The sequence below is a fragment of the Chelonoidis abingdonii genome, chromosome 15 (assembly GCF_003597395.2).
Source record: "Chelonoidis abingdonii isolate Lonesome George chromosome 15, CheloAbing_2.0, whole genome shotgun sequence".
Classification (NCBI taxonomy): domain Eukaryota; kingdom Metazoa; phylum Chordata; order Testudines; family Testudinidae; genus Chelonoidis; species Chelonoidis abingdonii.
This window is the reverse complement of record NC_133783.1, coordinates 50,494,171-50,566,259: the sequence shown is the minus strand read 5'-3', so window position 1 is coordinate 50,566,259 and position 72,089 is coordinate 50,494,171. Positions and strand designations below refer to the sequence as shown.

The 72,089-nt window shown below is 39.9% G+C and overlaps 1 protein-coding gene across 2 annotated transcripts; it reads right to left on the bottom strand.

Annotated features, from left to right (window-relative positions):
* Positions 1-35,929: 35,929 nt before the first annotated feature.
* Positions 35,930-59,855, bottom strand: FAM204A (family with sequence similarity 204 member A). 2 transcript variants are annotated; one of them, XM_032780781.1, is made up of 8 exons: positions 59,831-59,855; positions 57,455-57,721; positions 56,353-56,443; positions 55,687-55,723; positions 54,972-55,071; positions 51,742-51,831; positions 38,040-38,146; positions 35,930-37,698 (listed from the first exon to the last, which is right to left on the bottom strand). In XM_032780781.1, exons 2-8 carry the CDS (start codon positions 57,704-57,706, stop codon positions 37,647-37,649), a joined length of 729 nt encoding a protein of 242 aa, XP_032636672.1. In that variant the 5' UTR covers positions 57,707-57,721; positions 59,831-59,855; the 3' UTR covers positions 35,930-37,646. The 2 variants fall into 2 exon arrangements, with proteins under 2 accessions (XP_032636672.1, XP_032636671.1); XM_032780780.2 differs by having other exon boundaries at positions 59,820-59,844.
* Between the last annotated feature and the right edge of the window lie 12,234 nt (positions 59,856-72,089).

Below are 72,089 nucleotides of genomic sequence, written 5' to 3'. Positions count from 1 at the left end.
TTTGCTTCTGCTTGTGCTGTTTTGTCAGTTCCTGTTCAAAACATTAAAGTGAACATCTGTGCATGATGTACAAAAAACACAACCTGGGACAGAACATCAATCTACACCATTTCTCTCTCCCCCAACAAAGGAATAACCAGCTCTAGAAACCAAACATATTCCTGGTATAACTCCATTCGGGGAGTATGGGAGAAATCAAGTGCCAGAGTCCAAATTCTCCTTTAACCACCCAGAAGCCAGACCTAAAGAAAATCATGTCATCCAATAGTCCCCAAGATGGGCTTGGTGGTTCCAGAGCTCAAGAAGAACCAAAGAGAAGTGAAGTAGAGGAATGAGGCACAAAAAAGATGACAAGTGTTGCTGCTGGAAATAGTGATGAGTTCATGGGCTTTACTTCTTGTGAAAGCTGAAATGCAATCCTCTCTTTAGAAAATGGGTCCCAGTCTTGAATTGGCAGGGACTCTGAGAAGATGGCAGAATAACCCAGTCTCACTATCCTTGCCTCTCTGCTAGAAGTCCCAATCGGGGGGGCGGGAGGGGGAGTTGGACAGAGGATATGGACCCCTGTAAGGCTGGGAACTGAACTAGGATCACCATGCACATTTCAGGTAGGCCATCAAATGATAACAACATACATTACTAATGGATTTGAACTAGCAACTTATAAGTGAAAGTTTTACATGCCGTTACTGTGCCTTGGAGCCATTCATTCCCCTGGCTGTTTTGGTTTTTTCTTACTGAGATGGATGTGTGGTACCTGGTGGAAGATCTCAAACAAATAGGGTACAAGCTAGACAACGTTGGGCCAGATCCTGCAATCTTTACTTAGGAAAAGGCAATGGACATTTTTGCTGGCTAAGGAGCTGATCTAAAGCCCATTAAAGTCAGCAAAAAGGTTTCATTAACTTCAATGGGCTATGGATCAGCCCTCTATAAGGAATTCAGGATCCTATATCCCAAGAATACAGAAAAGAGTAACAAGGTCCAACCCATCTCCCAGTCAAGCCAATGGGAGTGGGGCCTTTAATTTTTTTTTATTGCTAGATCTATTAGAGAGGAAAATAAGTATTACCTCATAAATGAAAATTAAATCACGATATTGGAGATCTTTTTTGAGGAAGCCATTTTCCTTAAATCTCATTGGCATATATACTTAAAAAATTGTCAACCAAGAAAAATATCAACAGGTATGAAATATAGTATGCAGCAACATCAGACCAGATATTTGCATTTTGTAATTCATTGGAATATTGCTGCGTTTCCATTCAGATCACATAGCAGTTGTGCATTACATATGCAAGACTACTGGCAGGGAAGCTCTTGCTCTAATTAATACAAGTCAGAATGAATTGGTGGGAGGAGGAAATAAGAGCAAAAATAAGAGAAAATGAGACGTTAGCACAATTGCCTATTGCAATGTGACTATCCAGCTCATCTGCATAATATTCTTAATATCAAATATGCAAACAGATGTTTCTCTCATTAAATGGTATATGCAAATAATACTGGTAGGAGTGGTAATGTTGTCTCAGGGTTGAGAGATCACTGGGGGTAATTAAAGGTTAATCCAGTTTTCAGTTCACAGACTGTAAAACATGAGTGGTTGTAAAGAAAAATTGTCACTTAACCTTCAATTCATTACCCATGGCACATGGATTTTCCTTCTAAAATAACAAACCTATATGCATTTACCCATTCTCTACTTTTGGGGCAGGGTGCATATCACTAGCAAAGAGTAGAAATAATTCGTTGTTATGAATGTAGTTAAGCAAGTGCTGGAATGCATTAATTAGGGAAACTGGAACTTGATCAGAAATTCTCAGACCCCAACCTAACATTATAATCTGGTTAAACACATTCCAGTTGCTGAGATGTCCTCAAATGTTAATAGAAAATTGTCTCAAGTACTTGTGGAACCTTCCCTCTAATGAAATTAAAAACACTAATGTTTTAGATACTGTGTGAGTTTTGCTGTAAACCTCCAAAAGTTGGATGCTACAGCGAGCAGCATGCTGCCAATCATCGCTTTTGCTCCAAGTATCCTGCTGGGTAAAGTGGTAAACATTTTAGCACTTAGAACCAAGTTCAACTCAGCAGATAAAGCATTCCCACTTCTTATTCATAGGAGAAAATAAAGTGATAAGTGTCTGCACTGCAGTCTAGCCAAGTTCTGCTGCGGTAAGGTTCTGCACTGAGAGAAAGACAAGACCAGTGTAAACTACATCAGCCACAGGTGGGAAGAGTTGGAAGGAAACAAGTGTTATTGCTTCGCTGGAGTACAGAGAAATATATTGATCTTCCTACCTACTGCCACCTCTGTGACATCTGGGCGAAAAATCTATGTGGCCTGTTTTATATGGGAGATCTGGCTAGATGAGTAATGGGCCCCTCTGGGTCTTAAGATCTGTGACTGACGGAGAGCTGCCAACTCTTGATTGTTTTGCGAGTTTTGAAATTCTGGTGTTTTACTTAAAGCCCTGGTTTTGTTTTTTGATGTGAGAATCTCAGCTGCTGCTACTTTTTTCTAGCCTTCAGGGTCAGAGACGACCCTTACCTGCTGATGTGGTGAGGCGGGGAGCAGAGTGAGGATAGCCAGATCCTGCATGTTACTGAGCATTCTCAGTCGGTGTGAACATGCTCAATATAAGCCAAGCAGAAAATCAGGGGGTGGGGCATGTGACCCCGCATGCCGCCTCCTCCTCCCCGCCACCACCAAGCATGGCCTCTACTCATGGCTGTGGAGAAGAGCTTGAGGACACCATAACAGACTCATATCAGCAAGCAAATAAAAAGACCCCAACATTTATTATTATTTTTTAATCTCATGATTTTTAACAACCATTCTCAAGATTTTTTGCAGGGGGGGCAGCAAACTCTATTTTTGAAGGTTTGGGGTTGGTGATAGCGGAACTTCTCATATGTGACAGCCTCAACTCCATCTCTTGCATGCATGCCTTCATAGCCTCTCACCTTGTCCATCTAAACTTCTTTTCTCTATGTCCTCCCCAAGGTCTAGCTCTCTAGGCCCCAATGCTCTAAATTCTGCTCTTCGCAAGTATAAAATAACATAACCCCGTCACCCCAGTCTCAAACAGTTCTGCTGACTTCCAGCAGAAAGAAACAAAAAGTTGGCCTCTTAGCTTTCAATGCACTCCAGAACAAGGAGTAATGACAGAACAAGGAGTAATGGTCTCAAATTGCAGGGAGGAGGTTTAGGTTAGATACTAGGAAAAACTTTTTCACTAGAAGGGTTGTGAAGCACTGCAATGGGTTACCTAGGGAGGTGGTGAAATCTCCTTCCTTAGAGCTTTTAAGATCAGGCTTGACAAAGCCCTGGCTGGGATGATTTAGTTGGGGATTGGTCCTGCTTTGAACAGGGGGTTGGACTAGATGACGTCCTGAGGTCCCTTCAAATCCTGATATTCTATGATTCCATAGACTTATTCCAGTCTAACATGCAGATCTCTTCCCTCCCCTACCCTCCATCTGTCTAGCAATTGTCTAACATCTGTTCCATCACTTCAGCCTCACAACAGTTGGTACAAGAGTCACCTCATCATCAGTTCCTGCCGTTAGGGGCAGCCTTTTTGTATGTCTCCATCTCATTAACTGTCTAGGGGGTTGTCTTCACTATGGAGGTAAGTCGACCTCAGTGATGCTGTCACATAGCTGGAGTCAACATAGCTTAGGTCCACTTATCCCAATGTCTTCACCGTGCTGTGTTGATAGGAGACACTCTCTGGTTGACTTTCCTTACTCTTCTCGGAGAGCTGGGTTGATCAGAGAGTGCTCTGCTGTCACTTTGGTGAGTCTTCACTAGACCCACTAAATCGATCACAGCAGCATTGATCTCCCCATAGTGAAGACCAGCCCTAACTTTTTCCCTTTCTGAATGTCTAAGTTTCTCTCTCCTTCTTTTTTTCCCCAGAGTTTTCACTATGTAAATTTCATTATTTATATCTGCAAAGAATTCTGAAATTGGTTTTTAATAAAGGAGGGGGACTATAAAATACATTTCAAGTTGTATTTAATGATATACAATGTTGTCAAGTAGAAGCACCTTCAGTTACACTAGGTGTACTTCAGGGGCCCTTTCTCTAGGATTTTCAGACTTACTTAAGGCCTGATTCTATATGAAAGATAAGTGATTTCCATGGAAAAACAAAGCCCAAAATGGCGGGTGAGTGGGTGGGGACATAGCTCCCACACTATGGAAGGAGTCCTACTGTTTGTTTTTTACCTGAATGAAGCTCTTAATGTAGTGGTCCCCAACGCAGTGCCTGTGGGTGCCATGGCGCCCACTGGGGCATCTATGTGCGCCCGTGTACTGTCTGGCAGATGAACATCCGCCGAAATGCCACCGAGAAGCAGCGTCATCCAGAAGCGTTGCCACTGAAATGACATGGCATTTCGGCGGCAACGCCTATGGATGACACTGTTTGTTGGTAGCATTTCGGGGGCAACGCCTAATGACGTTGCTGCTTCTCGGCAGGATTTCAGCAGATGCTTGTCTGCCTGCCATGGTCCTCAGTGGCTCGTCATCTGGTGCCCGCCAGATGAAAAAGGTTGGGACCACTGTCTTAATGACTCCAACAGGATTCAAGCACATATTCGCTGCTCAAAGGGTTTGGCTTCACTTAATTTTTGTCCCTGATCTAGTATGTTTTTGTGGGGTTATTTTTTTATTTATTTAGCCAAAATTACAAGCACATTGGCATTATTTACAGCTTTAGAGAAATTGATGTTTTCAAAATTTGAACTGCTGTAAAAAATTGTGGGTACAATTTACCCACAGTGAGACACATTGAAATTTGCACAGGCCATGCTGCAGGGGTTGTGCAGATGGAATACACTCGGCTATACACACGACTTCTGGCTGGGTGTGATGCAGCAGTGCCTCTCTTCTTTTGCCACTACTCCACTTGTAGGCTGGAAGATCAGTGGCTGCCTCTCCTGAGCTGCCTGAACTGGCAGCCGATGATTGCTCCGCTATGGGAGAATACCCACCGGCACATTCACTTCTATGCCACCCTTCTCAACACACCCCCAGTGTGCAGGGATGTATCAGGGATGCAACAAGCACATAAGGGAGTGATTACTGACAGGTGCAACAACCCACTGGGGTCTATCACAATCTGATATAATTTAAAGCAGCCTCAGGTCCCCAGTTTTGATTGGATTAGCACAAACTTGGTTTATAATTCTTTTGTCTCCCATGCAGAGATCCTGTGCTGATTGCTGTTTGACCAGACTGAGAATTCATGCAGCTTGGCCAGACCTCTGAGTACAATTCAGATCTCAGATAATCCAATCACTTAATTCAAGATTCCATCAGAATTGCAGTCTTGAAAGTTTCATCTAATTATCAACGTTAGTATTGTCAAAAAACTTTCCAAGTCAGCCCATTTCAACCTTAGAGCAAACAGATAAAGACATGGGTTGTACTTGCGGAGTTCAACTTGGTACTATAGTAACTACTTACTGAACCATATTAAAGAAGTTCTAAGTATCCCCTTCAGATACCATGATATGTTCCCAGGGGGAAACACAGCAAAAAGCTCATCCATAAGATTGTTTCTTATCGTGCTCTGATTTTACACTAAGGACAGATGGAACTAGCTAACAGCGTGTGTGACGGAGGAGGTTTTTCAAGCAAACTAGGTCATTGAGGGCCTGATCATAAGCCCATTAAAGTCACTAGAAATTTTTCCCATTGAGTTCAGTGGGCTTTGGATCAGCCCCACGTGTACAATTCCAATCTGGCATGTGCACATGCATAGATTCAGTCCCCCAGTATTGAAAGTGTGGCTCTTAATCTTTTCAGTTACCTGGGAGAATGTTTGGCTTGCGGAATGAATCCAATACACAAAGAGGGTGAAATAGGTATTAAAATCTATTTGTTATTAAACCTGGAGTTTTGAACATTTAATTGCTGCAGTTTATTAGAGGAACAAAACAGAGATCTTTCCTGGCTTCAGCCATATCCGAGGGGATTAATTTGTCACTCTTCAAAAACAATTCATTGGAGGAATACCCTCTTTGATTCTTTAGTCACACATTAATTAGGAGTAATAAAAACACTAGATACACTTGGTATTTAAAAATTAGGAGAAATAAATCTGCCACACATCTCAAGAGGTGATAAACAAAGATATGATTAAGCAGAGAGACAGCATTGAAAGTGAACCTAGCCAGCACAAACTACCACTAGCATTCAGAACGGTTCCAGTTTGCTGGGGGCCCAAGTTTTGGTGAAACTTGGGCAAACTATTAATAAACTATCAGTCTGATCTCTGTTTGGGTAGCATGTACCCCTGTGTGATGCAACAACAAAAATAAAATGTAACCCAGGCTTCTGAACAATTAATTGGATTCTGTGGAGCAGACCCCTAGATGCATCAGAGCAGCAGCAGGTGGTTTAGGAGGCTCTATGGCATCCTTCCACCTCCCTGATCCTGGGACCCTTTGTGTAAATTAGAGCAGCCCAGGGATTAAAGTAAGTGGGGAAAAGGCGTATATTTCATCCCCCTCTGGCAAAGTGGAGGAGAGCTCTCTCCTGGCTTGGATTAATAATGCTTCTAAGAAGCTCATCCTCCTTGGCTCCTGTGGTGAGAGCTCCCCCTCTAGGCGCAAAATACATCCACCACAAGAGCAGCCTACATGGAACTTGAAAGCCTTGCAGTCTCATTTGGAGGCCATCTCCATCAAGGAAAAGCCAGAGACATTACTTCCTTTAGAAAAGTACTGCAAATATTAAATTATCACGTGTGCTAACAACTACTTTATTTTAAGAAGCTGTATTTTCTGCCAAACTAGCCCGTGTGCTGGTTCTAGTGAAGGACTAAGGGAATGTACATTATCAAATTTTTACACCTAAACCAATTATTTTCATTTCAGGGCCTGCTCTTCAGCAGCTGTCAATTGGCATAGCTCCATTGAAGTCAGCCAAACTTCACTGATTGATACCAGTTCTAGGATTATTTTTGGTTAAAATATGAAACCAAAGTGAATTTTAATTTGACTCTTCCTCTTCAATGATTGCCTTGAAACAGAGTTTCCCCCCCATGCTCCTGAGATTAAATCAGCCAATTTTCTGACCAAAATCCGTTTCTGCTGCTACTGCCCTTCAGCGGAAGTTGTGCTTCTGAATGAATCCCTTAGATGCTTTTGAAAATCTCCCAGTCCTGGAAACACTTGTCCCCTTGATCTCAGTGGGACTAGACAGAAGCAGAATTATTCACTTACACCTTGGGCCTGATTCTGCTCTTCACCCAGGTTTACCTGCATTGTATCTCCCTTGACTTCCATGCTATGCTCCTGATCTCCCATTGGTGCGAGATGAAAATCAGGATGCAGTATTTCAAGTCAGGCATTATGTACTATTTCAAGTCAGGCATTATGTACTATGGGCTGCAGACACTTCCACCTTTCATCCTGTCCTTTAACTGCTTTGCCTGAGAAGCGGCTTTTATCGCCTGCTTGTTTAAGGTAATTACTACATGTATTTCCTCCCTGCTGGCTCTGCTGAAGCAGAAAATGCTTCAGCATTTACTCACTATACATAATAAAGAAAAAAAAATCTGATATATAAACACCATTTTTTCTATACATTCAAAGGCAGGTTGTAGGATGACAGGTAGAAGAATAAACCCAAGTTGGCAATCAAGCGAATAACTATGAAGCTGATGGGGAAGAGAACTCCTATGGTGTCACTCAGAGCTGAAGTGGGCCTTCAGAGCTCTTTGTTCCCTTGTTGGTAAATAGTCCTTTATTGAGACACAGTTGTTTCCTTAAAGAAGATACTAACAAACCAAAAACCTGTGTTGTGTCCTGAGTTGGCTGTAATTTAAGAGCTGGAACAAGGCATTTGTTAATTTTAAAAGAGACTTTGTGCTAATTAAATCTGTGCTGACCATGCAAATATGTCAACATTTTTGGCCCTATGTTTCAAAGGGAAATGAAGGCGATCTGATTAGCAAATTATTTAGCATGTTAACATAGGCCTTGGTACCTCAGAAAAAATATGCATTTGTTTTCATTCCTTATAGCATTGAAACTATCAAAGTGATTTTAAATGAAAGGATACCATATGGTGAAGAACTTATACATATACATGTTACCTGTAAACCTTAGATTAATCTTTTATTTTCAAATATTGTAAAGGACAACAGCCATCTCAACCAGATGGAAATTCTCCATTTAAAAATTACCTCGCCATCTAAAGTGTTTTGAGCTGAAACATTTTGCCTCTCTAACTGTTTCCCTCCTCCTAATCAAGCACTGCATCCAATTTGTATGTTATTCTGATAAAATGGTTTTAGCAAGAGAAAATGAGTAGTTTGAAAAAGGAAGGCAAGTTCTCTAGAAGAAATGAAGTGCTATCATTGAAATCTTTATTTATGTGAAAAGAAAGACCTAAAACATTACCTCAGAATTCAAGATTACAACATCAGTAGGATATAAAGTAAATCCATTCTAGCGGTGAAACGTCAGAAAACATAATCCTTTTTCAAAAGACCTTTTGTTATTTTAATGTCTGACAAATTATGCTTTTTTAAAAAAGAAGAAAGACACTTAGATTTAAGAGGTTTCTTTTACTTCAGTAAAAGTAGTTTCACTGTTTAAAAGTTTTAATTTTCTGTAACCAATAGTATTTACCATGCAGGCTAAGTATTAACACAAGAGTAAGGTTATTTTAGCCTCAATAGGGTTTAGTACAATGTTACCACCAAAGACTTTTGCATCAAGTTGTTATGGCAACTCTATTTCTAAAACGTACTTAAGTTTAGCAGAGGTTTTTTTGTTTTGTTTTGTTGATGTTAATTTGGTAACTTTCCTGCAGTTTTTAAAGTTGCTGAGGGTTATTAAAAAAATGCTACATTTTCATTGTGTTAACATTTAAATTAAAAGGGACTAAGCACATATTCAAAGCTTGTTTTTATCAGAAGAAAGTACAGAGTCAGTCATGTAAAAGTCCCCATTCTTGTAATGCAAATCACATGAATGGATCACTACACCTGTGTAGGAACCCACTGATGTTAATGGAGCTACGCACATGCACGGTGGTCTGTCCACAGTATTCTCAGTGTAAGACTGGGGACTAACACATCACAGACAAAAGGAAATGCCAATACTTATAATTCCCCTCCAGGAGTCCACCATTGTAAGAGAAATACTGGATGGCCAAAGGAATGGGGGCAAGGGGCAAGGAGTCGTCCATTTCTAGGGTCCCACTTTGACTTGTGTTTAGGTTGATAAGAGACTAAGGTTGAGATCTTCACCAATGTTCTGGCCCTATTATACCATGTAAAAGGGCTGGAGAAGGATAAAGGGGCTCTTATTGCCCAGTGAAACAACTGGGGGGATGATTCCCATAGTACAGGCATGATAGAAGACAGCTATATGGCTGCCTCTTGAGGACAACTTCACAAGCCCTGGTGTGAGGCCTATGTTGGGGGTAGGGCTAGGGACAAGAGGGGGGTGTCAAGGCAGGACCACAGTACGCAGTCCTGCAGAAATTCGAGGCAGTGCTGCAGCCCTAACTTAGACAAGCCCTCAGAACAGCTTAAGATGAGCAAGTACAAAGATGGCTTAAAATCACTATATAGCTCCTTGGGCTGTGAGTTCGGCACAGCACAGACCTCCACGCACAGCATGATTGCCATCCTGGTGTTTGATGCTGCCAATGAAAGGCATTTGTTGCCTTAGTCCAGTTTGTTAAGGACAGGTAGCCACTTCACAAAAAGCCACTGGCACGTTTTGGAACAGTTATGGACTGTCTCAGAATAGACTGTACATGGAAAATGAAAGACCATTTGAATCCCAGAGATGTCTCATTTGTAAGCTGCATGGGGCCACGTAACTGAAGTGGAGTTAGGAACTTGCCTGTGCTGTACTTAAGCAACCTCTTGCACTCCAGTGGCTTCAGTTAATGTGGAGGATTGCAAAATCTCTCCCCTCTTCTGACGTCTCCCCACTAGTTCAGGCTCGCAACCCTCTAAGCTATTAGTTTGTGTCTACAAGGCATAAAGACAAGGACCTTGCCCTAAAGATCTTACAATCTAAGTAGACAAATGTAATAATACACAGAAGGGAGGAGACGAGACAGAAACAGTATGCTGAATGAGTGGTGTTAGGTGTTCAGACACTAGGCTATCTGGTTAATTAATTCCTGAATGAGGGGAGACATGAGCATTGTAGGCCTTTGGAAGAAGTCCAAAGAAATGACTTGAAGGTCACAGAGGATTACTTCTCATGGATATCAGGCTGCCATCCCAAATTCATAACTGAAAGTTTCATCTTTCTTTCCTCCTCTTTCGCTGTTACAAGCACTGGAGGAGAGTTGTGTTTCCAACTTGGGTGTCACCTTTTACCTTGTTGTTAGTCTCTCCTAGGGTGGCCAGACAGCAAGTGTGAAAAATCGGGACAGGGGTGGGGGGCAATAGGATCCTCTATAAGAAAAAAAACCCAAAATTGGGACTGTCTCTATAAAATTGGGACATCTAGTCACCCTAGTCTCTCCCATGATGCCCATCATGTACAGAAGCAAAACCCCATAAAATCTGCAAAGCCAGCACATTGTCCTTCCAATCTCTGTGCTTATCATGCTGATCATCTTCATGTTACTTTGTGCTCCACCCGTTTGTTGAATCCACCTTTTGACTCATCTTAAACTTAGGCTGTAAGCTTTTAGGGACAGGGACTGGGGCCCTCTTTTTGTTTGATGTTTATACAGTGCCTAGCACAACAGGGCAATATAAATCCGAATAATGAGCTTTGGCCCCTCCTTCACTACACCATTTTCTTCACTCACCATTTCTACTGGTAAAACCCTTACCCACACCTTAGTCATCTTTCGCCTTGACTACCATTATCTGCTACACTCTGGTCTTCTTGCCTCTGTGCCCACAGCAACTCACCGTGGAATCCTTTCATTGGCTTCCTGATGTTTTCCCCACATCCAATTCCAAATCCTCCTCCTCATGGTCACAGCCCTACATAAATGTGCTCCCACCTACATCTTATTTTGTCTCCTTTTATTCCCACTTTTGCACCCTGCATTCTCTCCTCTTGCTGCTCTTATGTCCTGCCCTCCATCTGCTTTATAGCTTCTACCATGCAGCTCCCTACACTGGGAGCAGCATCTCACTGTGTTTACCACACACTCACTAATCAATAAACCTCTTTTCCAGCAGTCCTTTCTGCTGGCTTTCCTCCCCAGGAATCTTTCTACACCTACCTCTCATCTCTGATTATCATTCTGTCTTAGATTGTAAAGTCTTCAGAGCAGAGAACACAGGTTAATCTATGTCCCTGAAAAGCTCCGTGTAAATTTTCAGCACTCTGAGTGTGCAAGAGGAGAGGGCAATAGGCAGAAGAAAACAGCCTGTTCTAGGTATAGGGAACAATGTGATAGAAGGGACAAAGCTGATATGGAGGCAGTTAAAGAGTTTGGGAAGAGCAGCAGAAGGAGGAGAAATGGGAAATAGTAGCAGGGTAAAAGATTTGAATTTAATGTGGTAAGAGAAAGGACAACAACAGAACAAATGGAAAACTGAATGAAACCTTTCTCTGTGAAAAATGGCTTTTTTTAAACTTGGAAATTTTAATTTTTTTAAACATTTCAATTTTTTTCAGTGAAAGTTGAAAATAAAAAAGTAGAATTTTTTCCTCTTTTTCAGTTCATTTTTTCCTCCCCAGCTCCCTCCCCTGCCTTTATTCTGCCTTGTTCCCCACCCTCACAAACACACACTTTTTCACTACCATAATGGAAAAAAAAAAAAAGGTGCAGGAAAGGGAGAAGAGGGAAAGAGCATGGGAAGCCAAAAGTTTCAGATAAGAAAAGTTTGAAAATAAACAATGCCAACAAAAAGTTCAGTGAAAAATGCTGAATATACCAACTTTCTTAAATGATGCACAGGACAGAGCAACCTTCTGGGTTCAGTTCTCGAATATGCCACCAACTTCCCCTGTGACCTTGATCCATCACTAATTTTTCTAAGCCTCAGTCTTATTTATTTATATCACTCACTCTTTGAAGTGATGACTTTCTCTTATCATGTACAGTGCCTAGGGTAATGGAACTCAGATCTTCGCTGGAGGCTCTCAGTGCAACCACGATACAAATTAATAATGATAATCACCAATTTGCTACTTCCAATGCACTGTCTGCAAGAGTTATGCACACTTGTATATTCTAGAAAGTTAAATTATCTCAAGGGAAATAAATCGGTTGGGGATCTCAAATTTCATTGCACTGCAACATCCTTCTGACAACAAAAATTACTACACGACCCCAAGAGGGGGGACTGAAGCCTGAGCCCACCCAAGCCCCACCACCTCGGGCCGGGGGGCGGGGGGCGCAAATCACCAAGGCCCACTGCCGAAGGGGGTGGGTCTTGGGTTTCGGCCCCCGGGTTCCAGCAAGTCTAATGCCAGCCCTGGCGACCCAATTAAAATGAGATCATGGCCCACTTTGGGGTGCCGAGCCACAGTTTGAGAACCACTGGGTTAGAGTAAACTCCTCCTTTTTCCACAGTAGTGCTCTTTATATTGTGTAAGTGCTTTTCAGGAATCCCATCTGTAATTCTTGTTATCTTTTCCTGTGAAAAAGTGAAAGCTTCAACAAATAAAAAGAAGGGTTTTGTCTGGCCAGCCTCTTTCCTCCAGTCAGGTACTGCCACTCAGGGAATTGCAGCAAAATGGATCTACTGTATTAGTTATTTTCAAAGCAATTTGTACACATGCCCGCTGCTGGCCATATGCTTAATCTATGAGGAATTATCTATGTTCTGTGTTGTCTGTGAATGTTTGTCTGTATATGTATTTATGCTTTATTATGGCATATTATAAATCTTCCTAGCTTAACTTTTATAGTTAGGATCCAAATCTGTTTTTTCGCAGGCCTCTGTGGAAATATCCTATAGAAATGAATGGAATGAAACAGATAAGACTCTATAGGAATTACTCAAAACCTACAGCATTTTACTGAGAATGATATTCTTCCCACAGATTTTTTAAAAATTATCCTATAGGATTTTATGGCAGAGAGATAATCCTAGGCACTATAATAATACAGGTACCAAACAATAAAAATAATAATAATTCTCTATCAATTTCCATAGGAAAGTTCAAAATTTCTGTCTGCTTAATTATTTACCTGACTCCCACCACAGTCATAGTTGAGTGTCTCACAAACATTCAAGAATTTATATATTACTCACCACCCTTGTGAGACAGCAAATTATTATGGGCATTTACAACAAAGAAAGGCAGAGAATGGTTAAGTGACTTGCCCATAGTCACAGAAGAAATTTGTGGCAGAGCTGAGAATTGAAACCCAGTTGCCTCTCACACCAGCACCTCAGCCACAAGGCTGTCATTTTTTTGTTGTAGTCTGTGGGACATTTCCACATGAATAAAGTCAGATTTTATCATATGCCGCTGCACATACCCATGTTATAATGCAGGACACCAAGACAACAGCACAGCTTTAAATATTTTGGCATTGGTAAATCCATACCATGAAAACATTTTTAAAATGCATTCTATGCACCAAGTTTATTTTTCAGAGCATAGGTACATTTCTTTTGGGGCTGAAGATTGTTTCCTTTGGATTCAACTTAAACATTCCCATGTGGTCAAATGAACTGGGAGGATCCAGTGAGAGAAGTGCTCTTTTCTCATTTAATTTACTGCCTGATACTCAGCATCCCAAGATTTATAAGACACTACAGAACTGTCTACATGTTTTCCCTTGTGGCAGATAGATAAGTGTTAATAAACTTGCTTATAAAGTTTATTTAAAGGGAGAACTTAACCATATTATTTTTCATGGAGGTATGAACATTGCTTAAGGAGCTTAAGTGTCCGTGTACAAGTATTATCAGATAGGTTCCCAAGGATCCTAATATACATTAATAGGAAATCCAGAAACCAGCTTTCATTGGTGTATGTAGATAGGTCCATTTTGTAAATAATGCCCTCTCTGATATATCTGAGTTCTGAGAGTGCTGAATATATAATTATTTCCAAGCATAAGAATATTAACATGTAATGCACACCCTCCCCAGCCTCTTTCCTCCTCTTCTGTAAAAACAACAAAGTCACTGTAGTGGAAACCAGTCTTCTCTGCAATTGTATCTGGCTCCTTCCTTTCTTCAGCCACCCTAAATTGGGCCATGCCGTTGTTGTACAGATGTGAAAATACTGGAGGGGTTTTCAAAATAGTCTCATTTTTCACCTTTCAAAGTGTTCCCAGACAAATTCAAATCCTGAAATGGTCCAAACTGAAACTGAGGCCCTGATTCTGCTCCCATTGGAGTCAATGGCAGAGATCTCTTTGAGTGAAACAGGGATCGGATTGGGCCCTTCAATTGCTCTACAGTCCAGTACAAGGCTTTGTGTAATGGTATTCTTTCCCCACTCTGAACCTTAGAGTCCAAAAATGGGGTATCAACATGAATTCCTCTAAGCTTAAGTACTAGCTTAGATCTTGTAGGCTGCCACCAACCAGGACTTGGAGTGCCTGGTATACTCTGGTCTCCCCAAAACCTTCCCTGGGGACCCCAAGGCCCAGATCCCCTGGATCTTGACACAAGGAAAGTAAACCCTTTCCTTCACCATTGCCTCTCCCAAGCTTCCCCTCCCTGGATTACCCTAGAAGATCACTGTGATTCAAACTCCTTGAATCTTAAAACACAGAGGAATTCCACCTCCACCCCCTCTCTTCTCCCACAAATTCCCTAGTGAGTACAGACTCAATACCTTAACCAGGGGAAAAAAATCAATTCTTTTAAAAGAAAAGGTTTTAATAAAAAAGAAAAAAGTAAGAAATCTCTGTAAATTCAAGATGTAATATTACAGGTTCTTTCAGCTTATAGACACTAGAGAGAAAACCTCCCCCCCCCAGCACAATACAAATTAAAATACTTTCAGCAAACTACACATTTGCAAATAAAGAAAACAATCAAAAAGACTAAAACTGCCTTTATCCTGATACTTACTAAAATTAGAACAGAAGAGATTTTTTCAGAAAGATTGGAGGAATCTGGGCTTACAGGTGTCTGAGGCCTCGGATCAGGAACCGCAGAGAGAGACACGGACAACGAACAGAAGGAACACAGCACAAGAAAGGCTTCCCTCCACCCAAGATTGAAAGTTATCTTGGTCTCCTGATTGGGTCCTGCGGGTCAGGTGTCCAGGTTCACTGTGTTGTTTAACCCTTGTACAGAGTGAAAGAGACATTAACCCTTAACTGTTTATGACAGCCCCCGCAAATCGCAGACAGTGGGAACGTCACTGGCGGTGATTTCTTCCTAGAACTTTAGAATAAAACGAGATTAATACAGACACTATCGCACCTTACCTATGACTACTAGTATGTTAAACTACAAGGACTTTCTTACATTTTAAAACCAATGTTTAACCAGTGGATTTTGGGGGAAACTTTCACGAAGAGTGCCATCAACTACTTTGTTAGAAGCTCCTGAAAATAGGAGTTTCAAAATCAAATTCTTGGAGAGCTAAACCATCGAGTAGTTTGTTGTTTTCCCTTGGCATATGAAGCCACTTTAGTGCAGCATGGTCGTTTGTAGCTGGAGATCCACGGGTGCCCCAGAAACGTGGGTATGGACGGAGCGTTTTTCAGGGCGTACCACAGATGGCAGCGTGAGCATGTCCTTGTTGGCACTGAGCTACCAGTGGGGGCGTTGTGCCCGTCTCAGGTATGTTTCTGGCTGAGGAGACACAACAGGGATGGAAGTTGTGATCCGGTCCTTCCTGCATGAGAACTGCTCCTACACCACGCTCAGATGTATCTGTGGTTACTAGGAATGGTTTGTCAAAATCTGGGGCCCTTAGCACAGGGTCAGACATGAGCGTCACTAAGCTGGGTAAAGGCCTTCTGATACTCATCAGTCTACTTAACTGCATTCAGCTGGGTCTTTTTGGTCAGGTCGGTCAGTGGGGCAGCAATTTGGCTGTAGTGTGGTACAAATCGCCTGTAATACCTGGCCAAGCCCAAGAAGGATTGGACCTGTTTCTTGGACTTTGGGACAGGCCACTTTTGGATAGCTTCCACCTTGGCCTGTAGGGGGTTTATGGTTCCTTGACTCAGATTTGAAAGTATCTTGTCTCCTGATTGGTCCTCTGGTCAGGTGTTCCAGGTTCACTGTTTGTTAACCCTTTACAGGTGAAAGAGACATTAACCCTTAACTATCTGTTTATGATAGAGGCCCTGATTCTGCTCCCATTGAAGTCAATGGCAGAGATCTCTTTGAGCGAAACAGGGATTGGACTGGGCCCTTCAATTGCTCTATAGTCCAGTACAAGGCTTTGATCCTACAAGCTCAGAAAACACCCTTGGCACCCACTCCCTTCAATGGGAGTGGAAGGTACGCAGAACATCACGGTGCTGCTCAGCCCCTTGAAGGACTGAGCCTGAATTGCATGCACACTGTTAGGTTGGAAATATATTTAAAGGAATACACGTTATACTATGCCCAGATATTGTAGGGTTTCGGGGTGAGGGGAAAGGCTATTAAAAATGCCCAGTGTTAAGAGAAATGTTTTAACAAAATAAAGAAATCAGTGTTAACATATTTTTTTCTTTTTTGGTTTATATTTAAGTATTCCTCTGGTGCTTTTCAAACGGGGGCACATGTACCCTTAGGGGTACGCAAGCTCTCATTGGGGGCCTGAGAAAAATCCTGGAATGGCAGACAATATCCCTTACAGACCTTCCCCGTTCCCCCCTACCCCATTTTCATAGGTATATTATGACCCTATCTCAGGTGGGGGTATGTGGTAGACTAGTAGTTCTCAACCAGGGGTATGCACAGCCCTGGGGGTATGCAAAAGTCTTCCAGCAACTACATCAATTCATCTAGATATTTGCCTAACTTTACAACAGGATACAGAAAAAACGCTACTAAAGTCAGTACAAACTAAAATGTCATGCAGACAATGACTTATTTATACTGCTCAATATGCTATACACTGAAATGTAAGTGCAATATTTATATTCTAATGGATTTATTTTACAATTATAGGGTAAAAATAAGAATGCACACACTTTTTCAGTAATAGTGTCCCGTGGCACTTTTTTATTTTTATGTCTGATTTTGCAAGTAAGTAGTTTTTAAGTGAGATGAAACTTGAACAAATCAGACTCCTGAAAAGGGGTACAGTAGTCCGTAAAGATTGAGAGCCACTGAGGTTAACTACATTTGGAAAAGGGTACACAACTTAAAAAGTTTGAAAACCACTGCTCTAGAGTATTTACAGCCTAAAACACAGCAGTATTGAGATGGCTTATATGATCCAGACAAGGAACCTGACTAGGAAGGAAAATGAAACAGACCATTTTAGTTTTACCAACCAAACTGAAGGGCAGTCAATGGTGAGAAATATATTAGATGTTAAAAAAAACATTTTATTTTAAATTATCTTAGGTGTTGTTAATAACCCAAGTAAAAAGGAAAACTCATTTCTTTAACACAGATTAAATCTGAAAGCTCCCCATTAATTAAGGAGCAATTTAGATTTTAATGCGCCGCCACGTACAAAGCATTAATAAAACAGGAAAGCAGCAAAAGAAATCTGGGTGTGTTTCATGGCAGGGTGCAAGAAATTATTTTCTGTTTAAATTCATAGAAAGTAGCTTTACAAATATATAATATTTATCAGAAGTATTATTTGCCTTCTACTCCCCCCAACAGCATTACATTACTTAGGTAAAAAAAGCACATGAGAATGCATGATTTCCTAGCTACCGTGTTGAATATTCACTTCTAAACAAAGTGAAACTGGGGAAATTACTCACATCTTAAAATGATAATTAACAGCAATTAAAAGGTCAGTGAATAAGCTCTGATGAATTCCAGTTTATAGAATATGGCAAATTAATTCAGATAGCATGCACCACTGTAACAGAATTACAGTATCCACACCATACTCAAGTTGGTGGGCCAGAGGTGGTCATGCCATATTTCCTCTTCTCACAACTGCTGGTCAGAAATAAAGGCTGGGGGATGGGAGTATTGAGAAAACAGATGATGGATGCTAGCACTTTTGGGGGTATAGCAATAATTTTAGGGGTGTGGTAGGCCAATATTTTCATTTCTAATTTCAGTACTGTGATCAAGGCAATTTTTTAAGCAGAGTTTAGGCTTCATATATGTTCACCCACCCTCATCAGAATCTACAGAACAATTGTGCAAGACATCAATGTCAATTATTTACTACTATTACACTTTGTTCCTCTAGAAGAAAAACTTCCAGCTAAGAGTGGGACTGATAAACCTGAATTGTTCTCCTACCCATCCTCTCCACAAAGGGGTTATAATTTCACAGGTCTGGCCTAAACCCCTCTCCCTCCTATACCCATCCTTGAAAATATTCCTTTCCAGGCATTCTCTTTCTCTCAAGTCATATCTGCTTGGTCCTGGCAATTCTAAGTGAAGGTCCACAATGTGAATAAGAGAATGTTGTCGTGTAGATTTGTTCTGTGGCAGATACTGGAGAACTGGGTGGGATCAGTAATAGAAAATACAGCTTCAGTAATAAGAGATTTGTCCAAATTCCCACGAGTCTAAGCAGAGCTGCAAATAGAACCCAAATATCCTGATGCTTAGCCATGTGCTTTAACAACTAGCAAAACCAGCCTTAATATTTTGTGGCATGTCTATGAAGTAGACAGTATTTTTGCAGAAAACCTTTGTTCTTAGTTCCTCTAGTTTGAAAGGTGGGAAGGATGTAAGCAGGCCTTTTTAGAAAATACCTGGAAAATGGTGCCATTTGTGTATTTCACAGGCCCTGATATTGCTTCTCTGAAGTATTTTTATGATGGGAATAATGGGCATTTCTGGTAGGGAAGATTTAGTATTATCCAGAGTGGAATTCCAGCCAGCTGGATAAAATCATCCCAAGTCTTCCTTCAGCTTGGGTGAAGAATATTACCAAGAGGGCTTCTAGTACCTCCCAAGAAAGTCAGTAATTCTAGTTCTTCTCACTTCATCATAATGGAAAACAGGTCAGTAAAAAGGACAGCTGCTTAGCGTTCTTCCAGTTTTCTTCCTTCTTAAACTGATGAACACCTAGAGCATTGCTTACTCTTAGCTTTAGACGCCTTTGCCTCAGATGCTTTATTCTCTTACACTGAATGACTTAAATGTAGATCTTTATGTGCATAAAATAATTTCATTTTTATGCTTACCAGGCAGTGTAACTACACATTGTCAGTAAGCTTTTTTAGACAAAGTTGTCTCCCAGGATCAGAAGGAATAGCTAGAAAAAGCTGTACTTAAAGGATTACGATTTACAACCTTCATCTACTGTATAATTATTTGCAGTTTGCACTATGCAGCGTACCTAAAATAGTTCTGTTATAGTATGGCATATTGAGGGTAGTAAAAATATTTTCTGGCTTTTATTTCTATCTATTACAGCTGTGGTTTACGAATACTATGTAGTTAATATCTAGAAGCCTCACATCCAAAGCCCACAGAAGTCAGTAGGGACCTTTACTTTGAGGTCAATGGGCTTTGGTCCAGGTCCTAGATTTGTCAGTTCCTATTACTGTAAAAACACAAAAATGTATAAAAGGTCAGGTAAAACCAGATTTTTCTAATGTTAATCTGTATTCCAGCTATCTCTAGTGAGTATCTACATATCTGGCAGCTTACTTGTCTCAATACCAGTGCAAAACTGAAAACCAGAACACACTGTATCTTGGAAGTATGCCTGAAAAGGCTAATGTTTAATGTTCTTCCATCTTTTAGCCTTACTCCAGTTCTCTTCAATCATGTCTCCTACATGCCTACTTCTCAGGAAAAAGTTCTTTTATTCTTACCTAAATGTGAGAAGCCAATGTTTTTATTCATGTTAATATCAAAATAAAAAAAAGTTGGAGATTTGGGACTTATTTACATTTGTTACCACTGTTAAATCGCTTCCTAAAAAAAAAAAAAAAAAATTCAGAGTGTTTAGTGCCTCTCTGTCTTTGCCTTCCTTCATAACAAAGATTGACTCTGTCCTTTTCCTCTGTTGCCTTTCAGAAACTGCACCAATTTGTCTTTACCATAGACTGTCTCTTAAATTCATGGTATAATCCATCACAAGCTGCATCTGCCATTTTAGCCTTATGCCCTCCTTTGATGTTTACAAAATGCTAGTCTAAGATGAGTAGCCACCCAGCATTTGAGATGAAAAAAACAGAGTTAAACCTACTTACCAGCTAAAAGAATAGAGATGTAGCAAACAACAGCCAGTTACAAAATAGCCACTTTAGGGCTGTAGTAGTTTGGTTCTGGGAGATTTAAAGGGTGAGCCTCAGAAAGGCATTGTGGGAAAATGCCCCTATAAAAAGGCATCTAAAGGGGGAGAAGGGGATTAGAAAGAGCTAGGGTCAGATTTTAAAGCTATTTAGGTAGCTAAATATGCAGAGAGGCCCCTAGTAGTATTTTCAGAAGTATCTAAGTGCCTAACTCCTACTGAAATCGATGGGCGTTAAATATCTAGGATAGGATTCACAACCCTGAGTTAGGTGTCTAGGCTCCCTATGCAATGCCTGGGTATGGTTGGAGGCCTGAGGAAATGGATTCACAAAAGCCAGCTTGCTGAGCAGGGAACTATCTAAGCTAGCCACTAGGAAATGCAGAGAAGAGCACTGTGGCTCAAGCTCTGCCTTTCAAAAGGAATTAGGTGCATAAGTCTGGGCCAGACATGTTGCTGTCCACTCAGGCTTCACAACCATGTACCCTCTCCTGGAGTTAATTTCCTAAGCCAGGCCAACACTTTCTCCAGAAAATCTGAGGAAACAGCATTCCCCCTTACAAAATTTAGCCCACTGGTTAAAGCATTCAGCCAAGATATGAGAGATCTAGGTTCAAATCCCCCTTCTACCTGACATGGAGAAGGGACTGAAGTCTCCCACCCCACAGGGGAGTCCCTTAATGGCTGGCTGAGGAGATATTCTAGGGTGAAGGGTTATCTCAATCTCTCCTATTGAGGCTCTTCCATTGTGTATAACTAATTAAATATTAATTAGCATAGGGGGACCAGAAGCTGAGTCTGTGTGAGTGCCCTGGACTACAGAGTCATTTTAATACTCACACACAATGAATACATAAGAGGAACAACTTCAACAGGAGATAGCTGCCCCCAAAATACTCATAGTCCAGTGGTTAGGGCATTCTCCTGAGAGGTGGGACAGCCAAGCTCCCAATCGTACAGTAGGCAGAGTGGGGAATTAAACTCAAGCCTCCCACATCTTGGGTGAGTACTCAAACGGCTGGGTTGAAGCCTATACAGAAGTGCTATCACCACTATTTGTTTGGGGTTAGGCCTGCTCAGAGCACACCTGCCGGTGAGGTAGGCAGGGAAACAACTAGCTTGTGAATCTCACTGGGGTTTAGACATGACTTGGGTGCTGAACAGCTGGGCAGTATCAGGATTGAGGTGGCTGTGTGCACACCCAGTCATAAAATTTATGGGTGTTTAAAGGTGAAAATGTAGGCACCTGCAGGGTCACACAACAGCTGAGCAATGGTTTTGTGAATGTCAGTGGCGCCTAAGTGTTGAACTCAGGTGTCTAAAGTGGTAGTTCAGTGTCTAAGTCCCACTTGTGAATTTCATCTCTAGGGGCTTTTGAAAATCCCGATAGGCACTTATCTGCATCTTTAGGTGCCTAGTTACCATTAGAAATCCCACTCTAAGTGTCTTTTCTGAGGTCATACAGGGAATCTGTGACAGAGCTGAGTATGGAACCCTGATCTTCTGATTCCCAAGCCATATCTTAACCACAATGCCTTTCTTTCTCTCAGTATACATAAGAGGTATTTCTTTTTTCTGATTGTTCTTTTTCCTTTTGAGAAGGTGGATTTTATTGTTAACACAGCTGAATTTCTAGATGAAGAAAATTCTGCTCCTCACAAGTCTTCCTTGATCTTACTATCACAAACTGTGTATGTAATATGTTTCTTGAGTGCCATTTCTGTGTTCTCCAGCTCTTCGATCAGAGATAAAAACCAAATATAGCATGATGCCTGTTATCTAAAAAGATTCAGATAGAACAAGTATTGTAGCACAATCATGGTACTTGAAAATTGTATTCCCCAAAAAGGACTTTTTCTAACCTTCTCGGATCATATACAGAGGAAGTCCATAGTCTAGAGGGAGAAAAATCTCTCAGTAACAGAATGTTTGAACATTCAAACAGGATTAATTACATTGTTTTATTTTTCTTTAATTTTAAGTGCTTGTATTGATTTTTCAGATGAAGGACTAAAAACTCTGATTTCAGCCAGGCACAGTACAGGCAAGGGGTGTATAAGTGTCCCCTATCTTTAGGAATTTCAGAGTGGACTAAAAAGTGGGCCAAATCTTTTCCCTATGATAACTTCAGTGGAGTTGCACATGTTTAACAGACCATTCATTTCAATGGAGTCACATCAACTTAATCCAGGGGATATTTCTGCAGTTAGTCTATTATTAGATGGGTGTTACGATCATAAAGGAGTCTATATGATTTAAGTGTCATGCAATCACCTATAATCCCATATTTTCCTAGAATAAATCAAAGTGGAATTAAATTTGTAAAAGATGGGTTACACTGTGGAAATGGAGTAGTGCATTTACATCTGCAATGCAACTATTTTAAATGCTGATGGGTTTTCACATGTGATGTAGCAGGTAATAGAATGGCTTCTTTTAGGAAGCTTTTTGTCCAATTTAGCACACTTAAGGTCTTCTGAGAGGCCAGCATAGGCTATGGCATATTGCACTAACAAGTCATCAGCAATATGGTTTACAACCTTCTGATTGTTCAGCAGTTCATTCTAACAGAGGCCACAATGGTAATTACTTAACTTTTTATTTACAGCAATAATTTGTTGGATAAAAATATTCACCCTGGGACAGAGAGAAAACCTGGAAAAGTTTCAACCTTAAAGGTTAAGAAAATTGAGGCATATAATGAAAATTGTTTTTACCTGATAAAGCTTGCTGCCAGGTGCTAAGTATATGAAAATAACAATAGCTAGAACACACTAACAATCAGAAAATCTGAGTTCTATTCTTGGCTCTGCTAGACACATCCTAGGTGACCTTGGGAAAGTCATTTAACTATTCTGTGCTTTAATGCGGAAGAAACTCTAATTCTTGAAGACTTGAGAGGCTTACTTCCTGAATATGAGACCTTCAGGTGAAAGATACTATAGGAGCGCATTATGCTAAAAAGCAACAGGAATGAAGTTACACACAGTCCTAGGAACAGACACTTTGGTCATGCTTCTTTGTGTTTGTACTGGCAGAGGGTGTGCTATCTACAGCAGAGGAGATCAGGCAAGCAGAGTACAGATTATACTGTAACATTATTTTCCACATTCCATACCAATAGGAACTATTTTTAAAAGACATTTAGGATTCCAAGAACATTTCCCTACTGGATTATATCAACAAATGAACCAATTAATTTGTATAATCTGAGAATTTTTTACCTCTCTCTCCACACCAAACAAAGGTGTCCCCCAGAGTTGTCTTTAAATGTCCATCCCTGCTACTTCTCCCAGTCTGCACAACACCCACTGCCCAAACAGCAATGAAGATGTTATTCCAGGCTGTAGCTCCAACTCTAGGTTCCACTGATAATAAAAGAGACATGCCAGCTATGATATATTTATGCAACTCAAGACAGAATAGGCCCTGGGAAGGCCTTTTTGTTGTTGCAGCATTAGTCATGTTGAATTTACATGGTTCAAGTGCCGAAATATAGACAACATATTGTCTATATTGGAGGGTATTGTTTAGCACTTCCATGTATCTAAACGAAGTTTGCAATTAATTTTAAAGATGTGTAAATCATTTTTTGAATTCATATAAAACTGTCCCAATATATTTACAGAGACTCTAGGACACATACTCAGCTGGGGAAAATTCTCATGGCTCCATTGCCATCAAAAGAGCTATAACAATTTCTACCAGCTGAGCCTCTGCTTCCTTCTGCCTCTGTCTCTCTCCTTCTGGCTTTTTCTGGTCTTGATTCCTTTTCTGAGATTTTTCCCAATTTTTAGTATTCTGTTTTCCTCCCACCACAGAAATCACATCTGCAGCATAGATGCTTTAAAATATTCTATTGTAGCTGTGAGTTCAAAACTCCAAATATCTATACTGGATATACTGGCAGTATATAGGCCAATATTCCTGGAACATTTTATGAACTAAGGCCCAGGTCCTCAAAGGAATTTAGGCTTTTAACTTTCATTGATTTGTGTGGTCTGAGAATCAGAGATTTTCAAGAAAAATAGGGAGGCTATTAAGAACGAACACAAGTCTGAATTGTGGTGGTGGAGAAGAGACTTCATAACTTCACTCATCATCAATTACATTAAGGTTAGTCAAGTTTTGGATTCAGAAGCCAGAAATTTCAAAATAATATTTTTATTAAAACTCCAATTTCATATATTTCTTGCCTACTCCCTTACTGCTAATTCCCAAGCTATGCTTGCAAACCAGAGTTGTCTTTGTTGCATTTAGCCATCTCAGCCCAACTACCTGCACCTCACCAGATCAGATTTAAAATAGACACTTTGCAGCATCACTGAAGTGTCCTGGGATGCCTGTGTTGTAAATCCAAATGGGAGCAATAGATGTATTTAGAGCAGGACTTCCCATATTATCAGTCTAGATGGTAGTGGTGAATGTAATTGGGCGTGAGCTGCCTGTCTGATCTGTGCAGGAATGCAGAGTGGTTGTAAAGGGTTGTAATGTGTCTCCATTCCTATATCAGCATCTTATTGATTTGGCCATGAAATTTTGCCCTTTCCTGGCTGGTGATGTGTGTGAACTTCTCATGAAGTAGGAACTCTAGATGACGGGTTAAATTCCAGGGCAGGGCATACTTATTATGATCACCTCTGTTGCTCACAAGCCTACTCTATTTGAAGATTTGTTGGTCTCTCACCAGCCACTGAAAAATCTGGTTTGCATAGATGGCTGGCACTTCTGTGCTAGCCTGGAATAGAAGTTCTCACCTCCACAGGACCCTTTATAAGAATCTCCAACCCCCGGGGAAATAAATCGTTGAGATTTATATTTGATTTGAAATTATTTTGGTATCTTAAATCATAAGAACATAAGAATGGCCATACTGGGCCAGACAAAAGATCCATCTAGCCCAGTATCCTGTCTTCCTACAGTGGCCAGTGCCAGGTGCCCCAGAGGGATTGAACAGAACAGGTAATGCAAGTGATACATCCCCTGACACTCATGCTGAAATGTCCTACCATAATGTCTTGCTTGCCTTGAAAGATGGCTTGCTGGAGCTTCTGAACCAGTCATGAATAAAGTATAAATAAAATAAAAACAAGTGATAAAAAGTATCACTCTGTGACCCTGAAGTGACATACCCCCCAGAAAAGGGCAGAAATCCTTTTTCCCTGATGGTCAGACAATGATGTGCTCCTTCATTTTTCTTAGCAGGCCCTCCCACTTCTGTTGGGCACAGACTAGGGACCAAGGGGAGTGGACTGTCAACTAATGTGTGAGAATGATGAGAGTCAGGGACAAAATGACGCAGGATATCAGCCAAGGCTGATGAACAGCTTGATTACCTAGGAGAGATGGAGGAGAGGAGGTTGTAGAGGGAGAACAAAGCCACTCAGCATGAGGACAGAATGGCCACACAGTTCCTGCATCATAACTGGAGGTTGAGGAAGCACAGCAGAAGGAGCTTTTCTCTCACTCTCATGACCACCAGGCTGCAGGCTCCTGCCCTACATGCTGAGGACCCTGCATGCTACCATGTCCTGAAACCTATGCAGCCTTTGGACAATTCTGAGGTTGGCTGTGAAGGTATATGAACTTTTCATAACATTCCTAAACTGCATTAGCCCCAGAAATTACTTGATCAGTGTGGGATAATTTAAGTGCGACATAATTATATTATGTCATTCTCCCACATTCACATCACCCTGCAAATTCATTCTATGGGTGCAGAAGGCATCCCTGATTTCTGTTGCAGGTGTGACTCTGCCCAGTAATGTGCTTTTTGGTTGCATGTACTGTTCCTGTAATCCAGTGTTGTCTTGAATCCACTCCTGGTGACACGGTTCACTTTTTGCCTTGCAGACATTGTGCAGTGCACATGGCAAAATGGACAGCATTGGTGATGTGGGCATCCAAACAGTTCTGAAGGCAGTGCCATCTGGACTTCAACTGGCCAAATGTGCATTCCACCACCATCTTAGTGCTCCTAAGTGTGTATCTGAACTTTAATTAATTTAACATGGAAATATACCTATCTCATGGAGCTGGCAGGGACCTTAAAAGGTTGGCGAGTCCCATCTGCTGCCTTCCCAGCAGGACCAAATACTGTCCCTGTGGTCCCTAAGACCTGAAGAACAATGGTATAGTACCTTTGATGGTTCATGTACTCTTGTGCTCCTTGTGGAGATCAAATTATGGGCCACTGAGAGCCCTAGTGCAGGTTGGGAACCCCATTGTCTCCAAGACAGCAATTATTTCAGGAACATCGTTTATGCCAACCTCCTTTGAGTAAGCACAGTTCTGATTGCTTCAAAAACCTCCACAACACCCACAGTTGATTTACCAAGACTATACTGGCTTGCCACAGACCTGTAAAACAGTCTTGAGTAGCCAGCTTCCAGATGGCTATAGCGACCCACTTCTGGAGTGGCAGGTCTCCCTCATGCATATGTCCCGTCACTGTAGGCAAGCTCCACGAATGTCTGCTTCTTCATGCAAATTCTTTTTGCATGCACATTTAGCCCTGTTCCAGAAGTGCCAGTCCACCTATGGGGAAACTGCATAGGCGGACAGGCCTATGGCAACAGGCATGAGCTGCACCAACTGGGTCACAGATGCCACGGCTGTACCCGCCTCCACCTCCAAAATATCCACTAATGTCTCACCAGTGCACTACCTGATGCCTGAAACAGCTGTGAAAGTGGAAACAGGGGTTCCACCAGTTGCAGAGAGCAGATACAACTAAAAAAAAACCAGTTCAACTCGATGTGTTAGCAATCTAAGAGCATTTCCAGTCAAGTGCCACAGACAATTTCTCCCACAATACATCATGAACCAAGCCCTAGAGTGGCTACAGCTAGCAAGGATGCTAAGAATCCTGGGATATACACACAGCAATCATAGAATCTGACTTATATCTGTGTACCACAGTATGGACATGCTAACACAGATCTCAGACTCATATAGCAATGCAATGTGCATGTTCAAGCACAAGCCTGGAAAGAACAAGTCTGCAGGTGTGGGTCACATGGACCCAGGTTTACTATGCAGTGCAGATATACTCTTAAGCTTTGCAATACTGAGTAGACTAATGCCCAAATACCTTTAAAAATCTAGGCCCTTGTCTCCTGCTTTATTCTTTTAAGGCTAGATTCTGTCATCCTTGCCAGTTCCAATGGGACTACTCAGAAGTAAGGGAATACTCAACATGAGTACAGGCAGAAAAATCTGGCACTTAGTGATTTCACATAGGCATCACAGTCACTTTCATGGTGATGTATTCAAGCATCAGAATCCTGGATTGTCGCATCACCTAATGTGTCAGAGAGGAAAAGAAGGTTTTTTAAAAAATATTTGTATGTTTATCCATTATTAGTTAGTGATCTGCAATGCTGGTAATGTAGGGTAGGATTTTCAAAAGTGTGCAGCATTAGCTTCACCCTGCTCCTATTAAAGTCAGTGGAAGTTGACTTCCATGGGAGCAGAGTCAGACCAATACTGAGCTTTTTTGAAAATCCCATTCATAATACAGAAGAACATAGCAGTATAATGGGATTTAGAAAAACATTTTTTTAGTCGTATATGGCTAAATCCTTTATATGGGCTGCCCTTTAAAAAAAAAATCAAACAGTGACCTAAATAAGCAAAGCTTACTTACAAATGAAATTTATCAAAATTAACACTTAAAAATCATTGTAAAAAAGCAAAGAAGCAGAAGTTGTATTTTTTTCCTTAACAAAAAAAGCATTCTGTGATGTCATGTCGATATTCTGGCAAAAAGCATCCCTGGCATTGCCATGGTAAGTGCAGAGGACATTTTATGAACATATTTCAGTGAAGAAAATAGAGTATTCATATTGGGAATGCCTGTTTTCCACTTGTGTGCTCCTCCAGCACATAACACTAAGAACACTTGCTAACAAGCTGCTTCTCAACATTCTGCCATTAACTCTGGGAAAAATGAAAGCACCACGCTAAATTATTTGATGGTAATTAAAAACCTGAATAATTCAATATGCCAATATTCCAATTTTCTGTGGCTATTCACAGTTGTATATAGCATATTATACCTACTTATTTCAAGGTTTTCTTGGAAACTTGTTCCATTACAGAAAGAGAAGCTTCAGGAGCTGATTGTGATGCTACACCCCATATTCTTCATAGAAATATTGTTATGTTATGAATATTGCATAACTAAGCTGTGTTTTCTGCAAGATTGGTCATGTAAAGCATCTCTGGAAAGGTTATCTTTTACTGAATATGATTATCCTATTTGTATACATGTATCATTTCTGTATCTGAAGTTAGGACTATTGACTATGTAACAGCTACAACTATGATTACACCTGTGAAATACTCACTAGACAGTATGTAATCAGCCTGGATGGGTCCTTAGGGAAGACAATGGTTCTCTGAAGATGCTGATCTCTCATCTTCCTGGAGTTCCTTCCAGGGGATGTTACAAATAAACCTTGTCTCATGATTGCTTCAACATTGCAAGATCATGTGATGATGTTTTACGGGGAGACTTTGGCAAACCAGTCAAGTGCCTGAAACCACTATGGCTTATTGTTAAAGACAGCCTAGTCAGCAAGCTGTTAAAAGCAAGTCTCAGCTTGCCCAAAGCAGGAGGGGAGGGGGATTTAGGGTGCCACCGAAAGGGCTGCTTGACCCCGCATCTTTCCTGATAAGAATCATGTTAAAATTGCTGATACATGCGTTTTCAAAGAGCCGGATATGCCCCAGGAATGTCTGTTGAGGTCTCAAGCCTGGAAGTTCTGGAAAAACCCACATCTGGTTAATCAATAATCAGAAGGAACCTCTGGCTTGAAACTGCTTACTTAACAAGGTTTCTTTAATTACTAATGTACAAATAGGGGAAAAAACTTGAGACGAGGGGACTCGTTTCGGGACTGACTTCGTCCTCTGGATGCATCTTGTGTTCCCCAGCGGCAGATGGGCTGCCGCTGTATCACTTGAAAGACACACTCAGCTTTGGTAATTATCAAGGGTTGAGGGTATTTTACTAACTTGTGGACGTATGTAAGTGCTTAAGACTAAGTTTAGCTTTAAGTGAAAGCACTCGTGTTGTTCTGTTTGTGCCAGACATCTATCGGTCGGATGGCCATGTCTCCCCTAATTTATTTCCTGACACCTCCTCGCATAGAGTAAAATTACCAAGAGCTTTGGGTTGAAAGAACCCTGGGTAACAGTGTCACCTAGTACAGAGTACGACGTTGGACATTGCTGGTATTTTTCCACCGGAGACAATGGATTCCAGCCTTATGTAAATTCTATTTAAGGCTGGGTGGGAAGTGAGTTAATCTTGGCTCTTCTCCACTACCTCCCCGCCCAAGAAGGAAGACTGCCGAAAACACCTGAAGAAACAAAGGAATTAAGCTGGGGAAAGGCAAGAGTTGAGTCCAGGCTGAGGCAAGGGTCTAGCCTGTGAAGAGAAATAACTGGAACTCTGAGCTGCAGAAACTCTGCAACCTGCCTAAAACATTTATGGTGAGAAATTACTATTTGTAACCTGTTTCTTTGGTGTATTTAGCTTCCTTTGTGTGTTTTGTTTTATTTGCTCAGTAGTCTGTTTGGTTCTGTTTGCTATCCCTTATAAAAACTTAAATTTACTTTTTGTAGTTGTTAAATTTATTTTTTGTTTATTCCAAAACCCAGTTTGTGCAATTCATAACTGGGGGAGAAGGGCTGTGCATATCGTCCTCCACATTGAGAGAAGGGGCGATTTTTATGAGCTTATGCTATATAGATCTCTATATGGTACAAGACATCATAATTTTGGGTTTACAACCCAGAGGGTGTACGTACAGGAATGCTGGGCATTCCTCTAGCTGAGTCCTCTCACAGAGAGCTGATTGCAAACTGAGATTCTACAGCTAGATGTGTCCCTACCCATGGGTGTGCTGGAAAGGGGCTTGAGAGCATGTCACAGCAGCACAGAGTAAGGGAAAACCAGGCTGGTAGGACAGGCAGGCTCAGTGGGACCCGAGCACATCTGGTGGCACCTTGAAAGGGGTGGGTCCCAACCCTTCAAACTGATTTCTTCCCCTTTTACCAGCTAGGTTGAGTTGGATCACTTGATGAGTCTTTTCTAAGGATGTTGGTATAACACTTGTTCCATATCCACACTCTCATTCCATCCTCACATTTGCTATCTATCCATCATTTTCTTGGCTGTACTCTAGTTCTTTGCCTACAAACTCTAGTCTCAAATGCCCCCCTAACAGAATCCCCTTCATCAATCTGTTGAACATGACCATACCATCTTGATCTCCTCTCTTGCAACTTCTCTCTGATACCACAGGCCTTTTTCTTACTCTTGATGACATCATTCCATATGTGGTCTAGCAAAATCATCCCCTCACTGCCCTAAACATCTCATTTCAACAGCTTCAACTCTTCTCAGTTGCTTCTCTTTGGTTGCCCATGTCTCTGACCTGAACAGAAGTGGTCTCACATGGTTTGGTATAGTTGTCTCTTAAGTAATCTGGACATCTGTTTACCATAAACCACTGCACTTGCCTTGTGCCAGACTTCCCCCACTCAGCAGCCTTGCTTGCAGTTCTCTGTTGATTTCTCCATTTGCTGCTAACCAGTCCCCAAGGTCCTTAAACATTAGAAACCCAGTGTAGGAGCTGGCCCTTGATGTTGATGTTCATCTGTCTTGACTCCATGCAAGTCACTCACATGACTTCATTCTTTTCTTTACTTGATTTGAGGCCATAGTTTGTTAGTTCCCTTCTGGAGTTGGTAACTCACTTGGAATATCATTATGAAAAAGGTAATTTATTTAGTTGTATAGGAGGGGAATAAGTGCAATATTCAACTGAATTCATTGCCCTAGTTACCATAGGAATATTTTCAGTTCACAAAAGGCACCCAGAATGTTGAGTTAGCAACTGATTACTGGTTCTCCAAAATCTTTCTAAAGTTCAGGTTAGTCTCAATAATCCAACAGGTGACAAAAATCCTAAAACAACTACAAAAATGTTCTCAAGCTCTTAAAATGAAGAGCTTTTGTTTGCAATGACCCAAAGAAAAAAAGGGGACAATCTTCCAAGCTGGATCTTCCTTGTTCAGCTGAGTAGTTCAAGAGGAATCACATGGCTGGGGGTTAGCAGCTAGTCATTTTCCTTGGCGAGGGTCCACTAACATTCTGGGGCCAAACATGGCCACATCTCCTCTCTGGGTCAGCAGCTAGTCCCCTAAATGAAAAGCCTGTTAAATTCTAATTGTAAATACCTTCCAGAATTAAAGATATCCCACAACCCCAACTATGAGGAGAGAAGCTGTGTGTACAGAGGTTGTATCAAATAGACTGCCAAAAAGGAAGAATGAAGATTCTTCGTATTTTGCCATCACACAGAAGACAGCTTGATTTAAGAAGTGATAAGAATCAAATTAATAAGCTGATAATTTTCACTAATTTTTCTCTCCTTCCACATTATCTATGCAGTTACAGTTAATGTTGGGTTGTAGAAGAGTATTACACACTCTAATGCACATACTGCAGTAGTATAAAAGAACATGGTTAGAAAAGAAAAAGATCATTTCAGTGTACAGTCATGTTACATTGGCCTAAGAGCTGGTCATTCTTGTAAGCTAAGCAATATCAGGCCTTGCCAGGAGCCCTCCTAGGAAAATGCACATTCTGAAGCAGCAGATGATGAGTCAATACAGAACTAAACCAACATCCTGTATGATGTTGCCTTCCTCAAAGAGTCTTCTCACTGTTAAAAGTGTAAAAACATCCCTGAGAAAGCTGACTGGAGAACATGCATGATGAAGATATATGTAAAACCTGTGCCACTGACAGAGGTGGGGATTTTTATTAATTATTTAGCTGTTTGTTTTTGTTAGAGTATCTGTTTAGCTCAAATGGCAGAACAAACAGCTAGGGGAAATACTGTTAGATTCAGGACTCTGGGAAAGCTCTAGTCCTCCACAGTTCCAAGAAAGCCTCTAGAAAACAGGGAAAATAAAACCTGAAAGTTGAAAAACAAGCTAAAATGTTAACATGCAACAATTTTGACCTCAATGCATCATAAAGGGCACAGGTGTCTGCCTCATCTGGAAGGAAACTGGGACTTGTGTTTTCTCCTGTCATCCTTGGAATATTTCTTTTCAATTTTCAAGTTTTTAAAGCATTTTCAGCAAAAACATTATTTTTCAAAACCAGAGATGGCAATTAGGCTCCTAACTCCCCATGACCAAAATGCCATTTGTGTCTTTGAAAATCTTTTATCAATGTAATTTCCAAATAAACAGCAGCATAGTCTATCAGATAGAGTACAGGCCTTGGAGCTTGAAGACATACCTGCTATTCTCTGCTCTGTGGGTTGCTTGCTGTTTGACCTTGTGTAAATCATTTAATCTCCGTTTGCCTCTTTTCAGCCTCTCCTTCTGTTAAATGAGGACAGCCACTTTCTATTTCACATGGGTGTTTGAGGTTTAGTTGTTTGTGAGTGCTTTGAACATCTTGCACATAAAGTGCTATGTAAGTATAAAGTATATTATTAAGTAGTAACAGATGCAGAGGTATCTGAAAAACAGTATACTTAACGGTGAGTTACCTGTACATGTGTCATTTCAAGTGAGAATGTATTCTGTTTTGCTTTGGCCATTCAGGACAGGACACTTCCCATCACGTTAATACTTCTGAATTTGAGGAATGCTCTGAGATTAAGCAATACATTAAAATTTCCTGATCAAATGCCAAAACCCCCCATACATGAATAGGAAATAGATATCAGTAATTACAGTACAGACTTCATCTGTTTCAAAACCCCTTGCTTCAAAGAACAAGTATTAACTGGACAGACACTCCTTCACAAATTAGAGGTTGCAAAGACTTATTACACACCATATTTATCTTTGAAATTTATCCAACAGAATCAAACCAAAAAAGGTAGCACTTTCTAATTTGAAAAAGATGTTACAGATTATAGTTGCAGGCAAGAAACTATTAAATCTACTACATCCCTATATGCATTTTTTTTATTTGTCTCAGAAGCTGTTAACTGAGTTTAGGAGCACAGGAGTGTAGTGCTACCTGTATTAGTATGATGTTTAAACTGATAAAATGCACCCTTTGAAGTTGCACTATTACTGGAATCAAGAGACAAAATTTTGTTCTTATTAGACATCAGAACACAATGGAGATGAGATACATGGCTTTGGACTAGTGCCAGGTGTATTTTGTGGGAGAAAATGGGTGGAGGAAGAACAATGATTTCCAAGGGGATGAGAAATTTATAAGGTGAGATATGATTGAGGTGCCAATTGCAAAATCTCAGTACAGTGGGAGTGAAGTGGGATTGAAGTAGTTGGAAAGGGGTCATAGGTAGAGGGTCACCAGATCCCATCTTTAAGGTTGAGATCTCCACAAGAGGTGAATGACTGAGATATTTCTTATCCTACAATGTAAAATCTTTGGAGCAGGGATTAGCTATTGGGTATGTGTTTGCACAGTGATTAGCACAACAGGGCTATGATCTATGACTGGGTGCCCTGAGGCCTTACTGTAACACTAACAATTGTTCTGGTTTATCTGTGGAAGAGTATTTCCATTTTCAAAATGATCGTTGCTGTTTATGCTGGACAGTCACACTTGGGAATGCAGCTACACCTTATCAAATGACTCTCCGGGTGTCAAAGAGGACTTAAGAGTCACTGCTGAAACTTAGGGATATGGAGTTTTGGTAGGGAAAAAACTGAAGGACCCAAACCTCTGAAGCAATACTTCCTGAGGTAGGTTGATTAGGCAGAAAGTTTGTTTCCTAGATGCTGGCCAGGCCCACACCACTTCCTGCAGCTCCCACTAGCTGGGAACAGCAAACCGTGGCCACTGGGAGCTCCGAGCGGCTATGCTTGTGGACACTCAGTTAAACAAAGCATCTCGCAGCCCGCCTGGGGCTTACCCTGGACAAGCCGCAATCAAGTTTGGAAACCCTTGTGTTACACCTTTCTCTGCTAGACTGAAGAGCCCATTATTAAATATTTGTTCCCCATGTAGGGATTTAAAGACTGTGATCAAGTCAGCCCTTAACGTTCTGTTAAGCAAAACAGACTGAGCTCCTTGAGTCCATCACAATAGGCATGTACTGGTCACCTGTTTTCCCAAGCTTTTGAAAAGGTCAAAGGGCAGATGGATCTGGGATGTTTGGATATTAATAGTCCTGGTGTTTTATTACAGTGAGTGATGAAATGATGGGGAACACATTTTTTTCTACTAATCTAATCTTAAACAAAACATACATTTTTTGTACATATACTTCATTTTAACAGGAGCAGGATTAAGGGTCTACATAAAAATGCTGCTCTACGTGTTTCTTCAGAGTCCTCCTGTTATATTTTCTACTGTTCCCCAGGCTGATTGTAGTTGAAAACAAGACTTCAGAAATGTATAAGCAGTAAAGTGTTGCTCAAAACACAGATTTTGTTTGGGAAAGGAAGGAAGAGAAAACAAACAACAGTTTAGAATGCAGTTTTGCCTGTTTGGCCAAAACACAGAGCTATACTGTGGGGGGGCGTGGGGAGGGGAGTCAAGGTGGGTGAAGTAATATCTTTTATTGGACCAACTTCTTTTGGTGGAACAGACAAGCTTTCAAGCTTCACAGAAGACTTGAAGAGCTCTGTGAAGCTCAAACGCTTGCCTCTTCCACCAACAGATGTTGACCCAATAGAAGATATTACCTCACATGACTTGTGTCTCTCATATCCTGGGAACAACACTGGAAAAAGTCTGTAACGTAAAATGCCTATGACTCACACAAGTCTTCTAGGAGTTCCCCCACCCCCGAAAAAAAAGGTCCAATTACCTGCTTAAAATGATAGAGATCTGAATACATACAATCTTGCAGTATTAAGCTTTTCATATTTTTTCACTGTGTTAATTAAATCTTTAACATCTTTTTGAACAGAGTTTAATTCTGCTAATTTACAGACACTAATAAACGAAGGCTTTAGGAACACCAAAATACTTAAAATGTTATCATTTTTAATTCATCACACGAGTAAGTTAAAGGAAATGTTCTGCATACTTCCTAAATAATTAATTACATTATTAATGGTCTACAATAAAACTAAAAAATATTGCATGCAGAGAGCACTGTTGAGAAGAATATAAAACAGTGATTTCTCAAACACAAAAAAACGCTTAACTTTTATTTTTTGACTATTATATTTTCAGATCAAATAAGAGTACTGTTCCTTCTGGTGTGATGCACATACATCAACAATTTATTAACTAGATCAGTTACTACTAAGTTGAAGTTTACACCATTTCTTTTTCAGTTATTAAAAGAGGTAATTTTATTGAAGTATCAAAATGTATATCATATTAATCTGTTTTCAGGGCACAGGATAATTAGTATCATTTGGTTTTTTTCAGTGTATAGCACATAAAAAGGCCATCTGTTTAAAAAAATAAACAAGCTATACACAGAAATATGATTCCACCTGAATTTTCAGATAGGACGTTTTGTAGAATTCTGGTACATTTGAAATTCAGAAAAAAAATTTTTCTAGGTGTGCCAAGGAACAACTATGGCATTTTCCCATTTTCATAAGCCATAAATGTCTTAAATGTAATGTTATTCCATGTGGGAAAAATACAGATACATACACACACTATACATTATGCATTTGTAAATTTAATGCATATATAACATAAATAATATGAGGACTACATACCACTTGCTTCCTTTCCCCATGCCAATGGCTCTTCCAAAAAAGGTGCATGTATTGAAAATACAGTTTGAATTTTACGATGTTCTGTTTCAGAAACCTGTTTACCCACCTGGTTTATAGTCTTGGCAGTTGTCTTTAATTCTGTCATCATAACTAATTACAGCTAACTCTAGGATTACCATATTGCAAACTCTCATCTTTATGAAAGTACAACGTTCTGCTGGGGGGGGGGGGGGGAGAAAAAAAAATATATCCAACATCTCGAGGGCTACCAAAAAATGCCCTATTCCATGTTAGACTACAAACCTTAAGTCTCAGAATTGGTGCCGTAAACCTTCGAAGTACTATTCTTTGGCAAGTTGTTTTAGCCTGAAGTTCTTAAATAGTAAATCACCATTATGTTAATACCAAACCTTTGGCCTGAAACATATTAATTTTGTTTAACAACAACTGACGTTTACATTCCCAATTCATTTCAGGGATTTTGATGACTAAACATATATACAAAAGCTTCAGGGAAAAAAGTTATTGCTAGTCTTGAATGAGTCCTTACTTTTCACGGTGAATGATTTTGAGAAAACATCATTAACAATTCTTGTTACTTACAACATAAGCATTCAAAGAATAATTATTGTATAAAACATTTGGCACTGAATAAAATTTGTATTTGATATTCGAGTGTAAGTTGATCAACTCCACAACATAACAGATTTTAGATATTTTAAAGATTCATATTTCTACATTTTGTCCAATTGACAAGATAGGGATATTAAAACTTGAACACATGTGAAGTAAGTGGGGAAGGATAAACTGGAAGGGTCCTCAAGATGGTGGTTCCAGGACATGGGGCATACTAGATCCACCCAATGAATCTAAGCATTGCGCTTCACGAACTCTCAGACTAAAATTTTCTGTTGCGATTCATCTAGCCACATAAATAAATAATACAAAAGACAAGATACTTTTAGTAGTATAGACAATAGTTTAATTTAAAATTATTTTCATACTTAATACAAGTAAATAAAAGGGTAAGGTCACAAAAGTCAATGTTCTGATATTCTTCAGGCATTTCACGGTATACCTTCAACTCAATCAACTAATATCTTGTATCCAAATGGTTCAAAGAGCAGCCTCAAAATAATACTGTGACAAGATCTGTACTACTAAGTAGATCAGATGTATAATTGATATTGATTTTTTTTTTAAACAAAGAACCTGTCCCTTTACCCACACCCATGGATCACTGACATGAATATTTTATCATTATAAAAGTCATAACCACCTAATAGAACCTTACTGCACTGAATATTTGGGTCCAGATTTATGGGAATCTTGACCAGGCTCCACAAGTCTTCAGACCTGAGATGTGTTATACAGAATTTTCTCCATTTGGAGAACATGAGTGAAATGTTAAGTTTCTGTGTGCAATAATAAAATATCTATTCCCACTATAATTTTAACAGGAATTTGAAACAAGATATTGAAATCTAACAGAATTACGGGAAATAAGTAAACAAACAGGTTTTGCTTAGTTTTTTTAAACTACTATCAACCTTGCTTAGTTGTTCAAGATTTAGTTATGCAAGCATAAAAGAGGCAGCATGTACTGTATTAAACCCCCAATAATTATATTTTAAACAGCTTTGCTTTTAGATGTGATCAAGACAGAACTACATGTATCCCATGTTGCTTTTCGTTTCCCATCTTTTCTTTGCTTCAAATCTGAAACGAAGCACAAAACCAAGTTAGGTGTCACTACAATAATATTTGGGAGTTTTCAAGAGAAAACATTTAACTTCAAAGAAAAAAAAATCAGAATTTGGTTTTTTAGTGCCCTAATAATTACAAAAAGGCAATGTAAACATTAGAATAACTTATCAGTTATGGTAACAACTGTATATTTAGTCTGATTCACTATTCAGGAAAAAAAATCAGGTTAAACTAAACAAACAAGGATCAGCACAAGTCTATTTGAAGTAAGGAAACATTTAACTGAGATTCTATTGAATCCATTTAGTGCCAACAAAACCACAAATACTGAATATTGTACTCAAATGACGCACCCCCAGGCAAGTTTCTTTTTCTTTCGAGCTTCTTGGGAAGCCTCCATATCTTGCTTGGCTTTTACAAAGTTGCGACAAGCAACAGCTTTAGCAATTTTCACGCCGAGCTAAGAAGGGGTGAGAAGGAACAGAAAGAAAAGTCAACAGAAGCAAATGGTTTACATCAAACATGAGGCCTATCAATGAGTTATTTAGTTTTAGATTCTTTTCCATGGGCTAACATGAGTTACGATAACTTTTGAAAAATCAGATGGACAGATGTACCCACAGGACTGAACAGGACCAGATTTTCTATGGGAGAGACACATGATCCATTTTACCCTGTGTGCTTTAGTCCAAAAAGACAACTAGAACTGAAAGAGCAATGATTCTGATCTGTTCCCACCTCCACACCCTCATCAGCCAGAAAGATGGCAGTGTTCAGAATGGTGGGCAAGAACAGCAGGGGTCCTCAAGGCTCTGAGTAATCCCACCCATCGAACAGATGGTATACTAGTAAATTCAAAAAATTCCTATTTCCTCACATACAGCACCTTTCACATATGGAATTTAAAGCACTTTAGAACTGGTAAAGGCTGCACTGGGAATTACTAGAGCATCAGCTCCCTCCTTGCTCTAGTTTTTTGTTTAATATAACATGTTAAAAATGAAAAAATTATTCATATAATCACATGAACTAAAATGACAAAGAAGTTTTAGATCTGTAAAGTTTGTAGCCAACAAACCTAGACAGTTTTTTTTAAGTAATAAAAACTTAGCATTTTAGTCATTGCTTTGACTGTTTCAGTATTCAGTGTATATTTCAATCTAGGGGCCAAATTCAGTAGTGATGGAAGTGCCAGAGACACATTAGATACATAAGTTGATCAGGAAAGAATAACTGACAACACTGTAACAGGCACAGGTTTGGTATCCTGCTATAAATGTGTCCAATTTCCAGTGACTCAATGGGAATTATTTCCACTAATCCTAGGATGAATTGGCTCAAGTAGTGTTTAAGATGGTGCAGGTGAAAGAGAAGGAAAGGAGCTGCTTTATTTTACAACTCGAGCTGGCCAGAGAATGACAACTGCATTTCATGATAATCTGAGGTTTCAAAATTTGTTTGTTTTTTTGGGGTTTTTTTTTTTGTTTTGTTTTGTTTTGTTTTGTTTTTTTTACACTAACTGGAAGAAAATCTTTTGAACATTTTGCAAAACGGAACTGTGTTGAATCACTGGCTTTTGGATCAAGAAAATTAGGTATTTGGTTCATGTCTCTCTCCCTCTCTTGCCTACTGTGGACCTCAGAAGCCTTATGGTTTAACTTGATAAACAGTACTTTTTGATGAAAAATGTTTTGAAAATGTTCAGACCGACTCTACTTTCATCTTGTTAGTTGCTTTCATGACATACTCTGAGTCAGTAAAGACAACAGAAAATTCCTTTCAGTGAAACATTGTGTTGTGCAGATCACAATTTTCAGAATGCATAGTATTATGGAAATCAATCTTGGAAAAAGTTAGAATGTGTAATTTGATCTTCAACGGATTTATCAGAACCAAACAATGTATTCCCATAACACGTCAAGCTGATCTTCTCAGATAAATAGTGTCAGGCCTTACCAATATCAAGTAGAAGACCTTCAGGGAAAAACCACCATGCTGCAGGAAATAGTAGTGATATGTTTCAGTAATACGCTTTTTAGAACATTACTGAACTAGTGTCCCAGCATGGCTCTAACTCTTGCCCATGTGTGGAGATTAAAAATTTTCATAGCACTTTTTGCAGAAATGGAGGTAGTGAGGGTATTACCAGCGTCCTGGCCAAAATGCAAATTTAGAAAATTATATTGTATCTGCCTACAGATCCAATTGTTGAAGTGTTCTTCATTTCCATCCTAAACTATCTAGAACTACTACACACTGTTAAATGGTTGCCATGTTCTCCTGAGAAGCTGACTGAAATAATGTATTTAGAAATCATTTGCAATAGGTTAAGATGATCTTCATATTATCAGACTCTAGATAATCATTAATTAGGTAATAAACATGCATGTTATTCAAATAAACTTTTGACAGGATGTAACTTGGATGCCATTTTATTTATGTATTTACAAACTTTTTCATCCAAGGGGAACTGAATTGATACCATGGTATATGTCAGAGAAAAGACAAGATGGAATAATGCCAGACAACAATTCTGAAACTGCCAATTTCGAAGATTTCCATTATTGAACATTACTAACTTTCTCCTCATTTTAATTAAATTTTGTGATATTGTGCATGATGTTAAATAATGCCAGCAAAAATATAATGTCGTGGAAGAATTTCTTCTCAAAATTACTCCTATTCTTCCTGACAACCAGAAAACTCATTTGGCCAAGACTGCTAGAACACATTAGAACAAGTTGCTGCTTCTTGCAGCAGTAACTCACTCAAGGCGCTATCCAAAGCCTGAAGTCAATGAGCATCCTTCCAGTTGAAGACTGCTGTACACAACCCAGACGGCAAACAAAAGCATCCAAAAAAGCTATCAGGGTGCAAGGACTGGAAATTGCATTAGTCATGGTAACACATACAGAGCTCAGTCTGTTGTCCCTATGCAGGTAGGGCTGCAATTTACTTTTGTGAAAACTGTACTTCTTAAGGCCATGGATCAAACCTACAGAATACAGCATTTTTAAATGTAATCTGAAAAGGAAGGCTGACTGTGGCATGCTGATCTTGTTTCACCAGTGAAATACTGGTACCTGTATGTCATAAAGACTGCATACAAAACACTAACAGCTGTTGAGTTGAACCTACTGCCTATTACTCAAGACATTTCTTTTATTTTTATCTTGTTTCCCACTCTCGCACCTATCTGTTTTTCTGTTTCACTCACCCAGCTGTTGTGTCTTCTCCTTAATCTAAACGGTGAGCTCTCTGAGGCAGGGACAGCCTGGTTGTTTGTACAGCACCTAGCACAACAGGGGTTCTTGATAACTGATTAGGCCCTAGGCATTTCTAGCATACAAATAATAAATAGCTAAAAAGTGAGCATTGAGTATTACACTCATTCCTTAAAAAGTCTAAAGCTAAACATTCCTCTAATCTAGTTTTTGTACTTTTTAAGGGTCACAAATATGTCCTGCTGGAGTCCTCCTGGTGCACCAAACCAATCATGTGATCAGCCAATATTTTACATCATTAGCCATAGAATGATGTTTTGATTTAACAAAAATTAACATAATCCAGTAATTCAATAGACTGACATCTGAATGATAAAATCTGAAGTTAGTCACAAAGTGAATCACATGATGACTAACTAAAGTATAACATTCTGTTACTGACACACAGCAATTTAATATTTAAGTATAATTTACAAGCATTAACATGTTTGCTATAAAAAATTAAATACCTTAAAATATATATGGAGCTATACCTCTCTCATAGAACTGGAAGGGCACCCTGAAAGGTCATTGAGTCCAACCCCCTGCCTTCACTAGCAGGACCAAGTACTGATTGTGGCCCCCTCCAGGACTGAACTCACAACCCTTGGGTTTAGTAGGTCAATGCTCAAACCACTGAGCTATCCCTCCCCCGTGCAATAGTTATAAATAATCCAGATTTAATGAACTAACAAATTCCTGAAGTTACAGTAGAAACTTAAATTCTACCTGTATTCTTTTAATGCACTAAATGAGTATTTATGTGACAAAGTACAATAATTTTATTAACTTAATAAATAGAGCAATCAGAGGACTAAGACAATGAATTCACAGCAGAAGACTTATGCCTTTAAATATGTCTTTTTTTGATTGAATTTTATGTTCTAGTACAATGAATTAAATAAGAGTTATTCCTTAACAAGTATACACTTAAAATATATTCTAGCGGGCCTCTTTAACATCAATATAAACATAATCTTACATAATTGATGTCTCTAAATGTATTCAAAAAATCTTATAGTTTGTTTCTGTAAAGGCAGAATGCATACTTCCATATTTGAAAGTATAGAAATAGAATGGAATAATAAGATCCTCTGTAGTATATGTGGAAAAGGGGGAAATAAAATGTTCAGCAGTATTAATGCTATCCCTTTAGAGCAACATAAAGCCTAGTCTGCAAAACATAAAAACAAATATGTTGTGTTTAAATATACACAAACATTTTATTCAAATTAAGCATCTTCTACACCCATCCACACCCAGACATACATCTTCACTTCCTCTCCCAGAAGAACTCCTTAGAAGCTTGGTCAATGGATTTTATATTTAAAAAAAAAAAAAAAAGTACAAACATTTCGGGTCATCAGATAACTCAACAAAATACAATGTTGTAAGAAGAAAACAAACATGAATAAAAATATACACAACAATTTCTTGTGTAGCCAAAGTATCAGCATTTTCCATATAGAACATCCAATATTTTGCTGCATTTTAATTAAGGTGTCTAAACATTATCACAAAGAACTGCAAATTGGTCAGAGCACGCAGTAAGGAAAATTAAGCTCTAAAGGCTTTTTATCACCATATTTCAGGAACCAAGGGTGTAAAATGTTCTAATTTGGGATATATTAAAAGCCATAAAAGGTCTTTCAAAAAGATTAATGGTACTTTGCTTGGATTTAAGATAAGGGCTTTAGCTGGTTGGAAAAGCAGGGCCCTGGCTAGACCCTTGAGGCATTCATCTTTACAGCCACTTGGAAGATTTGTAAAAGCGTCTGCATAACCTCAAGCAAACGCACTGCGACATTTTTTTTTAAATTCCTTTCAATTTTACAGGTTTAAAGTGTGTAAATCATGTTGGGCAGTAAAGCAGATATAATGGCTCATCCCTGTAACATAGTACAGATTTTTTTAAGACAAACTTTTTAATCAACTCAGTTTCCATGAGGCAAAATCTTTCCACATTAAAGTTCACCGATAATCATTTCAAATATCTTGTTCTATCAGCTTAATGTAGCATAAATGCAAACTTCTTATCCATCATTTTTCATAAAATTTTACTCATCTGAAATTGTTACCTTGTGACAAATTTCTAAAGCTTTCCCTCTTTTTAAACAGTTTCAAGGCACTTATTTAAAAATACCAATTATCATACTTTAACTTTGTATGGAATAACAGGTTTCTATGAAAAATATTTATGCCATTCTCTTTTGTTCTTTAATTAAATGAAAACAGATGTTTTCTGAAGTAAAGCGGAACCATTACTTGACTACTTAAAGTGTTAAGGTCTTTAATTTTTATATCAGTTTGGTCTACAATTCCTGATTGTCTTTACTCAAGCTCAACGTTAATGTCAAGCAAGTTACCTAGGAGACGAAAGAGATCAAAGAGACAAAAAACCCTCAAATGTCTGATTAATCAAGCCTGCAAACAGCTTATTTCTTTTAGCCTGCATGCAAGTATGAAAATGAGATTCTGGGAGCCGTACATTGTGCAGATTTGTTCATTCTTATCAGAACAAAGCCAGCGGCAGCTTATTTCATGGATCATTGGCACTGTCATCAGTGCTACACAGAACGGGTGACAGCTCCTCATTTTGAAGCTTGAACAAAATTAGCAAAAAGTCGGCACAAATTAGCCTCTCATCTTTTTAGTAATATGACATTATTCATTTACTTTTTATCCAATTTTTAATTTTTTCCTTGTCAGCTATCCCTTTCTAGTGTTTCTTGCACAGCATCATAAAACACTTTTAAAATAAGCAAAGAAATGGCTGAAGTTGAAATCGTATGTAAAGTTCAGGCGGCAAGACAGAAAACATTTTTATTAAGATGCCACAGACATTTACTGTAACTTACAGAAAACTTTCCAGAAAATCTTGAGATATTTAATTTGGAATATTATTCAGCAGAGACCTTTCATTAAATGAGAAGTCATATTTAAAATACAAACTCTCTATGAGTAATGAGACAGCAGATTCAAGAACTGCTCCAGAAATGTCATATTTAGGTGTGATCTACAAAGTGCTAAACCCACAGAGAGTTTTACAAAACATCTTTATTCAAAACAGGTCCTGAAGCATCCTATGGTCATACCAGAGAAGCCAAACAGCCTTTTAATACAGTATTACAGTTTCTCATCAAATATGAATCTAGTTATTTCAGGCTTTGCCTTTAGCAATGATTTTCTCCTTTTATGTTATGGAATGTTATCCATTGCTGACGTATATAAAATATATAAAGCAAACAAGAATATTGAATGGATTTTGCAGTGATGTGCTCAACTTTCACTGTAAAATAGTTTGTAATACCTTTGTTGTTTTTTTATGCTGTATATTAAAACATCGAATTATATTTAGATGACATTAATGTAGCAAGAACAGAAAAACATTCTAATATTTAAGCTCTCTTCTAGATTTAAACATTTATATGCAAGTAACTTCTTCCACTCATGAGAAAACAGCATTAAAAATTAACTATAAGCTGATAGATGCTTTACAGAGTCCCCTTATAAGAAAGGCAGTTTAAAAAAAAAGAACTGTAGTACTGTTTTCAGCAATTTCTTTATCTCTGTTCTTCTAAGTAAGAAAGCTTATTAACAAGCTTTGAACTTAAAATCACATTTACAATAATGTGCCATCAACAGTTTTATAAGCTAATTAGAAAAAAAAGATTAATTAATGACTGGCTGCTAATAAAATGGCAATCATGAAGAAAGAAACCAAGGGTGCTAAGCTTCAACTACCACCAATTAAGAGCTAATTACAAACAAATTATATATGTGTTTTGCTGTGGGCTTTAATTTACTAAAATGGTTTTAATTAAAAGAGAAAACATGCTGATTAATTGAACTGCAGAAAAAAATCTACACTATAAACTTGGCTTTGTCTGTCTCTTTAATTAGACTTGTAACATCTGAAATCTTTTTTTTAAGGTTTGTTAAGAAAAGATATACATAATTAGAGGAGCATAAGAATGTAATTCTAGGTGATAACCCTGTCATATAGCAAAGGTTAAAAGAAAACAATCTTAATGAAGAAAGATATTTTGAAGCACCTCTACTAAAATGTTAGGGGGGGAAAAAACCCATCACCAAGACAAAATAAAATCTACTCTTCTTTTTTCCAGGTCTTTTAATATAAAAGAAGCTTAAGTTAACTGCTGTGCAATTATAGTCTTTAAATTTGTTGCAACCACTTTGGGTACCTATACATATTATAGTAAATTTTGAATAGGGTAAATAAATTTAGAACTACAACTCCATTCATAGTAGTAGTAGTGGAGTAGCCATTTCCCCATGTGATTAATTTACCCTGTATATATCTAACAGAGGGATGTTTGTATGACTTGGCAACCATAAGCTATATACTATTTCTTTAACAATAAGGTCAAATTTTAAAATACAGAGATAGTTTTAGGAACCTAACTCATGTGCTCCCCAATCTAAATTATCAAGCTAGAATTTGCTTTCAAATAAGCACAATTTCATTAACAATTATTAGCAACTGGTCAAAAAATGATGTGTCACAATCAGAGTTGATAGAAAGCTCAACAGAATAGCTCTGTTGGGAGATGAGAATGGTATCCCAATGTCTGATTAATTAATTTGATTATAATGTATATGTTTTATTTAAGTTTTATTACAATAATGCAGAGTTTACTTGTAAATTATAGCTTTTGAAACTTCTCACCAAAATGCCAGAAGCCTCTAAGCTAAACACATAGGAACAGTGCTGTCAAAACAGATTATTTGAAGACTGACAACTGCTTCAGTAATTTAGTACTCTAAATTACATAATATTTTTAAGGTTTCTTTTGACAGGTAAATCTAATGTGTTCAAGATAATTTTATTGTGTTCAAGTTACTGCCCTCAGGCTAATGCACTCTTAGACAATGTGGCACCTATGCAGCAATAGCTACACAATAATCACAAGTGAAATGAAAAAAGTTTGAATTTTTGCCAGAGTAATTCTCAGGACTATTAGAGCCATACAGAAACCTGCGTTCTGTTTCCAGAGACAGAATAAAACATTTGAGCATGACAGCATTAAAGAAAAATATGGTTCACTCCAAGAACAATGTAAAATATTTTCAGGGTGAACTACTGAAAAGATCTCTTTTCAGGTCATGCAAAATCTATCACAGAACAAGTTTACAAAGAATTAAATAGCCATAGCCTTACACATATATTCACACATCAACATACGTAAGCATGTAAAGGAAATGTGAATATCTTTAACGAATTACGTTGTTTACACTGATGTGACATTACTAAGTAATTTGAGTCATAACTCTTACACAGGTTGTACATTTAGTGTTATTCAGAGTCAATATAGTGTTCTAAGTTCTCAGTATTGATTTATTTAAAGGAATGCCTGAAAAGTCCAACAAGTACAGTAAGTGAACCATTCACTTTGCAATTTAAGGTAACAGTCTATGTTAGAATGAAGTCTACTTCATTAAAAAATGTCTATTGATTACTAGGTATGAGTTCAAAGCTTGCTACGGAAGCAAGCGTGGTTAGCATATTATATATACCACCACCAAACAATGTTTTATAAAATCCAGGGAATCTCTATAAAAAATTGCAAAGCTGACCATGCTAACTTCGTTCTTGCAACAATATCCATTCTAAAAAAGATTCAAGGCTCTTTGGATAACTCCTACATAAATATTCAATACTTTTCTTGATATCTCTCAGGTTAAACAAGTTATCATTAAGTATACGATGTTGCAACTATGGCCTTAGGTACTCATTTCTACATTCAAGCAGCAGAGCTTTAAAACATGGAGCACTTTGCTAATGCTTACAGTCTTAGATTAGGATTTGATAAAGATAGCACTTGGATTACAATAAAATAAATACATTTTAACTGTGAATATTTATATTGTGCAAATTGTAAGAAAATTAAAACTATCCATTCTTAACATAGTAATTAAAGTAAGTTTCTCGGAAGATTCATGCCTTGCATAAGTGTTTTCCAGTGCCGTACAGTGTGTTTAAAAACCCTAGATAAATGTTGTGTGCTTTTTTAGGTTTAGAAATATATAACCCACACAGATGAGACTGAGCCTCTCCAGTAGTATATTCTATGAAGTATACTCTCTCAGAATGAAATTCATTCAATAGTGGAGAACCTGTCCAAGAATCACTGAACCACTAGAAATCCATGGTGGGCAAAAGAATCAGAAACAGGACTTGCTGAATCCAGGGCCCATGGATTCTACGTTTACAAATATCCACTAGCCCTCAGACTCTCTCTCAAAGGATGTTCAAAGGAACTGCCATCACTATTCCAGCCTATAAAGTGGAATAATAACCATAAAACGAGTGTGTTCATTGCTCCAAACCATACAGAGTTTCTACGGTTTCTTTGCAGAAATCTTTGTGCAGGGATTGGGGTGAATTTCACCAGCCAGATACTTACTACATTTCTGTTAATAATTAATTTCATGTAGCTGCATCAAGGGAGGTTATACATGTAGTCCACAATCTTACAATCAGATCCATGCATAGTCACTTGTGAGTGAACATCAGTGGGTCTGTGTGAGGAGATGCATTGAAGTCTATGTGTTTCTGTGCATGGGTCTACTTGTGCACAACAACTTCAGAACTGGAGTTAATGTGTTCACTTCCATACTTCCTCCTCCATAAGTTAAAAAAAATATTTTATATTATTTTTGATCAATAAGAGTTACATACAATTTTACTTTCTCTTGCTTATTTTCCTAGCACATGCACTAGCATACTAAATTCCAAGCTCAGAAACACCTTATCTTAACATGATTCACTCTACAATTGCCACAAATACACATGCTAATTTTGATCTAGAAAATCTGTCATGCACACTGTAGAACTAAAAAAAGTTTACTAAAAGAAAATCATATTTGATATTGTAAACAATTCTACATTTTAGCACTGAAAATTAGAATTTTTAAGGTCCATGCTGTCTTGGAAAAGATCTGAATCTGTTTTGACTTGAGGATAGTAACTGAGAGACCTTTGATAATTTTGCCCCATGATGAAAGCAATCAGATTTTATTTGTTCCACATTCATTTAACTGCTAGCCCACAACAATCCAGCAACCAGGCTTAAAAGCCCAAAGAAAATTGTGTGCACAGTGCTATGAAAAATATCTATTGAGATAGCAATCGATTCCTTGACAGGTGTATTTTCATCGAAGAAATATAGACAATATCCAGCTTCCAAACTTACTCCTTATCCTACAACATGACAATGTGTGCCCCCAAATACCCTGCAACAAGTGTTACACAAAAAAAAAATAAAAAATCAGATTTCAAAAATATCATCCCTCACTGTGTCATAATGATAGCACATCGACAGTATGATTTTGGCATTCCCTAGCTTTTTTATGGCATGTTTTCATTGCCTATTCCCAGTCATCTCTTTATTTTTGGCTTCAATTTTCTAAATACTGATGCTGCCCTATCAGTTTCACAGGCTTATAAATGTTATACATCACAAATTAGTTTCACTTATTAAAGCAGGAAATAGCTTTAAGAACTCTGAGATCTGTGCCTCAAAGCAAAGGCTTTATCAGCAGGTTCCAGTCACTGCTTCTTGAGAAAGAAAATGGTGCTGATTAAAAAAATCTATACACCTGATTTCCAAAAGAACACCCACCCACTGAACACACATTCCACGGGACTACAAGGGGACTGTACCCCAAATAGAATCAGCTTATTTTTGATATCCTCATACAACACTTCTCAGGAATAATAATAAAGAGAAATAAAATGTAAAATAATGCAGTTTCTTATATACAATATAATACAATATATACAATAAATAATGCAGTTTCTTATATACAAACAGCAGCTCAGTTCGTTTTTTGCCTCCCTTCATGGGTACACAGTCAATATCTCTCTCTCTGTTTGGCTCAACCATTTCCTGATGTTTACAACATTTGGAGATGAGAAGAAAAGTAACATTACCGCTTAAATTGTGTAGACTGAAAAAACTGGGTAATTTTTTAGAATTAATTCACTTTCTACAAAAAAGCAGCTTTTCACAAAAACAAGGATTTTTTTTTAAAAAAACAGTTCAAAATGGGACGGGAGAACATCACATGGATGTTTGTATCAATATTTAAAAATGTGAAAGCAATTTTGTTGTATTAGTCTGTACCTGGTCTATGAGACAATAGTGTTCTGACTCAGCTGCTCCCATAACTGCACCCTTTCTTTGGCTCTTTATGCAATCAGTTACTACATGAATGATTTCACCAGAACAAAAGACAGCACTTCCCCCCGGCTCCCACAATTACGGAGACCCACCTTAACCATGCAGATTCTTTTTGTGTCACAAAAGAAGAACCAATCTTGCAATGAGTTTTGCATAGGCAAATCCCTGCATCTGTGTAAAGTCCCACTGAAGTTACTGGAAGACTGCCTGCATGAAACGCATTGCAACATCAGAACCATGATCATTTGTGTTTTCCTTCTCTCACAACGTATTATTTATTCAGACTAACCCACCTTAACCAAAATGGAAAGAAGGTTGTGAATACTAACATGGTTTCAAATGTATTCTTGATTTTAGAACCTGTTAATACTATAAAGTCAACAATCTGGAGCTAAGGCACCAGAAATAATATGTAATGATAGCACCCAATATGCTAGGTGCTGTACAATCCCACATCTACCCAATTCAGATAATGATCATCTTCTTTCTTGTCATTTCCCAATTTGGAGTCAGTGACTTTTCTAGCCTTCTTTCAAAACTCAACATTGTATGCCAGGCTTTCATACAGATTGGTCTCTCTGAGGTCCACTGATATTTGGCTCATGTATTGAATCTTTTGTCTCCTCCGGGTCATCTTCCATCCACAATCACTGCAAGAGCCATCTTACTGATACAATTCTCAAGTTGCCGCTGGATATGCCCACAGCAACATAACCTAGCCTCCCTCAACTTGGGTTCAATTAGAGCAACTTGCATTAGGCCCCTTACAACATCATTTCATTTCCTATCATGGAGTGTCCTACCGTTGACCACCACATCTTCATTTCTGTAGTGGAGAGCATACTGATTTACTTTGTTGTGATTGGCCAAATCTCTATTCTATACATTAAGACAGGTCCAATTCCAGTTTTATACATTCATCTTTTAACTTTATTGGCCTTTTTTCGTCACACAGAACTGGGGTCGGCTCTCACCATTTGCACCAAGCAGCTTTAGTATGATGCCGGGCATCACTCAGCAGGACACCATCATCAACAACCATTGATCTTAGGTATTTAAATTCTTTCTTTCTTCTAAGCTTTCTGCCTTTATGAAGAGTCCTCCTCCCTCAGTGACCACAGCCTTGGTCTTACTAACATTCACTCTAAATCCACCCTGCTCAAAACTACATTGCCACTATTCAAAACTGGCCTGCAGGGCCTCACAATCTTCCACACATATCACTAAGTCATCAGTGAATGGCATGTTCCAAGGTGGCTCCCTTCATTTATTCTCCTATCACATCCATGACAACCAGAAACAAAAATGGGTTCAACTGACACTGATCCTGATGCTAGCCAAAATTTACTGGAAATTCTCTACTGCAGCCCCATTTAGTTTTGACTCAGCAGTCACTCCATATTCTGGCCTCACATAGCTCCAAACTTCTTCCAGTCATCATTCCTACGTTCCAACTTGCACATCTCAAGATTACACACCCATTTCTTTAACTTTAGAGGGCCTTGCCCAGTTCCAACAGTTATCCAATTCAGATAATACTATATCACAAATGGTACAAAAACTTGTAACTTTTCATACCAATTTGCATTTGTAGTCAAAAAATTTGAACAGAAATCTCAGCATGTTTTATTGATTGTTGTACTCTAACCAATTTAGAGTAGATGAGGAAATTATGCATTTCAGGTCTCCTCAGGTAGCTGAAGTATCTTAGTTCGACTTAACTGGCCGTCCTCACGGCGGCAAGTCAACTGGCTCCGCTAACTCCTCCTGCCAGGGTGGAGTACGGGCGTTGACTAGTGGATCAATTTATCACGTCCAGACGAGGCGCGATAAATCAATCCCCGATACATCGAACACTACCCGCAGATCCGGCGGGTAGTATAGATGTACCCAAAGTTAATAAGTTAATTCTACAAAGTCACCCGCCTGCCATACAATTACTCAGACACACTAGCTACCATTGCAAACAATGTAATAAAAGATGTGAAGTTTCTGGACCAATTGAATTTTGAGATATGTTCTTAAAACAAAAATAATTACAATTATTCCAAAACAAAAAACAAACAAACCCTTTTTATTACATAGCTACATCTCTGAGCTCTCTCATCCAGTTTGCTAGAGGATAAATTTTGTTAAGATGGGAAAGAGAGGCAAAGTATGAGGTACGGAATGTTAATAAGAAAGTTACTTTCCATCTTAAATTTCTTGAGAAACTGATGTGGAAGAAGGTTCAACTTTTAGGATTATTACAGAAAACTATTTATAGACATAACTATGGAGTTACTAATGTGGCTCCACAATAACTTGTTTGTCTGAGACCAATCCATTTGGGGGTTGTGTGTTCAGGTCTTCTTGTGATAGATATTACTTGAACCATTGAAAATACAGATATCATTGTCCAAACAGTCCTAAAGTTACATCTGTGACTATAATATGTCGTGGCTGAAAGAAGCCTACGTAAGCAGCAGCAAAAAGGAAAGATGCCAGGAACAATCTTTAACAGTATTGGTTAAATTATAATGAATTATGACTAGATACACAAAGTTAAGAGTTCTAAGAGATAGTATTTAACTAGGTCAACTTACCTCACGAGTGGCTAATCTATTACTCAGTTCCTCAGCTCTCTCAATATCCCCTTCAGTCAAAGACTTGTCTATGCTGACTTCAAGACCAGACTGGGAAAAAAAAAAAAATGGCAAACATCTTCAGGAAAAAATGAAGGGGAAATAGGATTTATAGAGAGAACTCTTCATGTACATTTTAAACATCTGTTTAACAGAATTATATTTATTTCACACGTCTGTAATTTCCATGTAAAACAAATCACATTTGTCTAAGCGTTGTAATGGATAGTATCATTAAGTAGTCACTGAAAGGCTGACTGAGCACAAATCATTGTATTAGCTCCCCCTTATGTGTATGGTAAATACTGTAGTTAAAAAAAAAATATGTGGACTAGTTTATACCTGTCACAAGAAAATTTCATCTCAAGATATGGCTTATCTATTCCATCCCTGAAGCCTTCCTAAATAAAATGTGAAGTGTATGTGTCAGGTAACATGAAGAATGGCAATTACTACTGTATCTTTGCAATTCTTAGATCTTATCTTTATCTCAAAACTGAATTCTGGCACCATGCCACTTTGCTGTACTACTAAATCCAAGTCTTCAAATAATCATGGTATGAAAGGGAAAGAAATGTTTTACATTTTTTAAATTTCTGAATACAAGAAAAAAAAAAGTGTCCTAATAACAGAGGCAAATTCTAACTTGTCTAAAGTTAATGTCTGTAAATTAAGGATGACCAATGAAAGTTTAAAAAAAAACACATATAAAATACAACTGTGCTCTTTAAAAAAAATTGTAGGTTTGTATTTGTTGAAGATTCCAATTGTAATATTTCTGAAGGAATATAGGAGTGGAACTGAGGTTGTGCCAGAGTAGGAATTTTCTGTAATATTTTGTTTGATTGATTGTGCATGCCTTGGTTTCCCCTATATGTTCTACAGCAGGAGAAGGTTGCTTATTCTATGCAGAGATCCAGAGATACAGGTGTAACTGACACATAGCTGTCTCGGGCAAGGGTTGCTGGTGTATGGGGAGTCCAATTGCCAGACAATGGCCACTCCAATTGCCTGGACATTTGGTACCTAGCAACAACCAACCATGGATGGCCCACCCCCTGCAGGAAACTTGCCGTGTCTGCCCAGGGAACAAGAAAAAAATGACTGAGGAATGGCCAAGTGAGGGGTTGCAAAGAGTTGGCTGCTGGAAGCTTGAGATTCTCTTGAATAGGGACAAAAGAGAGGTCACAGGGCTCTGGGCTGACCACGATGGCCCATGCTGTAACTTTCCATTCTCTGTGCTGACCAAGGACTTTCTATGCTGTGTTCCAAACATCTAATAAACCTTACTGGTTTTGTAACACTGGCTAAGAGTCACTACAGATGCCGAAGGTGAGGATACATTACTCCTTTTAGGTGTAAAAGTTTCTCTCAGGTTTCTAGCTCAGGCGGACTCGCTGAAGGGAGCTCACCGCATGAAGCAGGGGTGCTGAAAGCTGTGAGGTTCAGTGGCAGTAAAGCCAAATGACTTACTCTAGTGAAGAAGTGAGTCCGTTAGGGGACGGGAGTAACCCGGCCCCCTGAAAGGGGCCCTCCCAGGGACTGTTCCAGAGCATCAGACCTGTGGATCCATGACAGATGTCCACAAGGAGATTTTGTTTAAAAATTCCACCAAAAAACCTTTTTTCTAAATCAAAAAGGAGACTTCTATTTCTTGATTGGATTTAAATATTGTTAAAGTACAATAATATGTCATTGCTGGCCAACTAACCTACTTTGTTTTAAAGATGTAATGGTAAACGAAAATATTACGTTACTACTGAGAAATACTGTTAAGAGGATTTTTTCTTTCATTTTCATACACTGAAGATGTAAGCAGAGAGGAACAAAAATTTAATAAAATAATTCAAAGTTGTGGTGGCAGTCAATTCCATTTGATGCCTTACGAAATTAATAGATATAATTAATAGTTTGCCAGCACTAACAAAAATTCATCTAATCATCCCAGCTGGAGAGCTTCCACATTTTGCTTGCCAAAGTCCCTCCATTATCTAGGTCTAACCTGAGGAATTCAGTGCAAGACTATGGTTTCAGTTAAGGAGAATTATGAGCATATGTTTGCCTAGAATTAGGACTCAGAAAACAGTGATCAAAGTCACTTTGCTTGGGATATGTAACCTAGAAAACATGATGTGGTTTTATAAAAATTACTTAAACCTTGGCTAGAAACATCAATGACCAAATAATGCCATAAAGCAGTGGTTCTCAACCAGGGATACATGTGCACCCGTAGGTATACAGAGGTCTTCCAGGGGGTATATGTCATCTAGATATTTACCTAGTTTTACAACAGGCTACATAAAAACAGAAAAGTGTCACGGCACACTATTACTGAAAAATTGCTTGCTTTACATGGTAAAAATGAAAATTATAAAATAAATCAACTGAAATATAAATATTGTACTTTTTCAATGTATAGTATATACAAAAGTATAAAGTAATTGCCTGTATGAGATTTTAGTTTGTACGGATTTTGTTAGTGCTTTATATGTCTGATTTTGTAGGCAAGGAGTTTTTAAGTGAAGTGAAACAGGAGTATGCAAGACAAATCAGTCTCCTGAACGGGGTACAGCTGTTTGGAAAGATTGAGAATCACTGCCATAAAGAACATAATTTACAAAGATAAATGGGTTTTGAAAATGAGACATTACTATGACAACCAATAATAATTAGTGCCAGAAATTGCTAAGAGAATTATTGGCCATGTTACAACATTTTAATAACATAAATGTCTTAATAATCCAAAAGACTACTTCCAGTGAAGTATCACTTTTAGATAACTAATGCCTGTACTTCAAGATAGTTCCATTGTTTTCAATTAAAAGCATCAGCTGAAGTACTTTAAAATGAAAAGAAATTTACCCTAGCCAAATCAGATGTGAACTTATCTCTATGTATATCATAGAGAAAAAAAAAAAAAGAAATAGAATGAGATACTCAGGGATATTGTATCAAGAGAAAGTGTAGCAATTCTTCGGTATAAGTAATATCTATAAATTGCATGTGATGTCTAACTGGTAGATCATATTACAAGTGTTATATAGAATTCTCTCTCTAATAGAAGTCTATGATTATTTACTCACCTTCACCCAACTTTTTTGCTTATTCTTATTTTTGTTATAGCAGGATTTTAGTTTTGCCATAATAAATCATTGTCATCATACGTCTAAGAAACTATGAATAGCAATCACCTTTTGGGCAGCCCTGCTGCTCACAAGAGATTCAAACCTATCATTAATTCCAAAGTATTGTGAGAGTTCCTTCCATTGACCTTCATTTGAAGATTGCTGACTGAAAAAGAGACAAATACAACTTGGTATTAAGCACAGAATAAATTAAACTGATTATTCAGTTAAAATATTAATGGTAGTTAACATTATCAGCTATATATTTTAAACTCTCTATTGTTTTTAATAACCTTTTAAAAGCCAGATCGAAAAAAAAAAAAAGAATACTTTGTTCTCCGATTTGGTAGAAAATACCTCCTACGTAACTTTCTAATGGCAACAAAATTAACAGCTCCTTTTGTTTACTTCACAATATCTGTACTTGAATCATGCCAGGCCCCAAATCTGCACTTAATTTTGCATGTAACTACACATACAAGTAGTGAAATTGAGGGCAAGACGCCATAGCTATGGGTTAAGTAATAATAAATTAAGTCCCTCCTCTCCTATTTTAATTTCTACCCAAGTCAATTTTTTTTTTAAATCAAGAAATTTCCCCACTGAATAATTTTAGGGGTCAAATTCGACCACTGACTACCCAAGACACTGACTGACTTCAAAACTGCTTACAGATGTCAAAAGATAGTATGTGGCCCTAAGGTTAGTCAAGTTTTGTACTCATTCCTTCTGGCAATGTTCCTTTACAAACATACTTCAGATAATTATATTGACTTTATACCTTTCAATCACTTCTTTTTTGCTCTTTTTCAGTTTTTCTGAAAAGAAAAAATAAAGAAATCAAAATATATTTCTTGAAGACTTTCACAAATGTCTGGTAGAAATCATTAAAAGAGACTAGTTAAAGATTACTTAGTAATAACCTACACATTAATCTTGAAGACCTAAGGTACCAAGAGATCCCCCCATACAGAGTTCCGAGAAGTTAATGGAACCCCATTTACGCAGACCCCGTTAGCAGGATTGGGGCCATAGTGCCTACTTTCTAAAATGTTTTTAAAGCAACAGGATTATGCTCAGTAGTAAGAGTTTTCATAAGAACTGTATACAGTATCTGTTAATAGAGAATTGTACTTAGAAAGCTAAAGCAAGAGTGAGTCATTGGATTACTGAAATAAATTTTAGCTAACTGGTAATCCTGAGAAATCAACATTAATTGAAGAATGTTTACAAGTTGAATTTCCTTGCAAGTGGCACAAATATAAATCTATACCGTTTCCATAACAGTCACACAACAAAAGTCTCTGGTTCACAGGCACAGAACGTTGGCATCAATGGTGCCCTCCAGCCTGGTCTTTCGCTGTAATTCTTGAAAAAGTAGTTTTTTCCAACTCACTTTAGTAAATCAAAATGCATTTGGCATTAATTCTATAGTTAAATTAAATACCTTTTCTGCAATGTTTTCTCTTTTTTCCCCTGTTTCCCTGATTTGTTTGGACTTTCATTTCAAAGCTTTTCTTCTGCAGCTCCTGAAATTTCTACAAGAGGAAAAAAGCAAACTCAGAATTTTTTTAGATCAAAAAATGTACTGAAAACATTATCCAATATTCTAATTCTTACTATACGAAGGTTCTTATATAGTGCATGTTCAATTCTGTTGGTACTAACTTGCAAAGGTTACACACAACAGACTTATCTTCATATCACAATATTATCTCTGACTTTCTGCCTCATCCCTTCTTTTAGTCCCCATGATTCTTCAGAACTGCATCCCAATTTTCATTATAAGGTACACAACTAACTTGAAACGCATTAAAGGTGCAACAGTGAGCATGTTCACAAAGTCCTTTGAGGTCAGTTTAGATAATGGGTGAATGTCCAAGAAAGACTGGAACAGACCTCTTACATAACTGGCTATCTAAGCTATGGAGACAGATGAGCGACTAGTTTTTTGCAACCCTTATTCAGAATTAGAGGCCCACTGTGAAATATCAGTGCACACTGGTCAGCTCATAAGTATGAATTCTCCAATCTTTTCTTTCCCCATATGAAACATGTACAGATCAAAGAAAATGAATGAAGGTCTTGTAACCCAACTTCATACTGAATGGCAGAGCTTACATGAAACTGAAGGACACTTTTTTGTTGAGTACATCTTAAATATTCAGGAGATTGGATAATATGCGGAATTACAAATCTTTAAAAATACAGAAGCCAGTTGCAAAGAAGTTCAGGTGCTCAGAGCCTGAAGTGAACAGAAAACTTTGTAAGAAGGAGTGGTTGTGCTATATTATTTTTCTCCCCTGGGCTTTAATTTACCAGTCTGTAAAGAAAGCAAAAGTAAAATTTATATTAAAAAAAAAAATTCCTCTTAGCGGCTTGTTAGGTTAAAATTGATTCCAATGGGTCCTGGCAGTTTACATTTTATTCAAATTGCTTTATTTTATCCTACACATTGTATGCCCCTTCACTTAAATAAAAATTACCACACAACACTGAACATGTTACACTTTTGCACTGGTCATTTGAAGACAACTAATAATACCCACATTCCACATTTTTAAAGAAACTCCAGAAGGACATTCTTGACATTCATTTTCTCCATCTGCCACTGCTATAGGAATGGATTTACATTCAGTGATACTCTCAGGTCTGTTTGCCGGAAAATCAGAAACCTGAACTCCTTTGACATCCTCATCTCCCTTGGAGCAAGATAAAGGGCCATCCACTGGGTCTCCATCATCAGAACTCAAGTCAACATCACTTTCATTCACACCAGGAGGCAACAGCCCACTCCACATCTTTCAGTCTAAAAACTAGAGCAAAACAGCAAAAAAATCTTTGTGAAGACATACACTTCATACGAATTTACTCAGTTTCTATTTTCTCTGTGGATGCAGAGAATTAGAAATAATGAAATACGGCATTACAAATATTGTAAATGCTCTTGACAAGAGGAAAAAGCAAAAAATAATCTTACTTCCATTAGATGTTTTAAGTGGTTTAGACAAGCTTATCAGAATTAATGCAGAATGTCTTAACACTTGTAGAGAGAGGACAGTTTACACAATGGTCTTTTTGCTCTCCTATAATTTTAAAACTCGTTTTTTAATATAAAGGATAGAAAAATTGTAACTCAAGATTTTTTTTTAAATGCAGTAAGTCATACTGCCTGAATCTAGAGAACACAATTATCAAAGGGTTGTGAAAGTGCATAAATGAGTATTTAAAAAAACACTTTGGAGACACATATTAGGGGCTAGATGCTTCTGAAGTGTGTTCAGTCAGGCGTGTATACACCCTGGAACTGTAAGTCAAGTGTCTCCAAAAGTGCTTGTTTAGTTTTGCACACACACACTTGGAAATTTGGTCTTAAGTGTTTCACTGAATCATGCAACACAAAAACGTAAATCATGTGTAGTACAAGACCAGATTCTATTTTGCTGCACCACTGTAAATCTTGACTATAAGAGAGTTATTTTAGATTTACACTAGTATAACTTAGAGCAAAATCTGCATCACACAATTTCAAATTTATCTTAAAACTAATTAAGTGACTTCCTCCCAATGGAGAGACTTGGTCTGGAAGGGGGGGGAGGGGGAGTAAAGAGGAAAAAAAACCTGTGCCTGACCATGACAGATGGGAGAAAGAAAGAAGTTCCTGTTTTAGACACCTGCTATTTGATCAGAAATGGACAATTCTGACAAAAGGCCACAAAGGATCAATATCCAAAGGCAGCAAGTGCACAGGCGATCCTAGGCAGATGTTACCTACTTCTAAGATACCTATGGGAGTGGCTGATTTATTTGCCTTTTAACACAATTTGGCAACATTTGTACAGCTTATTTCAGCATTGAATTGGACTGAAAAAATATAACATTGTGCTGTTTTCGTTTGAATCTAACAATGGTATGACTTAGTAACTTTTTAAAAAGCCAAACCTCAACTTAAGTAGATATTTATAGGTACAAGTTAACATGATTCCCGTACTGTCTCTCAATGAAGAGTATGACAAGCTTATTATTCTCATGCTCATCTCCTCCTGCAATTGCTACCTCCGACAGCACCACTCAGCCTGCACTCTCAAAAGTTGTTTGGATTTGATTTACAGTCCAAATCAGGCTTACTTTAGAAGAGGTAAATAGGAAAAGAGGGAGAGAGGCCTTCTTTTTTTTTTGGATTCATTTTAAGGCAGGTCCCCCCCAGAAGCGAAAGAGAGCTCATGCTAGGCGGGGTTTTAGGAGAAGTTTATAGGTTCAGTCAGAACCTCTTGACATTTACCATGGGTCCCAGCAGTGTCCTAGCACTTTGATATGTAAACATGAACCTCACATGCAGGACCCCCATGAAATCCAAGTCCTGCCCTCCCCTCCCCACCTACCTAACCTGCTCTGCGCACCCAAAGACAAAACCAGCTCCACCGTTCTCCTGTCCCATCCCTCTCCACAGCCCACTACCCCACCCCTCCCCCAAAGTGCCCTTCCCTCCTCCCCAACCTCTTAAAACCTCCACCCTTCCGGAATGCAAAAACACCCCCTGTCCCTCCCCACAACTACTAACCCAGCCCCCTCTGACAGCTACTGCCGCCCCACTCCTCACCCAGCCCCCCCCACCGCCTGCCCCCCAGCACCCCTCCACTACTGCCACCCCACTCCTCACTCAGCAACTCTCACCCCGTCCCCCACCACTACCGCCACTGCGCTCCTCACCCAGCACCCCCCACTACTCTGCGGCGCCCCTCAGCCAGCGGCCCCTACTCCCAGCTACCACCGCGCTGCACCTCCTGACTCCTTCCTCCGCGAGGTGCCGCCCGTATGCAATGAACTGACGCTCCCTCCCCCCGCGAACCATCCCCCCGACACCGGCTCCCTGCTGCCCCTCAGGCCCCGGCAGCCACCGCGGGAGCCACTCACCTACTGTTTACCTCGCCGCCATCTTGAAGCTTCATTAACATTTTACCCTGCTATTGGGCACCTTTCCGCCAGCCAATCAGCGGCTGCTTTGCTGCTGGCGCGCCCCACCTCGCGCCGCTCGCCGTGGTCTCCATGCCAACCGGCTTGGGCCTGGTTTTGGCTGGACTGAAAAACAAGCAGCGAGAGGCGGGCCCCGTCTTCGGGGAGGGAGAGGCGAGAGATTCCATCCTCGGCGGGAGGGAGGTGTCTCCACCATGGCCGGGAAGGGTTGGGGCTGAGGCACTCCTTTATGGGGGGGGGGGGCGCCTTGGAGGAGAGAGGCTTCCTTTAGGGGGAAGGCAGACACCCCCTCGGGGCTGGGGTCAGGGTGCGACTAGGAGATGAGAGGCTGCTCGTTTGGGAAATTTGTATTATAGGGAGAGGAAATGAGTGACACCCTCCCTTTAGAGCCAGAGCAAGGCTCCCTCATTTGGGGATCCCTTGGGATCTACCTCAGCATGGCATGGGACGATTTGGAGAGAAGGGCGGTTGATAGGCAAGGGTGGCAAATGTGGGTAGCCCAACTTGCAGCACAGCATGGGCTAGACTAAGATTAAAGACTCCCTGGTGAGTGTCCAGCATGCACAAAATTGCCCCCTTAAGATTCCTGCTACAAAGCACCCTAATAACTGGGACACTTCTCTGCTCAGGATTAAACAAAGACTGTGAATGGCTTGCCAACTACAAAACCAGTTTCTCCTCCCTTGGTTTTCACACTTCAACTGCTAGCACAGGGCTTCATCCTCCCTGATTGAACTAACCTCATTATCTCTAGCTTGCTTGCATATATATACCTGCCCCTGGAAATTTCCACTAGGTGCATCTGACGAAGTGGGTATTCACCCATGAAAGCTCATGCTCCAAAACATCTGTTAGTCTATAAGGTGCCACAGGATTCTTTGCTGCTTCTCTGCTCTAGGGAAGTAATAGGGAGGTGTGTTACCAGTGAGCACAGTGAGTAGATTGTGGGGAGATTTGTGTTGTGAAGTTATCAGCATCACTGCCTGCATCACTCCTGGAGAGGTTTCAGGATGTTTTAATGCCTTGTAAGATGGATTCAGTCAGAGTCATGACTGTCCCTCCAGGCAAAAACATCCCAGGGATGTTGGTTACAGTAGACAAACATTAAATAAGCATCCATCCCAAACTCTAGGTATTTTTCCATTAATTAAAATTGCACAATATCAAATTATTCAAATATTTCCACTAGGAAACATTTGCCTAATCATCTCAAAAGAATTGTACTTTGCTTCTCAAGGCTGAAAAAAAAATCCTTTTAATACATCAAGAAGCAGCCACCATAAACAAATCATGCAGAAAGAGAAAATCTCAAAGAATTTAGGCCCTAATCCTGCAATATATTCAGTGCAGAACAAGTTGCAGGTCAGAGCCTCAGTTTTCCCGAGCTAGCTCCAAAAAAGTCTGTAGATGTGATCTTTTCTGAGGAGCAAATCTAGGATTCTGATCCAGGAATCTGAGTCTGCCAGAAGTTTGAAAGGTAAATAATAAAAGATACTTGACTGCACATGCTATTCACTAAGGCACATACTCGCTTGGAAAGTTCTGTTACACTTTATTTTAACTTTTTCTTACTCTTTAGTTTTCATGGGTGACAGCAGAAATGGGTGTTTAGGAGGGATTTGAATACGGTGTGGAGAAGAGGTTCAGGCAAGGTATTTCCTGTGAAGAGAGCAGCATGAGAGAAGTCAAAGAGGGAGGAAGAGATAGGGATATTGAGGCTGGCATCACTGTTAGAACACTGTGACTAAAAGATGGAAAGGTAATGTGGTTGAAGTGACGTGAGAAGATTTGGAAGCAACATTTTCTACACATTGAATGGTTGCACACTTGATATCAAATTGACTTATGACTGTAGTGAGGACAGATCCAAAAAGGTATTTAGGTTCCTAACAGCCAGTGAAATTGACATTTCAATGGATGTTAGGAACCTAAATACCATTTTATTTTAAATCTTCACCGAGATATGGACAAACAATTTAGTTATTGGGACAATGTGACCCAAGAACTTCTTGATGCCAACTGGCATTGGGTGCAGGGGTGCATAAGGGTTACAGGGATTCCTTGGGTGTGATATTTATATTCTAGCTCACCAAAGACTGTCATGTTATGTTTCCATTGAAAGCCTGTGTCAGACTGATCATCATAATCTTTGTGAAATATGTATGCAGATATGTTTATACTGGAAATTATGTTCCTAAGGCCTTGTAAAAGTAGGTCAATAAGAGGTAGCATGCCTTAAGTCAGGTTCCAGCAGACAGAAGATTGGAGATGTTTATCTCTGTGGTTGACTATTGTGTATTGTATTACAATGAGAGTGTATTTCCATACTGAGTCAAATGCTAATAAGACATTGGGGATGTCAAAAGCAAAATTAACAGGAAGAGATAAATGGGTGGGGAACTCTATATTAGGCCACGTCTACACTACGGGATAATATCGAATTAGCTGAAATCGGTTTTATAAAACTAATATTATAAATTCGATTTCATGCAGCCACACTAGGCACAGTAATTCGCGTATGTGCGCCATGCACGAGGCTAACGTCGATTTCTGAAGCGTCATGTGGTGCCTTCCGTGCTATCCCTGTTTCCGCAGTCCAACCGCCTTGTGAATTCTGGGTTGACAACTACATGATTTGGGATCCATGTCGCGGGTAGGTTAGGGATGTCATCATCATCCTGTGCCTGCCGAAAGGAAAACATCACTGAACAGGATCCTCGCGCATCTTTCCCCTGGATTGCCTGGCAGAACAAGCCATATGTGCAGGCAGAACAGGAGCATTCGCTTGAGGAGAAGCACCACGTTCCAGCTACTTTTATAATTTATCCGGCCCGAAAAGTGATACTGAATGCCCAGCCAAGAGGAACGAAGCATTACGTACCCAACTTACAGGATCCAGCATTCCCTTGCTTTGCACAATGAATAGCAGAGATAGGTTTCTGGTTTTTCTATGTCACATCTACTGCTGAGAAAACGTGAGCAAATGAGATGACGGTTATCACTCTCCCCTCTTTGTATTTGTAGCTGCTATCATGAGTGCACCTGCTACAATCGGCCGGGGGACGCGAGGCGCCCTAGAAAGCAGAACTTCAGGGGTTGACTCACTTGGGAAATTGCATCTCATCTCTTATGGTTTCTAAAATCAGGTCAGATCACTGCATAGAATAAGGGGCAGTGTATGTAAAGCAGACCAGTGGTAGAGCACAGCTCTACCATTCAATAATCCAGGGGTGCCTCCTGCAAACACACCTGTTGACATTTCACCCAGTCCCCCCAACCTTCCGCGGATACCCGTCTGGGCAATAGCCGCCCATTTGTGTCATGATAATAAGATGCAGGAAAGACCACCTGACTGGTTTAAGTTGACATCACGAATGAGGCGGGAGCAGCCCGCGGCGAGATGATAAGTCAGGCAGGACATTAACGTGTGGAGAGGGAAGGAAGCCCCTAGCAGAGAACTGCTGCTATGGCACAGTCAGCATACAGACATCTTTTTTTAACACAGGAGAGAGGGAGCTGAAGAGCGCCCCAGTTGCTCAATGAATCGAAGCTGGATTAACCCAACTTCTGTCCTGTCATACTGGACGATAACCAGCAATGTTGGCCTCGATAGTCAAATGTTAGATATCCATGACTCGGACGGTACATAGTCTTATTCACTGTCACCCACGGCGAAACGGGGGAGAAGGGAGAAAGGATGTCGGATACTAGGCTCGTACACTGCTAGCGGCCACATCGCTTACATACCAGCAAGCATCCGTACACATAGGGTGACATTGCAAAAGTAGTCATGATTTCTTTACCTTTTCTTTCAGTGTCAGGGGACGGGAAGCGACTGAGACTATTTCCTGTACACCACGCAAGACACTGTGTTTGAACCTCAGACATTGGAGCTCAGCCAAGAATTGCAAATACTTTCAGAGACTCGCTAGTGGACTGTAGGAAGAGCGCTGCGAGGCGCGGTAAGTGAGCCCTCTCCTCCATCCATGAGTGTCCATTTTGAGTCTCTGCTTCACGTTACGCTTGTCCACGCAGCGCTGTGAATCCGTAGATTTTTTGTTCAACGACTTTGGCATTTCGTGTTTTAACTGAGCTTGCTTGGATACAGCATCAGGCCCATACTTGTCGCATCCCCATACAGCGACCTCGCAGATATAGTATACAGGCGTCCAGGACGGTCAGCTGCTGTGAAGCCTTCAGGCTGGTTTTGGATTGAGACTCAATCGAACACGCGTGCTGATACAGAAGACTCCCGCTCGGCAAATCAGGAAATAGTAAAATTCACATAAAAAGTTAAGAGGGCTTTCCCTGTATAACACTGCCGCTAGGAGCATCCGAAGTTCAAACCTGCTGAGTCCAGTAAGCGATAGTTGCGATCTGCACTGAGGGGATAAATCCGCCCAGAGAAGCCAATAGTCGAATTTCCTCCACCTAAACCGTAACGAACTATGTTATAATCGAATTACGCTAACTACCTCGTCGGGGAATGGAGTACAGAAATCGATTAAATGAGCCACTTTATATCGATTAAAGAGCGTTGTAGTGTATGGACGGGTACAGCGTCTAAATCGATTTCAACGCTTATTTAAAATTCGATTTAAACGCGTTAGTGTAGACACAGGCCTACGAGGTAAGAACAAAGGACAGGCTCCGTCGAGAGGGGGGAAGATGCCCTGTCAACTCTCATTGGAGGAGCAACTGACAGCAGGTTGACCTATGATATCAAGTCTAGCCATCACTGTATCAAGAGAGACAGTGTGAGAATGGACTATGGAGTAAGCAGTACTTGTTACGATAAGGGCAATCTTTGAGTATTAAGTTTCGAGCATTTTGTGTCTTTGATTTATTTATTTTACCCGTAGGTTCTAGTATTATCTGTATTGCATCATATGAAACTCTGTAAATAAACTTATGCTGCATGCGCTATAAACAAATATGACATGTATGTGGGTGTTTAAGGTGCGAGTGTATAAGTGTAATTTGTGAAGCACAGTTGCATGGGTATCGGTAATTCCAATGATGGTCCAGTGGATAAAAACTGGCACTGGGCAGGGTATCATCTGGGCAGATCCACGGGGGATTGAGAGAGGGACCTAAGTACTAGATCTCCCAGCAAGGCGCAAGAGGTAGCCCCTAATAAGGTGAGACGGGGAGTGCTTGTGTTGCCTGGTGGCTGAAGAGTCGGACAGGTGAGGGCTTTTTCTCTTAAGGCTTCCAATACCAGTGTAAATGGGCGGGTTAAAAGTCAGATATTGACTCGGATGATTATTGTCACTTCATCATAAGACGCGAATACGAATCCCGAGCGGCTTGATCGATCGCGGAAACTCCATCACCCCCAACGAGTGACCCGGAATCGACAGGGGGAGCCACGAACATCGATCCCGTGCGGTGAGGGAACGGGTGAGTAATCCGATCTTAGATATTCGACTTCAGCTACGTTATTCACGTAGCTGAAGTTGCGTATCTAAGATCGATTTCCCCCCGTAGTGTAGACCAGCCCTAAGGGTAGGTGGTAGCGAGGTGTCTCCACAACTCTGGGTAACCCTGGGAAGCAACACAGACAGAAAAGGAGGAGCAGATTTTTAAAAAATATTGTTTGGGGGAGGGGAGATTAGTGCAACGTAAATGCTAATAATAGCCTGATATTGCAAACCCTGACATATGAATAGTTCTTACATCATTGACTTAATGGGGCTGCTCATTTTTGCAAGGACTATTTAAGTGAGTCAGGATTTGCAGGATCAGGCCCGTATCTGAAGGGCATACCAACATGCTTTATATTGACATATAAAACAAATATTCAGGTTTCTTATTTTTCTTTGTGCCCTCATTTTGCACCTCAGATACAAATATTTAACTGTGTAAACAATCACTTTTTCATGAACTACATGTAAATTCACACTTAGTTTGTGAATACCTTTTTTCTCTCATCTGGGAAAATCATTTTTAGGAGTTATATTTCATTTACATTTACTAATTGAATCTAATTGGTTATACAAGTAAACAGTTACTGATTACCGAATTTACTGATATTGACTATTCGTTGTCTTTTATTCTTGACGGATGTGATAGGCCGCTAGCCTATATTCTTTCCTAATACCCGCTAATGTGAGAAAACTTCTAAGAGCTACACATGTGACACTTTTATAGCCTGCTAGATTCATATGGCTGACATTTTAGGGGTAAGTTTTCAGAGGGATAGCCTCTCATTTCTGAGCACAATTTGTATCTGCAGAATTAGTGTCCCCACTTTTGTACCCACAGTTCAGTTTCAGGTACAAGTCTGAATAGTTGCACTAATTTCAGCCATAAACTGGGTACTTAGATTTACATCTGCAATTCATTTTGTGGTTGCAAATTAATTCTATCTTCAAATAAGGAAGGCAAAATTCAGGCCAGCTCTAAATATACCTTCACCTCACTGGAACAAATTAAGGCCGCCTTTTACACATAAGGGAAAAGCTATAACTAGGCGGCAGATTGCAACTACTGCGCCTTATTCAAGCTATTACCCATCCTTTACCCTCCCCAAACCTGCAACATTTATGTTCCACAGGTTAGAGTTACAAGACTGTTAGAGTTACAAGAGGATTATTGCAGAATGCTTCCCTTCTTGGCTGCTTCATGTGTCCTGCAAGTTATTTCTGCCCATCTTCTGATATGGGAAGAAAGAGCAGGGAGCACAGCCATGCCACACTAATACTGCTATTGTATGCCTGTTTATACCTATCTGTACTTTAAAATCAAAAGGGGCTGATGTTTTGTCCAAAACTTGCTTCAGATTCCAGTTCCTCTGGTATTTTCGCTCCTACCAGTTTTCTAGTCCTTGTCAACCAAATGTTCAAGTCATCTGATTTATTTCCTTTTAGTCAACTGATCTAACTTCCTTTGTCACTTAAATTCCTGTCCTAGAGACCTGCCAAACAACGCCTTTTATGAATGCCTGTGAGATTCCCATGGAACATAAAACTAGTAAAACACCAGTAATTAAACTGTAGTCTAAACAATTTTTGATGCTATTGTTTGAAAAATTAATCTAATGAACTGTAGAAGGTAGGTCTAGAGCAATTGCAATGTGCTGCATAATGCATAATTTCAGTCATTTCAGGCCCCTCATTTAAATTTGCAGGTGTCACAGCAACTTCTCTTTATCTTTATTCCCTTTGTTTTCCTTACCTGCTGGTGGTGATATTTTCAGATGCAGTGTTATCTTAGGACCAGTTGTGATCGTTTAATAAATGTCATAAATAAGGGATTATTCTTTCCATCGAAGAAAATACTACTATGTAATGACATTAATATGAGATTCATCATATAAGAAACTGTACTGATTAATACAAAAAACATGTACAGGAGACAGGATCATTGGCTTTATTTTATAAAGTCAAACTAATTTATGACAGCAGCCTGAGGAGTCCATCTTTCTTGTTGGACAGTCTTTGTTGGATACTCAGCTATATATTCTAGTGTAATATAAAATATTTGTAATTTGGTACTGCCGTACATTAGTCCACACTATGATTTTGATGGCTTAAAATGGTCTCACATCTTCTATTTGACTGCTTGAGAAGAGGATATGACTGCTGTTGCTCCACTACATACTCTGCTTTTGGATGTAAAAGTTTAACTGGTTAAGTGGTTAACAGATAAGCACATTCTTATTGGGTTCTGTTAACAATTAAACTCCTCTGCCCCCACGCCTGGGGTCCCGGGCACAGGGCACCAGTGGAGTCCTGGGGCTGGCGGTCATGGAGTGCTGTGGCTGGGATGCTGGGCCCACGGAGGCAGAAGAGCCCTGCACCCGGGCTGGCAGACGGGACCTGTGGTGCTGGGCCAGCGGCAGCGGAGTCCCAGGGCTGACATACTGGCAGCTGGTACCCTGGGCATGGGGCTGCAGTGGAGTGCCTGGTGCTGGGCCGATGGCTGTGACGTCCCGGGTCCCAGGGCTGGCGGCTGGCATGCCGGGCCCAGGAAGGCAGCAGAATCCTGCGCCTGGGCTGGCAGCAGGGACCCTGGGTGTGTGGAGGCAGCAGATCTCTGCATAAAACATGGGAGTGCTGCAACACCCCCCATACGCCACTCCTAATTCCCCGCCTATGTGAACTCCTTAATGGTTAACCGTTTAACCAATAGAATTTTAATTGGTTAAAAGGTTACTATTTTAAAACCCTATTTACATCCCTGCACCCTACCAGGATGGATTATTCATATAGATGTCCAGTTTGTAGTTCAAAATGCCATTGGTGTTGCTTCAGATATAACATAGGTGGAATTGCATACCAACCCTGTTGCCCGCACTGCTTCTCGCAGCTCCCTTTGGCCGGGAACCGGGAACTGCGGCCGCTGGGAGCTGTAGGCGGCCATGCCTGTGGACAGTCAATGTAGACACTGTCTTGCAGCCTGCCAACAGATTACCCTGATGGGCTGCGTGCGTACTGGGTGGTACCTCTCTGAAGGTGTTTACAATCTGAGTGATTCACCTTAATCTTCTCCCACTATTATTAGTTCCTGGAGGAGCTGAGGCAACCCTTCCTGCAGTAGCTGCACACAGTCTGTGGCCCATGATGACATACAAACCCAATATAATATGGTCCCCAAAGATACTGCATGGGACAGCAATAACTGTCACACTCTTAAACATTTGCTCGAAACAGTAGTAACATAATAAGAGGGTTTATTAGCATTGGGGTAATATTATTTTTGTAAATTATTTGAAAAATTCATTAAGAGTCCATTTGCAGGGAAATATTTTTATGGTCACAAAGATATAGCCAGGTTGTTTTGATTGTTTTACAAAAGGTGCGTAGAGTCGTATGGAAGTAAATGTTCCTGACTGATCACATATACACTTATTTCCACAAAAGACAGCTAATTATATATACAAAAAAAGTGTATGTATAATATAAATTACATATTACTAGCTGTTGTTGACGACAATAGGAAATGGGGAATGGGCCTAAGAAACTTTTCACAAATATGAAAACATAGTACATTTTCTCCTTTGTAGACAATGTATTGCAAATAAATTGAAATAATCAAGAACTGAATTTTTGTTTAAACGTATTGTGAAGAGACCCTATTGTATTAATAGATTACAGTCATTGTGAGAATATAGTATTTACCTTGTATTCATTTTTGTTGACCTAATGGGAAATTTTCTAACATGATTATGTTTTAATAAATAAAATACTGTGGAAAGGAATAGTAGTTTGATTTTAAAGAAAGATGCAAAGTCAGTGAAATGACTTCTAATTTTTTTCTACACTTTTTCTATATACACAGCTTTTTAAAAACTTTTTGTTAATTCTTTAAAATAATTACACTCAAATAGGCTTTTAAAAGCAGTGAAAAGGGATTGCAGGTTTTTTTAACATACAGAGCCATATAAGAAACAAAATCCAATTCTTGCTAAACAAAGACCCTTGGAAACTTCATAGGGACAATAAATGGAAATCTCACAAAAATATTATCTAGGGCAGCACATGAGAGTAAATAGTGGATAATATATTTTCTAATAATAATGATGTCTTGTAATGTGAGTCCTCTCTACAGCACTGATAGTAATGCTTTGATCCTGCAAACCCTTGCATGAGTCCTGGTCTAAAGCTGTAGAAGTCAATGGAAAGACTCCCATGGTTTTCAGAGAATTTTAGATTAGGACCATAGTGTGCGGTAGTGAACACAAGGTTGTTGCCCTCCAGCACAAGTGCGTGCCAAGATTACATGTGGTTGCAATTAAATTATGCACTAGACACTGTCTTTTGCACTGAACAAAAGTAAGTCAGTCTAAATCCCCTTGCATGCCTGCTCCCATCTTCTCAAAGACTTAGGGCAAAAAAAGGGGTGATATAACAGAGAATAGGCATTCTGTGAAAACATGTGCTTAAATATAATCGTCAGCATACAGCATGAGATGCTTTGCTATGTGCTTTTAGCCCTGAGGGAGCATGGATCAGCGTTCACGTCACGCTCCCCGTCAGCACCCAACCTGGCCCAGAGAAGTGAATGATCCAACCAGTAGTAGGGTTGCTAACTTTCTAATTGCACAAAACCAAACACCCTAATCCCACTCCTTCCCCAAGACACCGCCCCCCGCTCTACACTCTCCTTCCCTTCGTGGCTCACTCTCCCCCACTCTCACTCACTTTCACTGGGCTGGAGGAGGGAGTTGGGGTTTGGGAGGGGGTGAGGGCTCCGGTTGTGGGTGCAGGCTCTCGGGTGGGGCTGAGGATGAGGGGTTTGGGGTGCAGGAGGGGGCTCCAAGCTGTGCAGTGAGGCTGAGGGATTCGGCATGTGGGAGGGAGCTGTGGGTTGAAGCGGGGGGTAGGGATGCAGGAGGAGGTATGGGCTCTGGGTTGGGGGTGCGGGCTGTGGGATGAGGGCTTCAGGGTGTGGGAAGGGGGTCTGGGCTGGGGCAGGGGGTTGGACATGGGCTTACCTCAGGCAGCTCCCAGCCAGTGGCACAGCAGGGCTAAGGTAGGCTCCCTACCTGTCCTGGCTCCAAGCTGCACTCCAGAAGTGGCCAGCAGGTCCAGCTCCTAGGCGAGGGGGTCAGGAGGCTCCATGCACTGCAATCACACATAAGCACTGCCCCCCCCAGCTCCCATTGGTTCCCAGCCAATGGGAGTGTGGAGCCGGTGCTTGAGGTGGGGGCAGCACATGGAGCTCTGTGGTCCCCTGCCTAGGAGCCTGACCTGCTGGTCACTTCTGGGGCGTAGCGTGGTGCCAGGACAGGTAAGGACTAGCCTGCCTTAGTCCTGCAGCACCGTTGACCAGACTTTTAACGGCCTGGTTGGCGGTGCTGACTGGAGCTGCCAGGGTCCCTTTTTGACCAGGCATTCCAGTCGAAAACCGGACACCTGGCAACTCTAACCAGCAGACCAAATTCAGTGATAAATTCTGATCATGTCCCACCTGAGGCACATTGAGCATACACTAAGAAGAACCACTTACTCTCACTACTTGGCAAGAGTAACTTTTGTGGCCTCCTAGGCCTGGTCTACACTACGCGTTTAAACCGATTTTAGCAGCATTAAACCGATTTAACGCCGCACCCGTCCACACAACGAAGCCCTTTATATCGATATAAAGGGCTCTTTAAACCGGTTTCTGTAGTCCTCCCCGACAAGAGGAGTAGTGCTGAAATCAGTATTACCATATCGAATTAGGGTTAGTGTGGTCGCAAATCGACGGTATTTGCCTCCGGGCGGTATCCCACAGTGCACCATTGTGATTGCTCTGGACAGCAATCCGAACTCGGATGCACTGGCCAGGTAGACAGGAAAAGCCCTGTGAACTTTTGAATTTCATTTCCTGTTTGCCCAGCTTGGAGCTCCATCAGCACGGGTGGTGATGCAGTCCCAAATCCAAAAAGAGCTCCAGCATGGACCGTACGGGAGATACTGGATCTGATCGCTGTATGGGGAGACAAATCTGTTCTATCACAGCTCCGTTACAGAAGACGAAATGAGAAAGCATTTGAAAAAATCTCCAGGCTATGATAGACAGAGGCCACAGCACAGTGCTGTGTGACAAGCGTAACGGAAAGCCAAAGAATCAAATGGATGCTCATGGAGGGAGGGAGGGGGTGACTGAGGACTCCAGCTATCCCACAGTCCCCGCAGTCTCTGAAAAGCATTTGCATTCTTGGCTGAGCTCCCAATGCCTGTAGGGTCAAACACATTGTCCGGGTGTTCAGGGTATATGTTCGTCAATTTACCCCCCCTCCTCCCGTGAAAGAAAAGGGAAAAAAATTTCCTTCTTGACTTTTTTATATGTCACCCTATGTCTACTGCATGCTGCTGGTAGACGCGGTGCTGCGCGCAATGAATAGCAGCATCCTCTCCCCTTCCCTCCCCTCCCTGTGGCAGATGGGTACGTACAATATGACTGATATCCATCTCATCATCAGCCCGTGAGTGCTCCTGGCTGGCCTCAGGTGAGGTCGGCCAGGGGGCTGCCTGGGTAAAAATAGGAATGACTCCCGGTCGGTTCCCGGTAGATGGTACAGAATGCTGGTAACCGTCCTCATCATAGCAACTGGGGGCTGAGCTCCATCAGCCACCCCCTTTCATGTCTAAAGAAAAGATTCTGTACTGCCTGGACTATCATAGCAGCAGGATGCTGGGCTCCTCTCCCCCCACCATTTAATGTCCCTGCCTGGACTATCATAGCATCTGGAGGCTGCCTCTCCCTCATTTTATCTCA

Excerpts from the sequence above, each read along its gene's own strand:
- FAM204A (XM_032780781.1), bottom strand. The coding sequence starts at position 57,706 with ATGTGGAGTGGGCTGTTGCCTCCTGGTGTGAATGAAAGTGATGTTGAC. Across the intron at positions 56,444-57,454 it reads TTTCTTTAAAAATGTGGAAT|AAATTTCAGGAGCTGCAGAA; the intron begins GTGGGTATTATT and ends TTCCTCTTGTAG. Across the intron at positions 55,724-56,352 it reads GAGAAAACATTGCAGAAAAG|AAAAACTGAAAAAGAGCAAA; the intron begins GTATTTAATTTA and ends TTTTCTTTTCAG.